This window comes from Triticum aestivum, chromosome 5A (genome assembly GCF_018294505.1).
Source record: "Triticum aestivum cultivar Chinese Spring chromosome 5A, IWGSC CS RefSeq v2.1, whole genome shotgun sequence".
NCBI classification, from domain to species: domain Eukaryota; kingdom Viridiplantae; phylum Streptophyta; class Magnoliopsida; order Poales; family Poaceae; genus Triticum; species Triticum aestivum.
Window position 1 is genome coordinate 448,380,641 of NC_057806.1, and position 72,089 is coordinate 448,452,729.

The following is a 72,089-nucleotide window of genomic DNA, read 5'->3' on the forward strand; positions in this document are numbered from 1 at the left end:
TACCTCAACTCCAACTCTATATTCACTTTCAGGGAGAAAAAATAGAGGAGAACGATTCATCACGTTTTAAGATACGGAGCCGCCGCCAAGCCCTAAAACCTCTCGGGAGGGCTGATCTGGAGTCCGTTCGGGACTTCGGAGAGGGGAATCCATCGCCATCATCATCATCAACCATCCTCCATCACCAATTTCATGATGCTCACCGTCGTGCGTGAGCAATTCCATCGTAGGCTTGCTGGACGGTGATGGGTTGGATGAGATTTATCATGTAATCGAGTTAGTTTTGTTAGGGTTTGATCCCTAGTATCCACTCTGTTCTGAGATTGATGTTGCTATGACTTTGCTATGCTTAATGCTTGTCACTAGGGCCCGAGTGCCATGATTTCAGATCTGAACCTATTATGTTTTCATCAATATATGAGAGTTCTTGATCCTATCTTGCAAGTCTATAGTCACCTACTATGTGTTATGATCCGGCAACCCCGGAGTGACAATAATCGGGACCACTCCTGGTGATGACCGTAGTTTGAAGTGTTCATGTATTCACTATGTGTTAATGCTCTGGTCCGGTACTCTATTGAAAGGAGGCCTTAATATCCCTTAGTTTCCGCTAGGACCCCGCTGCCATGGGAGGGTAGGACAAAAGATGTCATGCAAGTTCTTTTCCATAAGCACGTATGACTATATTCGGAATACATGCCTACATTACATTGATGAATTGGAGCTAGTTCTGTGTCACCCTAGGTTATGACTGTTACATGATGAACTGCATCTGGCATAATTCTCTATCACCGATCCATTGCCTGCGAGCTTTCCATATATTGTTCTTCGCTTATTTACTTTTTCGTTGCTATTGTTATCATCACTACAAAATACCAAAGACATTACTTTTGCTACCATTACCTTTTGCTACCGTTACCACTACTATCATATTACTTTGCTACTAAATACTTTGCTGCAGATATTAAGTTTCCAGGTGTGGTTGAATTGACAACACAGCGGTTTCGTTGGCTCCCCTTGTGTCAAATCAATAAATTTGGGTTGAATACTCTAGCCTTGAAAACTGTTGTGATCCCCTATACTTGTGGGTTATCACAACCCGACCTAGGCTTAATAGAGAGGCCATCACGCCGGACTAAACCTATGCCCCCAGGGGTCTTGGGCCATCGCTTCGGGAACTCCTGCACGTTGCGTGGGCGGCCAGTGAGCAGACCTAGCTACCTCCTTAAAAAGGCTGCAGCTTACCAGTCCAACCCGGCGCGCACTGCTCAGTCGCTGAAGTCTATTAAGCTTCGGCTGATGCATACGACGCAGAACGCCCATACAATGCCCACGTGATGGTTAGTGCTATCAGGACAGAGGCCCCTCGTATCAAATATCCAAACAGTTACTGTGTTGGTAGTGCGGTCACGAGCAGAGACTCACGAAAGATGTGACCCCGTCGCGCTGTCTCGAGTACTTGCGGCAAGGGCTAAGAATGCCCGGCCACGCCTCGTAAGTATCTCGCGGGCACCTTCGAGGTCAACCCGACTCCACATCACTCGCTATTAAGCTCGCGCGGGTACCCCTCAGGGCCGACCCGTCTTTAATAACATGGTTCAGTGTAAATTCATAGTAACCATAGTAACTATGTGTCTAACACCAAGGGGAAAACCCGAGGAATCACCCCCGGTGAATTCCACTCGATGTAATCATCAAGGTGAACATAAGAGGATCCACCCTCGAGGTTCACACTTGAGGGGTTGCACGACAGAGCCGTACCAGAAGTGGTTAAGGAGGAAATCACCCTCAATGACCACGACCGGATAGCTACACTACAGAGATCTCATCAGGAGTGATGTACGAGGTTCCATCCTCGGCACTCGATGGTAACTCTGCAGAGTCAAGCAACAAAAGGGGAAAGTGATGTGCGGTGCCGGGGCCTGGTCTTCGATCCCATTGATCCGGTCTTCAATGATGAAGCAGGGGCAACAAGGACAAGGTGGGGGTCATTGATGGATCACTAACCAACCTATACTAAGCATTTTAGGATAAGCAGGTAAGGTAACAATAACCAGGTTACAAAAGCAGGCTATGCATCAGAATAGGAGCAAACAATAACAGTAGCAAAATCTAATGCAAGCATGAGAGAATGAATGGGCGATATCGGGATGATCAAAGGGGGGGCTTGCCTGGAAGCTCTGCTGAAAGGGAAGAAGGGTCGTCGTCGACGTAGTCGATCACAGGGGCGGCATCGGTCTCGGGGTCTACCGGAGAGAAGAGAGGGAAGAAACAATAAATATAAAGCAAACATAGCATCACAAAGCATAACATGGCAATAAGCTGACGCGGGTGTGCCCTAATGTACGGCTACACGATATAGGTGAAGAGGGAATTCAACCGAGAATGTTTTCCCGGTTCCGGACCTATGTCAGACAGATGACCGGAGGGGGAAAATTCCATGTTCAGATAGTTAGAGGCATCTGGCAGGTAAATGGACAACGTAACTGGATTCGTCTCGTTGTTCTGAGCAACTTTCATGTATTAAACATTTCCATCCGAGCTACGGTTTAATTTCTATGAATTTTTAAAGATTAAAGTATTTTCTGGAATTATTCAAATTAACAGAAATGGAATATGATGTCGGCATGATGTCAGCTGAGGTCAATAGGTCAACCGCGGCTGTTCAGGTCAAACCTGGCAGCTGGGTCCCACCTGTCATAGACATAGGGGCTAATAGTGTTTTAATTTTAACTAAGCAGAGTTAATTAGCTACTCGACCCCACCTATCAGTGACACATTAACTAACTAATTAATTTTAATTATAAAAACGTTTTAATTACCAGAAAACTGTGGGGCCCGCATGTGACTGACACTGGGCTGCCCAGTCAGCATGTTGACTGGGTTAACCCAGTCAACGGGGCCCGCGGGGCCCATTGGCAGTGGCCCAGAGGTGGGGCCAGGCCAGCCACGTCAGCATGGCCGGCAGTGAAGCTCCGGCGACACAGATCGCGGCGGCGCGGCTCGGGACTTCGCCGGAAAAGCGCCATAGGGGGCCGTTTCACGCGCGGCCGGGCTCGTTCGGACGCCGGAGAAGCGGCGCATCCAACTGCGACCTTAGCTCGGGCGGGGGTGGGCTGCAACGACGACGGCGTCGAGCGAGGTGGACGGCCGAAATGGGCGTTGGCGGGGATCAAGCTACGGGGCTCCAAAATGACCGCGGCTGAGGCGACCGGGAACGTCGACGGCGACTACCGCGGGCGGCGCCAGACTTCGGGCGAAGGTGGTTTCGATGCTATGGGCACGGCAAGCGATGCGGAGAGCGGCGTTGGGCTCCTATGAGCCCCAGGAGCTCGACTACAAGCTCGAACGCGAGCTCGGGCCATGGTGGCCACGATGGTGGGGTGGTCTGCGGCGATGAGCTAGCTAGGGGGAAACACGCGGTGCGAGGAGAAGAATGAACGGAGGGAGGAGCTCACCGAGTGGCTACGAAAAGCCTGCGACAGCATAGGAGCACAGAGGTGGCCGGAGATGGAGAAGATCGCCGGAGCCCGAGAAGAGAGGGGGCGGATCGATCTGCTCGATGTGGTGCTTCCCGGCTCCAACCAGCGGCACTAGCGGTCGTGGCGGTCCACGGCGGTGCCAACGAGCACGGCCAGGCCGCGTGGGAGGCACGATGGCCGTGGAGACGACAAAGGGCGGCGGCGACGGCTATGCTTGGGTGAGCACCCGAGCGAGAGGGAGAGGCCAGAGGAAAGGGGAAGAATGGAGGAGGCGTCCAGGGGGAGTGCATGAGGGGGAGGGATCCCGAGGCGTCGGGGCTGCCCTTACCCCCTCGCCGGGCGTCGTTGGCGAGGTGGCTGGGCGGCGACGGGCGCGCGCTGTCCCGCCCGGTCGGAGGAACAGGAAGCGACTGGGGAGGGGGAGTGGGCCGACTTAGCTGGGCCAGTTGGCTCGGGCCAGGCACGGTGCACTTGGCCCAGTGCACGGTGGCATGTGCTTTTTTTAAAATAAAATCTTTTGTTTATTTAACAGAGATAGAAAGGGAATTATTTGGTGAACTATTTCACTTAGGAAAATTTTGGGAGGTGTCCCATTAAATCCCTGGTGATTATAGACAGTGCCAAAAATATTTTGGAGACCAGAAGAATTCATTTGGTATTTTTCATAAATAGGATAGCATTTTAAAAATGCTGAATTGGTGCTGTTTTAATTACTAATGCTCATCTTTGCACAAAAGTGATGCTGTGTTCCTTAACAAATAATTGTTATGGAATTTTTGACAAATGATGAACATTTTTCCAGCAACTTTTGGGCAACTTCAAACTTTAATTAAATTTGAATTGACTGGAATTTCAAATGGGATATTGAACAAAGGTGATTAAGAACTGTTTGGAAAATGATTAGTTTAATCACAAAGGGTTACTGTAGCATGACACTGGGGGTGCTACAGTTTTGTCAGCACAACAGTGTGTTGACGGTGATGATGAAGTTATCGGCGCAGGGCTTCGCCTAAGCACTACGACGATATCACTGAGGTGTGTATCTGTGGAGGGGGCACCGCACACGGCTGAAACAATTGATAACTTGTGTGTCTATGGGGTGCCACCCTCCCCCGTATATAAAGACGAGGAGGAGGGGGCTAGCCGGCCCTCATGGTGCGCCCCAAGGGGGGATTCCTACTCCTACTAGGAGTAGGTTTCCCCCCTTTCCTAGTCCTAATAGGAGGGGGAAGGAAGGGGAAGAGGAGAAGAAGGAAAGCCCCCCCTCCCAATTCGTATTGGGCTTGGGGGGGGCGCCCCCACCTCTTGGCCGCCTCCTCTCTCTTCCACTAAAGCCCATGTAGGCCCATTAAGCCCCCGGGGGGTTCCGGTAACCCCCCGGTACTCCGGTATATGCCCAAACTCATCTGAAACCAATCCGATGTCCAAACATAACCTTCCAATATATCAATCTTCATGTCTCGACCATTTAGAGACTCATTGTTATGTCCGTGATCACATCCGGAACTCCGAACTACCTTCAGTACATCAAAACACATAAACTCATAACACCGATCATCATCGAACGTTAAGCGTGCAGACCCTACGGGTTCGAGAATTATGTATACATGACTGAGACTCGACTCCGATCAATAACCAATAGCGGAACCTGGATGGTCATATTGGTTCCTACATATTCTACGAAGATCTTTATCGGTCAAACCGCATAACAACATACATTGTTCCCTTTGTCAATGGTATGTTACTTGCCCGAGATTCAATCGTCAATATCATCATACCTAGTTCAATCTCATTACCGGCAAGTCTCTTTACTCGTTCCGTAATGCAACATCCCGTAACTAACTCATTAGTCACATTGCTTGCAAGGCTTATAGTGATGTGCATTACCGAGAGGGCCCAGAGATACCTCTCCGATAATCGAAGTGACAAATCCTAATCTCGATATATGCCAACTCAACAAACACCATCAGAGACACCTGTAGAGCATCTTTATAATCACCCAGTTACATTGTGATGTTTGATAGCACACTAAGTGTTCCTCCGGTATTCGGGAGTTGCATAATCTCATAGTCATAGGAACATGTATAAGTTTTGGAGAAAGCAATAGCAATAAACTAAATGATCATAGTGCTAAGCTAACGGATGGGTCAAGTCAATCACATCATTCTCTAATGATGTGATCCCGTTTATCAAATGACAACTCATGTCTATGGTTAGGAAACTTAACCATCTTTGATTAACGAGCTAGTCAAGTAGAGGCATACTAGTGACACTCTGTTTGTCTATGTATTCACACATGTACTAAGTTTCCGGTTAATACAATTCTAGCATGAATAATAAACATTTATCATGATATAAGGAAATATAAATAACAACTTTATTATTGCCTCTAGGGCATATTTCCTTCACTGGGGGCGAGTAGAGATCGGAAGCGCAGCAGAACAGAGGGGAATCGGGATCTGCGCCGACCCAAAATTCCAGGTTGGGCCGCGGCCCACCGTGTGCACCCTGTAGATCCACACCCCAGCGGCGTACATGCGTTTTCAAAACTAAATTAGGAACCTTTAGCTGACCAATTTAACGACTCTGTTTTAATAATATCATATTCAAATTTGAACAACTAAGCTTGTTTTGATAGATGGGTGGAGTAGTGCTATTATGACACGAAGCACATAGGCTGATCGTATAGTGATCATAAAAGGGGGAAAACCCTAAGCATGATCAACTAAACCCTATTATGACCGTGCCATGGCAGATTTGAAGCTGTAAACCGCATAAATGCTACTTAGCAACCATTGTTTACTTCAAACTAAGAACTAAGATTCTAAGAGTTCAAAAGAAACTACGGTAACCAAGTTACGAAGTACCACCTCTCTTGCGGCGCCATGTAGGCATCGGGGGTGCGATGGCTGTCGGTGGCATGGAAGCAGATCTGCGACGGTAGACGGATGCATTGGGGGATAAGTCCCGTTGCGGTGGACGAGAAGGTCGTCGGAGCAGCCCCGGCAAGGAGGACGACGGCGCCGTTGAAGCAAGAGGACGCGATGCATGGCTCCTGGTCTGTTACTGTGGATGAGAAACGTTCATCTCTAGAAGTGGATGACGCTGTCTTGGTAGGCGCTCTAGCATGGTGGAGGACGGCAGCGATGGATGGGGTGGCAGACGGAGGAGACTGGTGTGGGATGGTGTTCTAGCGCGGACGGTGTATGAATGGGAAAATGGAGGAAGAGGTACGGAGAACTATGTCTTTGGGACGCGCCTGTCTGAAATATGGGAAAGTTACGACCTTAGCCCCCGTTTAAAATTTGGACGTCTCTTCGGTAGGGGATAGGACAGTAATCTCGCATCTCCCCAATATTTGCCTAGAGCGATTTCAGGCGAGGAGAGGGTGTTTTGGCGCCCATGGTTGGCGCCTACAGTGTATGAACGGGGCTGACAGGTAGGGCGGTTGTGTCACGTCTGAGTGAAGTTACAAACTTGCCCCTATTAAAAATATTTGACTACATCGATTTCGGCCCAGTCGAGTTTGTGTTGCCGCCCACCGGGTATGAATGGGGAAATAAAGAAAGAGACAGAGGTCTTTCGGACGATCTTGAATCAAATGTGTTTTGCCGCTCACGTTTGACGCCCACCGTGTCTCAATGGGTTCAGAGGCGGTCATGTCACGTCTGATTGAAGTTACTAACCACGCCATGTGCTATGCACATCAAACTTGTCGATTTCTTCCACTCTCATTTCCCGAATGGTGCGAATGTAGAAAGGTTGATCGTCGCTAGAGAAGATGTTGGTTTAATTTCACCAGCAACCAAATGTGCGCCTTGAAATAGGCATATCTAGTAGACATTCAACATTTTAGCAATGATGATAGAGAAGGGGAAAACCAAGAGCATGGACCTTTCCCTTCGAAAGGGAAATTAAACACAGGAGCTACCAAATACCCATGCATGATGAGCTCATATGTATAAACACAAGCATTGGCACACTGTATTCACGGCATGTCAAGAAGAAATCAATCGAACTGCTAGACACTTTTGCACCACGTCATCCATGGCTTTGAACGTTCTCCCCATGATTAGACCATACCACTCATCACTCAAACCAATCAACACAAGTAACAACAAATGCATCCTTTCCTTTGGAAGCACTCCACCATATAATATAAGCATAAAAGAAAAATCAAACATATGCCCTACACATTTTCCCCTAGGGTCCTATTTAAACGATTTGCACCAGCTCCCACATTTCCATCCCAAAATGCATCCTTTCCTTTGGTTTCTGCGAGTCAATCACACGCGCGAGAAAGGAGGAGGAGGAGGAGGATTAGCGCTGCGCTGCCCATCCATCAAGGGCCTTTTGACCTTTTTGTGGGCATGCATGATGGCATGCATGATTCACACTTTGCACACTTGTAGAAAACCGGAGGGGGCTGCTTTTGCGGTGAAAGGAACCCCCGGCCGGCCCCGGGTACTATGCGTACAAACACCCATGATTGCGCCCTGATGCGCCTGCACCGGCGCCACTCCTCCATCCATCCATCATCCATCACAACACACATCGCCCAACGGCAGGGGCAGGCCACCACCATCATGGTCGCCATCGGCCATGGCCATCCGTCGCAGGGACAGGGCACGCACAGGGCCCGCAGCAGGGCGATCGGCTTGCCGCAAGCCAAGCTGCTGCTCGCTGGGGCGGCCGTATGTACTGTGTATGTATGCATGCATGCAAGCAGCACCCATGACGCCGATGCGCCATGCCATGATTGCGGCGAGCGAACGACCCCAGCGGCTTGTCCCCGTTGTACACATCAACAGGATTGCTTAATATCACGCAGGTAGCCAAGCCACACACACACACATGATGACGACGACGACGATGATGATGCATGCATGGCGGTGGATGAGGAATTGATGGCCGTAATCATGCGTGCCTGCATGCAAATTTGCAGGGGAAGAAAAGAGTTGCTGCTACCACTACTACTTCTCTCCACATTCCCCGCAGACACGGATCGGCTCGACCGATCTCCTCCGCCGCAGCTCCTGGCCTGGAGCTGCCCATCTGCTCCTCACGCATGCATCATGAATTACATGGGCATGCACGCATTTTCTTTCTTTCTTTCTTTGGTATAGATATAAGTAGATCTCATTCCATCCCATTGCCATTGCCATCGCATGCAATTATAGGCTCTAATTACCATCATGGACTTCCATGCAGGCCAGGGAGAACACCGATCATATGAACACACACGGCACCATCTACGTACCGCACATTCATCATTCCTCCTCTTTGGAAAATACAGTATCTTTTCCCATTCCTTTTCTGCACCCATCATTCCTCTCCCTCCTCCTCCTTGGTGCTATGCCCCTAGCTAGAATCTCACTCGTCTGCACTCCAAAATTACTTACTGACGCACAGCTCCAGGTCCAGCATGCACGACGGGTCGACGGCCATGCGGCATAAATTCGGCCATAAAGAATCTGCGGGTGCGCGGCCGGAGAAGAAGAGCCGGAGAGGAGGAGCGGCATGCAGCAGCAGCAGCTGCGCGGGCAGCTTTCTGGAAAAGATCGCGGGCGCTGTTTATAAAAGGGGAAAGATACGTAGAGCCCGCGATAATGATTAACATGATTATTACCGCGCCGCTTTTGCCGCGAACCACCCCGGCGAACGCCGGAATCGCACGGCGGCCCCGCCCCTTTCCCACCGGGTCACGTGCGGGCGCCCCGTCAACTGGTCAAACCCGCCATTATAGCTCACACACGGAGGAGAGAGAGGAGGGAGGGAGGGAGGGAGGGGAGTCCCGTCCCTGTCCCCGCCCCTATAAAACCTCCGAATCCTTGCGCGTCTCCACGGTCCCATATCCCACCGTCGTCGTCCGTCCTGCTGGTAGGCATGGAGCTGAGGCTGAGCTTGGGGGAGGCCATGGCGGACGCCGGCCGGGAGCTGGTTCTGGGGCTCGGGGTCGGGGTCGGGGTCGGGGTCGGCCCGGGGGCGGCGAGGGAGGGCGAGGGGAGGAGGGATCACGATGTCGCCGCCGCCGCCAGGGGTGGGCTCGCGTTGGGGTGCGGCTCGTCGCCGGAGCCGGCCATGCGGCTCGCGCTCCTGCCCATGGTGCCCAGCCTCGGCTTCCCGTGGCCGTCCGAGAGCAGTGAGTGATGCGATGCATGCTTGCCTTTTCCTTTCCGTTTCTTGGATTTGTGTTTGTTTCTGCATGCCGTGCGATGAGATCGCCGCCGGAGTAGTGGTGCTGAGACGGGGCGATCCGATCTGTTCCGTTCCGTTCCTCAGGGCATTTGGAGGCGTCGACGCGGGGGTTCGACGTGAACCAGGCGCCGTCGTCCGGGGGCTCGGCCTGGGGCGCCTGCGCGGCGGCGGAGGAGGAGCAGGAGGACACCGCCGCGGCGGCGCGGGCGGCCGTGTCGTCCTCGCCCAACGACAGCGGGGGCTCCTTCCCGATGGACTTCTCCGCGCGCGGCGCCAGCGACGCCGCCCCGGGCGCCGGCGGCTCGCGCGGCAGCGACGAGGACGACGGCCGCTCGGCGCGCAAGAAGCTGCGCCTCTCCAAGGAGCAGGCCGCGTTCCTGGAGGAGAGCTTCAAGGAGCACAGCACCCTCAACCCCGTAAGCATGCACATCAACCACGGTGACCAACCCCGTTTGCTTAACCATTTCCTCTCGTTCTGACGCCCATGGCTCCGCCGCGCGCAGAGGCAGAAGGTGGCGCTGGCGAAGCAGCTCAACCTCCGGCCGCGCCAGGTGGAGGTGTGGTTCCAGAACCGCAGGGCCAGGTGCGGCGCCATGAAATCCTTTTCTTTTCCTGCTCCTTTGTCTCTCTCGTCTCGACCAAGAATCTTGGCCGGTCAAGCAAAAACCATTAAATAAAAGCGCGCTGGCTTTGGCTTTGGGCTCGGCGCGTGCAGGACGAAGCTGAAGCAGACGGAGGTGGACTGCGAGTACCTGAAGCGCTGCTGCGAGACGCTGACGGAGGAGAACCGGCGGCTGCAGAAGGAGCTGGCGGAGCTGCGCGCGCTCAAGACGGTGCACCCCTTCTACATGCACCTCCCGGCGACCACCCTCTCCATGTGCCCCTCCTGCGAGCGCGTCGCCTCCAACTCCGCCCCGGCCTCCGCGGCGGCCCCCTCGCCCGCTGCCCCCGCGCCCGCCTCAGGCGCCGGCATTGCTTCGCCGGCGGCCGCTCCGGAGCAGCACAGGCCCTCGTCGTTCGCCGCGCTGTTCTCGTCGGCCAGGAGCTTCCCGCTGGCCGCCCCGCAGCCCCAGCCTCCATTGCCGGCGCCGTCGAGCTCGTGACTTGGCCGGCCGGCGAAGGGAGGGAGGGCCTGCTTGTAAATACGCCCGCCTTAATATTTCCGCTCCTCGTGTCGGGATTTTTTGTGGCTCGCCATTCGCCGAGGGCGGGGTCCGTGAGAAACGAGAGCCCCAGCCCGAGTGGAACCGCGTCTGCCGTCAGATTTGCTGCCCGGACGGCCCGGATGCTTAAAGGAAAATTGTTGCATCAGAGTTCGCTGTTAGCCTCGATCAATCTCCGTGCATTTTACCGTTTTTGAGACGTGCCTCGTGATGAGAGATTGAAAAAAAAAAGTGTACTAGTAGTACGTATCCGTGAGGGAGGACGTGAAAGAAAGCGGAATTTAGTCCCACTTTTTTGGGGGGGGGGGGGGTGTAGCTGAGGCCTGAAAGGCGCTGTGGCGTTTCTGCTCGCTTGCCGCGATGGTGTTGGGGGGGTCTGCGCCGCTGATTTGTGAAATCATGACGCCCACCCAGCCCAGAGCGTGTGCGCATCGACGCCCACTACTGCCACTCGCTCTTTACTGGTAGAGTGAGTGAAAGCGTAGATAAGATTTTACTCGAAGATCGAGGGTGAAAAGATGCGGCGTCGTGTGTGTGTGTGGTGCGCTCAACCATGCTACGACTCAAACTGTTTTGCAGCCAAGTGCTAGTACTAACTATGGTGTAGTAGCGTATGAACAATGCAACAGTGCTTACTTACGACGGATGAGTGGTCGTATCATCAAGCGAGCACTGCGCAGCGCCGACCGCGCCATACGCAGGAGCTGTCAAGGAGTACTACAACGTTGTACAGGTGGTCCTCGTGTCGTGCTGCCCCGGTTTGGCACGCCAATGCCGATGCCAGTGCCCATTGCCGTACCCCCATCTACTGGCAATGCCACCGCTGCTGCTCCCCCACCATGCCCGCCCCATCGTCAAGTGTACACGCATTTTCGTTCTCGTCTCCTCGCCCATAAACACGACCCCGGAAACCGTCGCCTCGGAGTCCACGTCGCGAGTGACAACGAGGAAGGCGACCGATGAATGCAACGCAGCGCGGGGTCCGTGTCAATGTCATGACTCGTGCATGGCCAGGAGCGCAGTCACTCATCCGTTCATTTAACGCCCTATCTAGACGAGGCCAAGCCGAGTCTGACGACCCCAAAGATCTTTCTCCCCGGATCACGGCGGCCGGCCCCCCACCAATGCCGCCGCACGGAAACGGGCCGCGGGTCTTGTTGATGGATCTTTTACTTGCGGGACGGCACGGAACGGAAGATTCAGCAATGATGCCGATCGATGCCCGTCCGTCCGTCCTGCTCTGCTGACGGCAACGTGGCCTGCATGGCCCCCCGGTCTTCATGGCGCTTTTGATTAAGGGACGTGCAGTGCAGTGCAGTGCAGTGATCCTCAAACTTGTGATTTTAGTACGTACTCGGGCCGGGGTAGCTGCGACCTCGGCGTCTCGCGTGACGCTGGTCAAGGGGGTCATAAACCTGATTAGCTGAGGGGTCACATGATTAGTTCAAGGAATTAGCTCAAAGTTCACGGTACCGGACGTGTCATGCCGTCTTTTCCTCGTACCATGATGGAATACTCCTCCATGGTCCATACGTCTAAGCATGCTCGTCTTGGATGATAGATGGAGCAACAAGGCTACGGGCCATATGCCCAGAATTTGGGGCGCACGCATGAGAGAGAGAGAGAGAGAGAGAGCCTGTAGGGCGCACAGTTCCTTCCAGAATCTCGCCTTGCCACGCCCAAGGGAGCGCGGTGCCAATAACGAGCTCCAAAACCGCGCGGATCGCCAGGCCACTACCAACAGAGCCAGCTAGGCGACGTCGAGGCTCGGCGGGGCGCCGATCATCATCATCGGCAACCATGTCCATATGTCACCGCGTGTGTCGGATCGCTCACTGTGCGGCGTGCTACAGAAAGCTCACGATGGAGCAGATTAGGAGGGGAGGGGGGGCCGGGCCGGGCTCCCTCGGGGGACGGGGAGCACGCAGCTGATTGGGAAGTTGCATCGTGTCCCTCTGCGATGTCCCCTGCCCGCGGCCTCCTGTCCATCTCCGCCGCGGACCGGCCACTTGCCGCTGCTGTTTCGGTTGGGCCAGCGCCATGATGAGCCCCCGCCCTTCGCACGTCCCGGTCGCTCTCGTGTGCTACTAGTACACCACCGAGGGTGAGTGAGTGAGTGAGCTATCCACCTACCAGCTCCTACGTTTGGTGGCTTCATGTGATCTGAGCGTACATATTTGCTCACCGGACTAAGTTTGATCACGGTTCAGTGGAATCATCCTAAACATTCCGTCTAGGGAAGTGTTGGTCTATTTGCGTATTTGGCATGGCCGAAACGACGTGATTTTGGATGAAAGAAAAAAAAAGGCTTGATGCCGATTAAAACAAGTGGTCGTCGGATATGGCGGCTTGGCGTGAGATCTGCGCAAGTGAAGCGAAATACGCACCCCGCGCGAATGAGATCACATTACAAAGCCGAAGGGGCAATGTGGCACCGGCTTCCAAGATTTCTACCTATTTAACCAATCCCTTGGCCCAACTCCACCGCGCGACTCTATCCTGTCTGACCCCGTCCATTTGGAGTAAAACGGATAAAGGAGGCGGCCCAGCGCGCGACGGTCCGGACCCATCTTGTCCGTTTTGTGTCCGGGCCAACCCATTTCAAACGCAAACTTGCGCCGGGTTTGGGTCGCGGCGGACAGCAAACGGACGCGCGCTCGTCCGCGTCGGGGCCACGTGGCAGGCGGCCACCTACCTCCCACCCGCCCACATCAATGCGCACGAGCGGGCGGCCCCACCTGTCATCCGCACGTCGAGCGGTCGCCGTCCTTTAAGTGGGAAGCGTGGACGGGTCGTCGTCCACACTGCCCCACGCCACCCCGCGGCCTCCTCGAAACCCGACAGCGGCGACCACGTCCCAAACCCTAGCCTAGACCTCGCCGGCCGGCCGCCCGGAGCCATGGGCCTCTGGAACTACGGCCGCAAAGGCAGGCACGACCGCGAGGCCGGCTCCTCGTTGGGACGCCGCCGCGGCTCGGTGAAGAAGGAGGAGCCCGCCTCGCCATCGCCACCACGTCGGGCCCCTGCGCCGCCCGCCTTCTCCATCGCGCCCACGTCCGCCGGCGAGCGCGACCGGCATTACGTCCGAGCGTCGGTGTGCCGTCGTTATTGGGAGACGAGGACGCCGCTCCCCTGGAGCGACGCCCATCTCCCCAATAACTGGCACCTCTCCGCCGACCGGATCCCCATCCCGCCGGTCCCGACGAGCGGCCGTGCGCGCGACGAGGAGATCGAGCGCCGCCGCCGCCTCCTCCCCGACGACCTATTCTACGACGCCAGGTACGCCCCCGACTCCCCGCTGTGGGACACCTGGTTTCGTGACGAGCACGACACCAGGCGCGCCTCCTTCTTCGCCGGCACCTCGACGGGGCCGCGGCGGCCACGGGAGCGCGCCCAGGAGCGCGGGCGTAGGCGGGTCCGCGGCGTCATGCCCACGCCGTCGCCGTCTCCGTCGCCCCCTCCACCTCCTCGCATGTCAGCGGAGGAGGAGGCCCGTCTCCTCAAGCGTGTCATGGACGACTCCATGTACACGCACGACGAGCGGCAGTGGGACGGCCTGGAGGAGGCCATGGCCCTCTCTGCCGCCAGGGACGTCGCCTTCCCGGAGCTCCAGATGGTGGCCGTGGAGGACGAGAGGAGGGAGGACCCGCCGGCCGCGTTCCAGCAGCTGCTGGGCCAGGGGTGGTGCTGGTCCTGCACTGCTCCGGAGATGTCCGCCGGCGTGGGCGTGAACTGGTGCCCCACTCCGCCGCGGTCACCGGAGCGGGAGGCCTCGCCACGGGAGAAGGTGGTGCAGGCCGTCCAGCCCGCCCCCGTCCACCACGCACCTCCGGCCCACCTGTGGACGCCGCCGGACTACGTCGACCTCGTCAGCGACGACGACGACACCGGCGGCCAGTGAAGACGGCGACGGCCACGGCACCGACGGGCGCGGCAGGAGCACGCGGGATGTGGAGGCGTTTTTTAACTTTGTTTTATATGTTAATTATGAAAACCGGGCCTTTTAAGTGGCTGTGCAAACTGGGCCGTTTAAGTGGCCGTCCCCTATATATGTTTTATGTTTTTTTTAAAATGCTTTTATTTAGTTTTTTAGTTATTTCATTCTAGTTTTTTATATTTGTTTTAATTCACGTCCACCCCGGACACGATTTGGGATGCGGCCGCGTGGTGCGCGCACGAACGACCCATCTGACAAAGGCGGACACGGGTGAACCCATCGGCGTCTCAAAGGGACAAAATCCGGACAATCCGGACGTCCGTTTGGGATCATGCGGAGGAGTTGGCCTTATGTTGCGACAAGCATGTCGACTCTCTAACCATCGTTGAAAGCTTTTGTGTGCGGGTAGAGCGAAATACTACTGCCCAAACGGTAGGCTGAAGGCCGGTATTTTCAGCGCAAACCCCTCATCCACATGGCAGACAATTTGTGATGGACCCGAATTATTGGAGAAGGGGCCCATTTAGCGAATCGACAATGGGCAAAAAGTGAGAATTTGAAGATATCAGGATCACGTGAGCACAGTCGTGTATAGAGTGGTGTGGTGGCAGGATCGGAGCTGGCCACGTTGGGTCGGAGCCGGATACGTCGATCTGTTAACCGGTGTTGATATGAGAGACTGTGAAGCAACTTCAACTTCAATATCAAACATTGAGAAACTGTCTGACACCTGTTGGAGATTTATTAGAACTTGAGGATAGCACCAAATGCATGAGTACAGTTGGTGTGCTTCTATTCGTGGCTCTTACAAGGTTTGGCATTGCTTCTTTGTAAACAAGATATGCTAATATTTGCATGCTCCAAAAAGCTACCCATCGGGCATCAACTAAAAGGACCTTGGCATAGATTAAATAAAATTATAAGTGCTTACTTGATCTTTAGGTCACCATCCACCTCAGTGAGTGCATTTTTGGGCGCTAATTGTGCATGTTGTATTGATGATAGAAGGTCAACACGTCGGTCTGCTATATTTTTTTGAGCAAACTTCATATCTTGGAATGCCATGAAACATTCTACAGTCTCAAGAACAAGCATAGACGACTCACCTGAAATAAAGCACAAAATATGAATACAAAGTGCTTGCAACTGGAACGTATGAGATTATTTGGATATAATCATTGCTTAGTGAGCCTATTGTTGGAAATATGAGCAATTTACCAAATGATTTTATTAACAAAAATACTAGATAAAGCATGACTAATATAGTAGAGATAAAACAAATCATGCGTTCTGACAGAGAGAAGGTAAATAGCTTCTGCATATATGAACCCTAGCCTATCAACTCTATAGCAGACAGTAGAACTAGTTGCATATATGAGGTAGAACCTAACATATTTAGGGCAAGTACTAGTATGAGAAACTGTGGCAGGATATCTAACAGAAAGAAGAACACATACGGCACAGCAGCAGCAGTAGCACTAGACTTGGGGTCGGTGTCCTCGCCAGCCATGTCGTCGAGGAGGTTGTCGATGCCGGGGAAGAAGTCGTCGTCGGGGAAGTAGTCGTCGGAGTCCGGGGCGTCCGTGATGAAGGAGTCAGCCAGTAGTCGCGCAGAACGCTCCCCAAAAACCTTATCACCCTTCTCCCGTACAAGACTCAAAGAGGTGCGGTTTCGAAGGCCTACTGTCCCAACCTGCGGTGCACGCCGCAAGCCGGGATGAGGAAGACAACAGCAGCTCAGAGATTGGAACCGGTGGCGAGAGGAAGGAGAAGTTCTGGTGCGTCTCTCTGAGAGGAGCGACCTCCCTTTTATAGACGCAAGAGAAGGAGTCGAGAGGTTGCGCCGGGAGCTGAAGGGAACGTGGGAGATGAAACGAACTGACAACAGTCGAAGGGTGCAGCGTTCGTATTCAATATCCACTACAGCAAAAACTTTCCAGCTCCCGAGTGACCTTTCGTATACCCGGCGGGCGGCGGAGCAGCGCGCGTGGATGTCCCTCTTGTTCTCATGATCATACAAGTGGGGAAAGAACCTCCCTTATAAGGAGGTCCAACTCCCACTAAACTAGCAATGTTGGACTAAACTTTAGTAGTATCCCTTACTTTGCACAAATGGGTTAAGTGGGCCTCTAGAATTTATTAGGAATTTCTGAAATAGTTATTGGGCTGCCCCCAATATAGACTAAATTCCAGCAATCCCCCACCAGATCCTAGACGCACACAGAGATTTGCCTTTGGTTCCAAAACACTGTTTTATATACCGGTACTGCAGCGGAGACTGTTAAGTTGAACTTCCACCTAGAACTCTATGCTACACTAGTAAGCAACTTGAACAGTGGACTGGGCCTTGAACTGCAAGTTTTCTGCGAATCTAGCTTCACATAAAGCCTTGACCGATACGTGGCTACCGTGGGTCTTCCCCGCGGGTGGAGCTTATGCGTCATACTCCGAGACCTTTCATGAGTTACTAGAGAGAACCCTACTCTCATAGATTGCGACGTTTGACAATCAGACTCATATAGGTGTGTTCTTCAAAAGATGTTCTGCAGGACAACATCTCTATTTAAATGAGCCACTTAGAACACATTAAGATATACATCAACCTGCCATGAAGATTAGGAGAGTATTGCATCTTCATGGAGTGGTATTGTTGATAGTAAGGATACTCTCCTCTCAGTTGACCAACAACTTGTCTTCCACATCTAATTCACGGGATCTCCGATCACAAAGAATAGGTTACCACTGTGAACAACTCATATTGTGGGTCTCATACCCATCTCCCTCGATGCATTATCTATCACATTACGTGATAGACCCTTAGTAAAAGAATCTGCCAGATTTTTAGACGTTTGGATATAATCCAATGCAATAACTCCAGAGTTTCTCATTTTTCTGACAGACTTTAACCTTCTCTGAACGTGTCTTGATGACTTCATGTTATCCTTTAAGCTGCTCACTTTCGTGATCACAGTTTGATTGTCGCAGTTCATAAGAATATGTGGTACAGGTTTCTCAACAACCAGCAAGTCATTCAAGAGCCGACGAAGCCAATCTGCTTCGACCGTAGCTGTATCTAGTGTTGTGAGTTCTGCTTCCATTGTTGACCTCGTTAAGATGGTATGCTTGCAAGACTTCCAAGAAACAGCGTCACCTCCATGAGTGAATACATATCCGCTCGTGGCCTTTATCTCATCAGCATCTGAGATCCAATTTGAGTCACTATACCCTTCAAGCACCTTTGGGTGCCCGGTGTAGTGAATTCCATAATTTGCAGTGCCTTTCAAATAACGCAAAACTCTCTCTAGAGCTTTCCAATGCACATCTCCTGGTTTTGAGACAAACCGACTCAGTTTGCTAACAGCAAAAGAGATGTCAGGTCTTGTAGCACTGGCTAAGTACATAAGCGAGCCAATAATCTGAGAATATTTCAATTGATCTCTAGCAATTCTTCGATTCTTTCGAAGTAACACACTCGCATCATATGGTGTTGGAGAGGGCTTGCAGTCACTGTAGCCAAAGCGACTCAAGATCTTTTCCACATAGTGAGATTGAAGCAATGTAATCCCACCATCATCGTCTCTCAACAACTTGATGTTCAGAATGACATCAACCACTCCTAAATCCTTCATCTCAAAATAACGAGACAGAAATTTTTTGAACTCCTTCATAACATTCAGATTTGTTCCGAAAATCAGTATGTCATCAACATACAAGCAAAGGATAACTCCCTGGCCCCCACCATGGCGATAGTACACACATTTGTCAGCTTCGTTTACAACAAAGCATGCAGTTGTTAAAGTATTTTCAAACTTCTCATGCCACTGTTTGGGTGCTTGCTTGAGTCCATACAAAGACTTTAGCAACTTGCACACTTTTTCTTCCTGACCATCTAGTACAAACCCATCTGGTTGTTCCATATAAATTTCCTCGTCCAACTCTCCATTTAGGAAAGCAGTCTTAACATCCATTTGATGAACGAGAAGACCATGCGAGGCAGCTAGTGAAAGTAGAACTCGAATAGTGGTCAGTCGAGCCACAAGTGAGTAAGTATCAAAAAAGTCTTCACCTTCCTTTTGGGTATAACCCTTAGCCACGAGCCGAGCCTTGTACTTTTCAATAGTACCATCAGGCCTAAGCTTCTTCTTGAATACCCATTTACATCATATAGGTTTGCACCCATCAGGATGATCAGTTATCTCCCAAGTTTCATTCGCCAAGATGGAATCCATCTCGCTACGAACCGCTTCCTTCCAGTAGTCAGCATCTTCAAATGCATAAGCCTCTGAAATAGAACTGAGAGTGTCATCTATGAGATACACAAGAAAATCATCACCAAAGGACTTTGCAGTCCTCTGTCTCTTGCTCCTAGTAGGAACTTCATTGTTTTCCTCCACAGGACTTTCAAAGTGTTCTATCGAAATGGCAGGTTTGGTAATTGTAACTGGTTCCTAATTCGATGAACTAGGCATCTCCTGATTAGATGAGGTAGCCATATCCTTCATGGGAAAAATATCTTCAAAGAAAGTCGCATCATTCGACTCCATGATCATACCGACATGCATGTCAGGTACCTCAGATTTTACAACCAAGAATCTATAGCCAATGCTATGAAAAGCATATCCCAGGAAAACACAATCCACATTCTTTGGTCCAAGCTTCCGCTTCTTTGGAATTGGAACATTGACTTTCGCCAAACAACCCCATGTTCGCAGATAATAGAGTTTTAACATTTTCTTCTCCCATTCCTCTAATGGAGTTATCTCTTTGTTCTTTGTGTGGGCTCGGTTCAGGACATGACATGCGGTCAATATCGCCTCCCCCCTCCATGCCTTGGAGAGACCCGATGTGTCTAACATGGCATTAACCAAATCAGTTAGAGTATGGTTCTTTCTTTCGGCCACCCCATTTGACTGAGGTGAGTAGGGAGGCGTCCTCTCATGGATTATACCATGTTTCGCACAAAAAGCATCAAATTCATTGGAAAAATACTCTCCACCACGGTCGGACCTAAGCCTCTTGATTTTTCGATCAAGTTGGTTTTCCACTTCAGCTTTATAGATCTTGAAAAAGTTCAAAGCCTCATCCTTAGATTTCAGAAGATACACACGACAGTATCTAGTGGAGTCGTCAATTAACATCATGAAATATTTCTTTCCACCTTTTGTCAAAACACCATTCATTTCACATAGATCTGAATGTATGAGCTCTAGTGGTGCAAGATTTCTCGTTTCCGCAGTCGTGTGAGACTTACGAGGTTGCTTAGCTTGCACACAAACTTGACACTTAGATCCCTTGACAGTGGTGAAACTAGGGATTAAGTTCAACTTTGCTAGTCGCGACATGCAATCAAAATTAACATGACAGAGACGTGAATGCCACACATTGGATTCACTATTGTTGCAAATATGATTAACAACTTTATTGCAAACATCTGATAAGGATAAACGAAACAGACCTCCTGAATCATAGCCTTTACCAACAAAGGTTTCATACTTGGATATTACAAATTTATTCGACTCAAAGACAAGCTTGTAGCCATCTCTACACAGAAGAGATCCGCTAACAAGATTTTTATAGAGGGGACATAATGCACGTTCTTCAGCCGCACGATCTTCCCCGAAGTAAACTTCAGATTGACCGTGTCAAAACCACGAACTGAAGCACTTGAACCGTTGCCCATCATCACGGTTGAAGTCCCTGCGGTCTGATAAGATGAAAACATGGAAATATCACCGCATACATGCACATTAGCACCCGTGTCAATCAACCAATCAGGAGAATGACATACTGAAAGAATAGTGGGAAATATACCATACCCATCATCCTTCATGTCAGTGTCTCCAATGACAACATTAGCGGTCTTGCCGCCTTTCCCAGGGTGATGCTTGTCATAGCAATTAGGGCAACTAGGAGCCCAATGATCAGGATCCCCACACACATGACAGACACATTTCTTCTTGTCATTCTTCTTCTTGAAGTTTGTGTGTTGCACAACTTTGTTCTTCCCATCAAACTTTGCTTTACCATCAAACTTGCCCTTGTTCTTGAACTTGTGGGGTTGGAAGTTCTTCTTCTGTACCAGATCCTCCCTCAATACCTCGAGCACGTGTGTCCTTTGCTCTGGCCTTTTCTTCCACATCAAGAGTGCCAATGAGATCCGGGACGGAAAACTCTTGTCTCTTATGCTTCAGCAAGGTAGCAAAGTTCCTCCATGAAGGAGGAAGCTTAGTGATGATACCTCCGGCAACAAACTTGTCCGGTAGCATACAACCGAAGTGCTCAAGTTCTCTAGCAAATGACTGTATCTCATGAGTTTGCTCAACCACGGAGCGCTCTTCAGTCATCCTGTAGTCATAGAATTGCTCCATGATGTACAACTCAGTGCCAGCATCCGAGACCCCAAACTTGGCCTCGAGTGCATCCCACATATCTTTTCCATTATCAATTGACGCATAAGCATCAACTATGTTCTCACCAAGAACACTCAAGAGAGCATCCTTAAACAGAGTATCCATTTTCTGAAAGGCTTGTGCCTGTTGAGCATCAAGCTCCCCTTCAGGTTTGCCGAGAGTGGCGTCATAGCAACTCATGGTTTGAAACCATAAGACTGCTATCACGCGCCACCTCTTATAGTGGATACCCTCAAACATAGGAGGTCTCACGGAAGCAGCAAAACCACTTAGGGTAAATTGCCTATAATAAGGTTTTTGGATTGTTGGAAATATAAGCAATTTACCAAATGATTTTATTAACAGAAATACTAGATAAAGCATGACTAATATAGTAGAGATAAAACAAGTCATGCGTTCTGACAGAGAGAAGGTAAATAGCTTCTGCATATATGAACTGTAGCCAATCATATCTATAGCAGACAGTAGAACTAGTTGCATATATGAGGTATAACCTAACATATTTAGGGCAAGTACTAGTACGAGAAACCGTGGCAGGATATCTAACAGAAAGAAGAACACATACGGGACAACAGCAGCAGTAGCACTGGACTTGGGGTCGGTGTCCTCGCCAACCATGTCGTCGAGGAGGTTGTCGACGTCGGGGAAGAAGTCGTCGTCGGGGAAGTAGTCGTCGGAGTCCGGGGCGTCCGTGATGAAGGAGTCAGCCAGTAGTCGCACAGAGCGCTCCCCAAAAACCTTATCACCCTTCTCCCGTACAAGACTCAAAGATGTGCGGTTTCGGAGGCCTACTGTCCCGACCTGCGGTGCACTCCGCAAGCCGGGATGAGGAAGAGAACAACAGCTCAGAGATTGGAACCGATGGTGAGAGAAAGGAGAAGTTCTGGTGCGTCTCTCTGAGAGGAGCGACCTCCCTTTTATAGGCGCAAGAGAAGGAGGCGAGAGGCTGCGCCGGGAGCTGAAGGGAACGCGGGAGATGAAACGAACAGACAACAGCCGAAGGGTGCAGTGTTCGTATTCAATATCCACTACAGCAAAAACTTTCCAGATCCCGAGTGACCTTTTGTATACCCGTAGTGCATGGCAAAAATTTAGATATCGGCTCGGCTCATTCCCACAACCCGCGGCGCGGCGCGTCGTGACGCAGCGGGCGGCGGAGGAGGAGCGCGCGTGGATGTCCCTCTTGTTCTCATGCTCATACAAGTGGGGAAAGAATCTCCCTTATAAGGAGGTCCAACTCCCACTAAACTAGCAATGTGGGACTAAACTTTAGTAGTATTCCTTGCTTTGCACAAATGGGCTAAGTGGGCCTCTAGGATTTATTAGGAATTTCTGAAATAGTTATTGGGCTGCCCCCAATATAGACTAAATTCCAGCACCTATCCCATGGCTATAATCAACTTGTCTCTAGTATGACAATTTTGGCACCACATACTTATCAACTTATCATATGTTACATGTTGTAAAAAACATGGAAATTGACTTCCACTTTGTTAGATAAATAATTGCCCGGAAGTTGTTGGCATTCGGTTTATATTCCTGAAATGACCAAGTAGCATACGATTTTATCAAGGTTCTTCCAGTATGAAGCTTGGAAGAACTTCAGGTGTAATTTCAACCAGTCAAACTCATGATGAAAAGATGATGTTTGAACTAGATAACTGGAATATGTTGTACCAATTGTATTGTATCAAAGTTGGTTCTAGATAAAACCGGTCTATATTGTAAACGAATGCAACATCAACTTACACAACAAGGCTTGCAAAAAATCGCTGTAAATTATAATTGGCTTATGGTTCCTATTAGTAAAGGTAACTCAACCCCTACGAAAGTAACACGCTTCAATGAAATAAGAACAAAGCTCCAGTCTCGAAAAAAAAACAATTGTTTGTTGTTGTTGAGAAAACAACACAGGCTTTCTATAGTTCAGTACAAGAATAAAAAATATATTAGAAGTACCTCGGTTTCTATGGGCAAACGACCCCCCCCCCCTTATGGGACAAGTGGACTATTCGAAGAATAAGAAACAACATGACAACATAAGTAAATTGTCTTGTATGCACTTGACCGCAATTGGATCAGAACCTCCTCCATCTCAATGGAGAGTCTAATCTAGCCAATATCTTTGCACATTGTCTGTTTTTTTTCTAAATTTTATATACCCATTGGCCTCACTGATAGGGTAAGTGCACATTTTCATGCCCATGGGTAGTGCCCAAATGCTACCCGACTAGTCATGACTAAGGCATGGGTATAATTGTATGCCCATGGGTACGTTCAAACCCGACCCACCGATCTTATAGGTGGATCACATGTGCTATAAACCTAAAATATCAAGTATCAATATAAGGCATGAATCACTAGACATACATACCATAGTCTACCTCTCGATGGCGTCAATGAACCAAGCAACTACGCCACCACCCTTCAATGATGTGTTGATATGCCTAATGGGTGTCCATCGAGAATCGATACCCGTTGGATATAAGCACGGGCATGGATTTGTGCATGATGGATAGAATTTTACGCCCATGAGAAACATGGGTATGGCTATGCGATTATTGTGCCTGCATCATACTCTACCTACTGCCATCTTTAGAACTGCTACATTTGGAGAGTGATACCAATGATGTTTTTGCCCATCTAAAAGGCCCATTGTCGTGAAAAAATCAATGAGGCCAATATTCCAATGGTTACCTTCGGCCCATTCCACTCTTATTCGCCTTAGTTTATATGTTGTTCTAGCCTCTCACCCAGGCTCACAGTTGTTAGTATTGGCATGATCTAGACTGCACCCACATACCAACACTGGTCTTTACCGCACACTTTGTCCTCATTCATGCGTATGCAAAAAGAACTTCACGGTCACTGAAGTAACTTGAAGATGAGTTTTCCAAAAAAGAAGACGCATCTTGTTTATATGACTAGTCTATCATTCCTTTAAGCCAGGATGTCACACAGAGTAGTGGTTGCACCCAACTTCAGTGCACCCACGAAGTGAACAGTTAATTTAAAAAAATAGGAAAAAAAAACTTGAAACTTCAAGGATGTGATTATGAGAAAATGTTTTTTAAGCTTGCAAAGTTTGGTCACCAAAAAACATCAATGATCTCCATACAAAACGAAATACAAAAAATGCTCTGCACCCAAGTTACTATTCATATGTTTTCAGCACAAACTGCAGCTCGTCGGTTGTCATTTCACCACCAAATTTTGCAAGCGCCTAAAACATTGGTCAAAATCGCATCCACGAAATTTCATAATTTTTTATATGTTTTTCTAAGGTTTTGAACGTGGGTGCACAAAAACCACACTTTTAAGCTAGGATGTCATACAGAGTATCCAGAGAAAATGTTTGTTTATGATCAAAAGGCTGGTGGGCCACACATTTTGGCTAAGTTTAGTCCAGTCATCGTTCGTGCTAGGTCGTTGGTTTCGGGGCTTCTTTGTGGACTTATCCCAACTCTCCTCATTATAAAAGAAAATATTTGCTCCCGCGTCGCGGGCATAGGTCCATTTCTAGGCTGAACTTCTACAACATGTGTATTTTTTTCTAAATCGAGGGCTTGTTTGGTTCATGGAAAAAGGACAGGAATCGGCGATTTTCTATAAGCACCATTGAGACATCTGGTTCAAAGGAATGCCACAAAGGGAAAGAGGGGGAATTTGTTTTTGGTGTCACTTTCAAAGGATAAAAATGTATTTTACGATCTAACTTACCTCTTTGTAGAATTCCTATTTATGAAGTGCCAAACCAGAATCTTTATTGATATTATATCATCTTAATTACACCTTTTCATTTTTCCTATAGACATTTGAAAGTGTTGTTTGCTTTTAAAAACGTCTTATATTGTGGGACGGAGGGAGTATGAATCATGGGCAGCATAATGTATATAATCTTTATACATGGGAGAGTACGGTATCTTGGCTTTTGGATAGTGAGAGCTGAGAAAAAACATGGGCATGTTGTAAAAAAAGTGTCCTATTTTTTACATCCCCTAGGAGAATTTTTTCTGCTTTTTTTGTTTCTATTCCTACAAAAGGTGGATCCGACGTAACAATTACGGGGACACGGCCTATATAATTGTTACAAATGAGAGAGTACGGGGGTTTGGCCTTTAGGATGGTGAGTGCTCAAGGAAAACATGCATACATTGCCAGAAAAGCACTATTTCTAGATGTAGAAGAGAAGTCATTCCGTGACGGGGTTCATTTGTACCGAATTCTCACGTTCTTGAAATAAAGAGTTCTCTTCTCGTTGGTTCTCATGGAATCCCCAAGAGTAGCCAGTATGCTACGGTTGTACTATTATGATGGGTGGGTTGTTGGTGGAGAGATGTTTCACTAATGGTATGCCCAAGAGTAGGACACTACGCCACTACATGTACAAGGTTCGCCGCACAAAGTACTCTTATGAACATGGAGTAAACTGTTTAAGAACGAGCATTTTTTGCATGGGCATGTGTACCCGACTCGCATGACTCTAATTATATGCCCATGAGTAGAGGCCAGGATTTAGACACATTTACGTGCCCATGGTAGAGGCTAGGGTTTAAACACATTTACCCCATGAGTAGGGCACGGGTCTAATTATGTGTCCATGGGAATGAATAAAAGGCTGCTGGACCCACACATGTTGGCTAAGTTAAGTCTATGGTACTTCTGATTGTGCGGTCACAGTTCATGCTAAGCATTTCTTTCGCCGCCTCTTTGTAAACTTATCCTTTCGGCCCTCATTTAAAATAAAAATATGTTGGCCCCTACACGGCATATGTCCATTTCTGGGTTGAACTTCTACATCATGTGTATTTCTTTTTTTTTCTCTTTCTAAATTGAGGGCTTGTTTGGTTCATGGAAAAAGTATAGGAAGAGGAATTTTTCTATAAGAACCATTCACTCATTTGGTTCAAAGGAATACCACAAAGGAATAGTCGAGAATTTTTTTGGTCTTGCTTTCAAAGGAAAAAAAATGCAATTTACAATCTAATTTGACCTCTTTGTTGATTTCCTTTTTATGAAGTACCTAACGGGAGTCTTCAGTGACATGGTACTATCATCTTAATTGTACCTTTTTATATGGTTTGACTTATATTTATTGTATTCAGTGGAATTCCTGTGTTTTTTCTCTGTTATGGTGAACCAAACACGTAAGTTTACATAATTCTTATGTTTTCCAGTCCACCGTTTTGCACCATAGTGTTTCCATGTTTTTTCCTATTCATACAGACATTGAAAGTAGCAATCACAGGCAACACGGTGTATATAATCTTTTTGCATCGGAGAGCACGGGAGTTTGGCCTCTAGGATGGTGATAGCTGAAGAAAAAACGTGCACATTTTGTAGGAAAAAAAAACACTACATTTACATAGCCTAGGAGAAACGTTTTCCTGCATTTCCACCCCTTACTCCTACGGATGTCGAAAGTAGCAATTATGGGGACACACGCGTATATAATTGTACGCATGAGAGAGTACGGGGGTTTGGCCTTTAGGGCGGTGAGAGTTCAAGGAAAACGTGCATATTTTGTCAAAGAAGCACTGTTTCTAGACGCGCAAGAGAAGTCACCCCGTGACGGTGTTCGTTTTGGACCGAAATTCTCACGTTCTTGAAATAAAGAGTCCTCCTCTCGTGGGTTCTGACGAAGTCGCCCAAGATTAGCACGTAGTAGTACGTATATTATGAGAACGACGAAAAGACGTCGAGTGTGCCAGTGTGGATGTAGCAGCACAGCACAGCACGGCGCTGCACCGCGGGTATCCAGTTCGGCACGGCAAGCGCTACGTACGGTGCCAAAGCACGTCTACTGGACGCAATTAGTAGCGGACTGCCACTGCTTGAGGTGATTGCGACAACCACGAGGAAGAAACGACGCATCCCAAGTTCCCAACCACTGTACGGTGGAGATTAGAGAGGGAGAAAGTTACTCGCGACGGTATATGCAAAAGCAGCAACGCACGCATGCAAATGCAATCCACTCGTATCATAGGAAGGCATGCGGCAGGGCACAGAAACATGCCGACCACGAGCCAACCTTTTCGGCCCATCTCGTACCCGACCGGCAGCGCACCATCATGGACGGTAGGCCCAGCGCATTAGCAAGCACACCAGTACCAGTACTAGTAGATAGAAACGCTTAAAAGACTCACGTCACATCGATCCGGCCAATGATCTCCGTGTCGCCCCGTTGCAACTTGCAAGCGGTACCACGGAACGGGCTGACGAGGAGTGGATTGCCAGGCCATGCTGGCTGGACCATCCCGCCCTAGCTCGCCTCGTGTGCTCTGACCGTGTCTCGCAGCGCCTACGGCTTTTTTTTTTCTTTTTTTTTTTTGCGGGTGAGCGCCTACGGCGGTTAGCTGTTGCTGCCATGCGGCCGGCAATGTCGTCGGGTTTGACCGGTGAAGTGGCCTCTGCGCCGGTCGCGCTGGGCTGAGCGGTAGGGTTTGAGAGCGAGACGGTGGCGTTCGAGGAAACAGGGCAGGCATGTGAGCCACGTCGGTGTCGGCGAACCGGCGTCGCCCTGCCCTGCCGGCGAGGTCTTGACTATTGACTGACGGCTTCCCGTGCGTGGGACGTGCTCGGCACGGCCATTGACTTCGGGGCACAGGCAGCTACGAGAGCCTACCGTTCAGTTGGTCTATGTGGCTGCTATATTTCATCCTATGTTTTCTTCTTTCTTTCTTTCTTTCTTTCTTTTAGAGCAAAGACCTTTTTAATTTAACCCATTTTTCTAGAACATCAGTCCTACCAAGCAAAAAAAAAGTAAGTTGTAAAAAGAAAAGGAGTCGTTGAAGGGAAAAGCAAACTGGTTTTTTATGGGGGAGACGAACGCAAAAATTGGCAGCGTGACAACTCCATGTCGCCGTCTGGCACGGCCCAAGCTGGGTGGACGGAGCGGCCCAGTAATGACAACATTTGATTTGCCGTCGCTTGCGGCAGACCCAGCCCATCGTTATGTAGCAACGCAAAGAAAATTCTGCATGAAATAGAACCAGCAAAGCACGCCCATAAAGCTGAACATCAAAACATAAGGAACACCAACAGAGTACAGACAGACGCTATGGTTCGACCAAATCTACATCCATCAGGTAACTGAAATGTACTACCCCCCACAATCGCACCAAGCCACCCGATGCGGCCATTATTCGTTTATTCTGCTTCAGGAAATGTCCCCAAAATTGAAACTGCACACTGTCGATTCAATTGCGCAACAGCACAGGACCACCAGCCTAGAAACGGTGCCCAGCGAAGCTCATGACAGACCCATGACTTTGCCGGTGGCCGTGTCGATGTCGATTTCATAGAAGCAGGGCCTTGTAGGGAGACCAGGCATTGTGCTCATGGTCCCGACGAGCGGGTAGATGAAACCGGCTCCGATGCTGGCCCGCACGTCTCTTATCGGCAGCACGAAGCCTGACGGCGCGCCCTTCATGGATGGAACATGAGAAAAGGAGTACTGAGTCTTCGCCATGCATATCGGGAGGTTGGAGAAGCCTTGCTTGGTGTACATCTCAATTTGCTTTTCGGCCTACAGGAAAGACGTAATAAACAAGTCAGCAGGCAAAATCTTATAACTGCAGGCACAGAGTGTTCCATAATTCTCATAATAGAACAAATCTCACAATTACAGTAAGTAATTACTCCCTCTGTCCCATAATGTAAGACGTTTTTTGACACTAATGTAGTGTCAAAACAACATCTTATATTATGGGACGGAGGGAGTACAACGGAAGAAGAACACAAGGAAATACCTGTTCAGAGTATTCAACACCACTAGCACCATAGAACTTAGCTATTGACTCAATCTTCTCCTTTATGCTAGAATCTAAAGGATATAAAAACTTCAGGGGCTCTGCCTGGCTTTCACATGCTCTTTGAACAGCGACTCCAAGATCAACCTGAATATACAAGTTAAATGACATGATAGAGTTAGGCAACTAGTTCGATTCTGTAAAATTTGGACTTCAAATGTTCTTAAATTGAAGAAATAAGCATGTTTTCTTATGAAATCAACTCGCTAGGCAATAATGTATTAGTGAAATGCAGAGGGATGCATGGGCATAACTGTCAGAACTGTTTGGTGCAGTGACCACTTTGATATTGTTGATAAGCTGAAAAGTCTGGCAACAGACAATAATATTAATTACTCAAGGGGCTGGTCTATGTTGGACACTAAAGAACAGTCACAAGTACAGAAACAAAATTCACTACATCATCAGCACCGGAAGACAAACATATGAAATGGACAACAGATTTGCAGTTAAATATTTCTCCAAAAGAGATGTCATGTATAGAATGTCCTTTTTTTAGACCATGGGGGAGAGCTGCATGTAATTCATTCATTAAAATGGAATGTCTGAATTAATAATCCAGACAAGAGAAGAGAACTAACCGCTCCTTTACCACCGTGTGCATGGTGGGAGCAGACGACAGCATCGAAAGCCCCAGCTGCCATAGCCGCCTTTTTCACAACTTCCATTTCAGCGTCTGTGTCTGTTGCAAATTTGTTGATTGCTACTACAACATTCACTCCATAACCCTTTGTGTTTGAGATGTGCTTAGCAAGATTAACACATCCAGCTTCAACAAGAGCCACATTTTCACTGACATATGCATGATCTAAAGGCTTCCCAGCCACAACATCTGGGCCTCCTCCATGCATTTTAAGAGCCCTAATTGTGGCCACAATAATAGCACACTGAGGTGTCAATCCACTATACCTACACTTTATGTCCATGAATTTCTCAGTCCCAATATCAGCACCAAAACCAGCTTCTGTAACAACAAAACCACCCTTCCCAACCAACTTCAAAGCAATCTTATCAGCAACTATGGAAGAGTTCCCATGTGCAATGTTAGCAAAAGGTCCAGCATGCACTAAAACAGGAGTTCCTTCAAGAGTTTGCATAAGGGTGGGATGAATAGCATCTTTCATTAGGACAGTCAAGGCACCTCCAAGACCAAGATCATCAGCTGTAACCGGCTCACCTGCCTTGCTGTTGCCTATCACCATTCTTCCAAGTCTTTCCCTCATGTCAGCAAGGGAAGTTGTAAGAGCTAATACAGCCATTATCTCACTTGCCACAGATATGTCAAAGCCTGTTTCTCTCACCATGCCTTTTTCTTCAGGGCCTTGTCCAACGGTGATTTTCCTCAGGAAGCGATCATTAACATCCATGACCCGTCTCCAAGTAATGGATGCAGGGTCAATATCAAGCCTTGCAAAACGCCTCACTTCTTCCGGTGTTAGCTCATCGGGGTCTGTCTTTGAGATGCCAAGCTTTATCAGGCGTCGGAGCATTACATCAGCAAAGCGCCTCTTCCCTTCTTTGTTTGCTGGACACAATCTATTGAACAGAGCTTTGTCTGATTGAGAAGCTTCATGGAAAATCCTTGTGTCAATGGCAGCAGCAAGAAGATTGTTTGCAGCTGTAATCGCATGGATATCTCCAGTCATATGGAGATTGAACTCATCCATGGGTATAACTTGACTGTAGCCACCTCCAGCAGCACCCCCCTTGATTCCGAAGGTGGGCCCTTGTGATGGTTGACGGACGCAAGTGACAACCTATAATGATGACAGAAAATAAAATAGTAAACCATATCAATATAATTATATATACAGAAATATATGACAATAAATTCCATATGTTCTGGATTGTATAGTCTATTATTCATAGCCTCGAATTGTATCTATATTTACACCAATATAAAAAGCAGGAGTTGCTTCGGATACTTTCGAGATGTCGAAAACTTTTTATCTAGCTTTATTATTATCCATCCAGTGGTTATACAGAAGTTCTACCATAAGCACTGAAAATTCTGCAGCTGTACTGTCTGTTTATGTCAACACAACTTCATAAATAAATCCATCCAACTGTTACGCAAACCCTGAACCCGTGATAGCCAATATGTAGATGTGTTACTAACTAGGGGACAGCAACAGAATACTATTGCCCAGTCTAAATTTGCATCAAACAACTTCTAATCCTTCCAATGTTGTCCCAAATAAGCCCATTGGTTACGGACTTTAATCAACTTAAACGACATCCTTACAACAAACCACAAATTCCCGACTTTGTCCTAATTGACAAGCACTAATGAACCTTGTGCAGGCTATCTCATCGTTGACAGCCAAACTACATTCTTACAGCATATTAACTCGGCTTTGTTCTAACGGAGAAGCAGTAATCAACCGGGTGCAAACGAAAATAACTCTGAAAATCTCACCTTCTTATCAAGGAACGCCCCCAGCGCCTGGCACAGGCCGACGGTAGTGGTTGACTTGCCCTCCCCGAGCGGCGTCGGCGTGATGCCGCCGACGACCACGTAGTACCCGTCCTGCTGCCCCTGCAGCTTGTCAAGAACGGACAGGAGCACCTGCACATCGCCGCACAAAATTGCAGTCAGATCGAGTCACCTGATCACAACACGCAACGCCGGTGGTCCTCTTTTTCTCGGGAACCGATCAAGAACCGCACCTTGGCCTTGTACTTGCCGTAGAGATCGTAGTGCTCGGGCGGGACGCCGAGCTCGGCGGCGATGTCGGCGATGTGGAGCGGCTCGACGGCGTTGGCGATGTCGATGTCGGCGGGCACCGGCGAGGCGACGTCGAGCCTCCGGATGGTGGGGTTGGGTGCCGGCGTCGTCATGGGCGGCACCAGCGGCGGCGCGGAGACGGCGCTGGATCTCGCGACGGCGGGGCGGAGGCGAAGCAGCGAGTGGTGGCGAGGGAGTGGTGGAGGCGAGAGGAGTCGCTGGCTCGCGGTCTTGTTTATTCTCGCCCCCGCGTCGGCACGGCGGCGGCTTAGGATAATGGAGGATAAAGTTCTGGGTTGACTGGTTGGTGGGGCAGGCAGATCCATGGCACAGCAACAGCTCCCACCCAAAATAATGGTACTGCTCGCGAAAAACCACAGATTAATTAACCCACCACTCTATAAATCTTCTCGACTCAAAGGAACTGTTTTTCGACTGACCCAAAACTCTGCCCTAAATCTTCTCCCCGTCCTCAATGCGCACTACCAGTTCGTTCATCAGACGAACAAACGCATTGGGTGGGGTGGACGGGAGGGTTTTGGGGTGGTCTTATCTCGGGTTGGACGGACGGACGGACCGCGATCCCAATCCGGGGGAGAAGATAAGGGGTTCTTGGGGACGGTGGGTCGGTGGGTGTGGGCGACGATGCCTGGAATCCCAGTCTGTATCGTGTTCTTGAGGTGGCAGCGACGACGCCAACTGTGCCCGGCGGCACCGCTTGGATCAGCGCTAGCTCATGAGCACTTTTGTTCTGTCCAGCATTGATCCGCGAACCAACTTTGGAATCGAGCGCTTGAGTTCAGGTGAGGTGGCCGTGAGCATTTGGTTTTGGGGTTTTGCTCTGGCGAAAACGGCAGTCCAGCCCAGCCACGGTGACACGCAAAGTCGTCTGAAGAACGGGGTTGCAGGCCACGTGTGGTCGCTTCTCGGTTTGTAAGGGCGCTCCCACGGAGTCTTGAATGGCTCCGGTCGCGTGAGGCCGGCGAGAGAAACGCTGGCATCGGAAGAGCATGCATGGGCCACGTTTTGTATCGCTTCACATGTGGATGCCATGCCATGAGTTAGTGTTTCAGGCGTCTCTAGCAGATCTCCATAATACAATTCCTCGTCCTATCTATCATACACAAAAAATACTCCCTCCGCAATTTAATATAAACCCTTTTTTGGCACTATCGCTGTGTCAAAAAGGGTCTTATATTAAATTACAGAGGGGATACCTTTTAGGATTAAACTTTTTTTATCTAGCAGAACCCACAGACTTAACCACGAACCAACTCAACCTCATCTTTTTTCTTTCTTCTTCTTTTTTTCTTTCACACGGTCAACAACGATTGCTCGGCACCAAATGATGTCGATGAGATATAGACTCGTCATACGTGACGTACAAGTTCGACTAAGAAATAAAAAATATAGGCGACACGCCATGGTTTGCGCGCTTATTCGTCGGAATGTCCTCTTCTACTCATCCTTCCCCTAGTGGCACCCTCACGTGGCCCCGAACACAACGATCACTCGGAATCGATGATGGCAGTTGTCGATCACTTTTCTATGTAAGTTTCTTCATGTAAGTGAGTTATTGCTTGTAGGTGATCCTCTGTAGCGTGGTGGAGCCTTGCCCGTGGCCGGTGACGACTTGGAGGAGCGTCATCGTGGACGGAGATGACGAGAAAGACGAAAAAATGTCCTAAAAAATTTCGTCCGAAGAACGGGGGGGGGGGGGAGCAGGCTTGCAACGAAGCGCCACGCGCATCGGTGTGGCATGCAGAGTGGCTGGCGATAGTGGCCACGTACGACAGTGTTCATCCCCATTACTTCTATAAATGATGCTGCAGTACACGCCTCATCGGGGCATACTTGCTCTCTCGTGCCCTCTAAGTTGTTCGATCCACGCGCGCCTCACGCCACGACCCGTATGGCCCCTTCCCCGTCGTCCGTTCGGCTCGGGGTGTCCCTCACCGAGACGATGCCGTGGGGTCCATGACATGTTACCATGGGGCGCGTGCGGGCCCGCCTTGTCTGCTTCTCGTTTCCCTTGTCATGCATGTGTTGTTTGGTCTGCATACCCTAGGTGAGTAGCACCGCGTGGTTTGCCTCATTTGTTCAAGGAGCGCTTGTCCGGGCTTTCTGAAAACCTCATTGTTGGGTTGCCCTGACCGGCCCTCTTTGTGGTTGCATGTTTGTTCGGCGGTGCCGAGTAAGCTCTCTAGATGCTACGGATGTCTGTTTAGTGGAGTGGAGCATGTCGGTCAACCAGGCTGTTGTATACTCCTGGGGTTAGCTAGTTGGTTTAGCCCTTTTCTCTTTGATAGGGTGGTTCAGATTCGATGGACGAACAACTTCGGATCGTCCCCTGATCGGGCATGTTGTGCGGTCAGATGCTTTCATTCACTATTCAGTTTGGTTTGGCAACCAGATCCTTTCGTTCACTATTCGGTTTGCCTACTAGATTCTCATTCATGTTTCCTTTATCGTCTTCGTGTATTGGGTGGTCGGTTCTTATGGTTGAGGCCATTTGTCATGGGGTTTTCGGTCGGATGGCTATTCGGTTTGGCATCTGGATGCTTTCGTTCACTATTCGGTTTGTCAGCCAGATTCTTTCGTTCATGTATTCTTTTTCTTTCTTTTTCGAGGCATTCTTGTAGTCTTTGATGTCTTCTGGATGTGTCGGTGTGTTTTTAGTCAAATACATGCCTCATGCCTGCATGTTGGGTGACCGATCCTGATGGTGTTGAGCCAATTTGTCATGGGGGTGTGGTCGGGTGGACGGTTCCAATGGCTAAGGGCATTTGGTGGGTGGGCATGGGATTGGATTGGTAACGTTCGTCTTGGAGTTGGTTTATGATAAACATTTTTCCTTTTTGTCCGATGTGGGGCTCCAGTGTTCACTCCTAGCCTACCCAACTTCTTATTGGAGTTGGTTTATGATATGGGTCTGCTTGCTAGTGTGTTGAGCCGATTGCTCAAATGGGTCACCGTTTTGCTCGATGGATGAAGACGTTTTTGACCTTAACTTCTTCGTACGTGGTGGGCGGGGGTGGGATGGGTCGTGTAACAACCCTTGTGGTTTTCTGTCTTGTTGCTTCGATACTTTTTTTCCAGTCCACCCAGATGTTTTTTGGCATCGAGCCATCGTCCAGCTCCGTGTGACAATGTGTGGGGTCGACAACTCGATGAGTGGGTCCATTGAATGTGGCTATTGCCATTTGATACGATGGGTAAAAGCACACCGTCTGCTCGATTGTTTAGCTCCTCCTTTCTCTATGGCTAGCCAGTTTATCCTTGTGGTCTGCATGTCGGTGTGTGCCTGGCTTTTATTTCCGGTTGCTGAATTTGATGTCCTTGCAGCCCTAGGGGGTGTTTGCAGCTTGAAGCCCTAGGCGCCCTTGCTTCCTTATATCATTTTCTTTCTAAGCGCCATGTTCTCCTTCACGCACCTCATCTCACATCTAACAAATCATGACAGCTTCCTCTCACTTCGCTTCCCTGGAATAGAAGGGGTTTTGTGAGCTTCCCCGTTGGCCCTCCCATGAGGTAGCTGAGGATCTTATACACGCTCACCGGTCGTTTTCTTTCCCCGTGTGCTTACAAATATTTGTGAGCTTCTTATCGTCGTTCGGCCGCACCTATTCTTGGACTTCTGCTCTTTGGCATGAGCTATCTCTTCGGTTTGTCTATCCTCGTTGTTTGTGTTCGCTGCGTCAAGGTTTGCTCGTTTGATTTCTTCATGGGTGTTTGGTACGTCTCCAACATATCTATAGTTTTTCATTGTTTTATGCTATTATATTATCATTCTTGTATGGCATTTTATATTATTTTGATAGACTAACCTATTAACTTAGTGCCCAGTGTCAAGTCCTATTTTTCCTATTTGTTCATTTTGCAGAAAAACCACACCAAACGAAGTTCAAACATGATGAAACTTTATGATGATTTTTCTAGACTAGAAGAGACCTTAGAAGCTTCGGGGAGGGATCAGAAGACCCACAAGGGCTCCAGAAGTTCAAGGGGCGCGCCCTATAGGGGAGTGCCATGCAAGCTTGTGGCCCCCCTGAGTATCCATTTGACCTAATTCATGGTCTATTAATTCCCTAATTTTCTAAAAAAACCGAAGTGAGACCCAAAACAATTTTACCGCTATTACAAGCCTTTGTTCTTTCGCGATCCCATCTGGAGGCCTTTTCCAGTGCTCTGCTAGAGGGGGGAACCATTGGGGAGGCAATCTTCATCGACCTTGCTGCCTCCATGATGATATGTGAGTAGTTCCTTCAGGACCTACAAGTCCATAGCAGTAGATAGATCTCTCTCTCCCTCTCCCTCTTTCTCTCCCCCTCTCCCTCTCTTGATCTTCAATACAATGATCTCCTCTAAGATCTATTTGATGTAATTCCCGCGGTATGTTTGTTGGGATCCGACAAATTATCGCTTTATGATCAGATTATTCATTGAAACTATTTGAGTCTATTGAGATTTATTTATGTGCGATTTTATAGCTATGTATACTTCCCGATCTACGAGTCTTCTGTGGCCAAATGGATGATTAGATCTTTAGAGGGAGTGGAGCATAGTAGTGGTTTCAATTTTGTAGTGTCCTTACTCTATGATGGGAGGAGTTGCAAGGCACATATTGTATTTTGCTATTAAGGATAAAACGATGGGGTTGAACATATTGCTTGGTCTTATTTTGTCTATATTATGTCATCTTGCTTAAAGTGTTACTCTGTTTGTCATGAACTCAATACTTTGAGATGCATGCTAGATAGCGGTCTTGGGATGGAGTAGTAGTAGCAGGAGTCAGTAAGTTTAATGGTCTACTTGTCACGGACGTAATGCCTATATATGAATCATGTCATAAAGAATCACAATCATAACTATGCGCAATTATGTCAATTGCCCAACAGTAATTTGTTTACCCACCGATGCTATTCTTACGAGAGAGATGCCTCTAGTGAACCTATGTCCACCAAGTCCATTCTCCATTATTACTAAGAATCCTACAAATGCTCGTTGTTTTATTTTATTTGTTTACATATCACTATCAGATTTAATCCTTACAATTGGCAAGAACAAGGGGATTGGCAACCCCTTGCCTTTGCTGGGTGCAAGCATTTGCTTTGTGTGTGTAGGTACTGTTTACATTGTTTGTGTGTTGTCTCCTTCTGTTTCGATAAACCTTGATTCTTAACTGAGAGAAATACTATCTACTACTATACTACTTCACCCTTTCTCTTCAGTGAAGTCTAGCAACTCTACGGAGACTAGCAGTGTTCTGCTACTTTTTGTGTCTCTGCTATAATTGATTTTCTTCTTGTTGGATTATTCGTATGTTGTGTTTGTCTGTGGTTTTTTGCTGTAGTTTTTTATGTTCTATTGTTGATTCATGTGTACATGATGTGTTCTATTGCATCTTTTGTAATTCGTATTTTGGAAAGCATGGCAATGCGATTTGATTTTCCAGTGATTTCTTACGTGTGTGAGATTGCTGACTTGGATCTGCTGGCCGAAATAGAGACATAGCTGCCTAGTGGCGACGTCTCTCCCTATCCGAAGAGAAAATAAATTTGAATGGTTGCTTCGTAAGGTAGCCTTGATGCGTGCTACCAGTCTTCCTTGCAACCCATCGGGTTTCTATAGGTTGATGAGTCCAAAATGTATGATAATATTTGTCTTTAAATTCATGTTGTAGCCTATTCGGATTTTACTGTGTCCGTGCACATTCTTTTGTGTGTTCTCATCATGATACGAAGTACATGAATTATTTGGAGCTTAAGGAAATAAGACCATTTTATGGTGATAAATCATGTTAATCAATGTGATAGAAACATACCACAAAAAGAGGAGTTAGAAGAAACAAGTAATGCAGGAGGCTCCAGAGCCAAAGATGACGTCCTTGTACCAGCGGTCATCGCCGCCATGTCTACCTGGTTAAGTACTTCGCCCCTATGTTTTCAGATCGGGGAGAAACAAAAGAACACATCCAGAAATACGCTCAGAAGGCAGAACCCTAGCCTTTGGAAGGATTCTGGAGGGGGGATTGATCCAAGGACTCCGCTGCCACAGGGCATCATCACCATCATCTTGTTCATCATCCTCCCATCTTCATCTCACTTTAATACAATAGTTAGTATGCATTCACTTTTGTATTACTTTTGTGAAATCACAATGTTCATTATGATCCATTATGTGGTGTTTGTACTCTTGATGTGCGAGTAGTTTTCCTAGTTCTAGGGGATATGCAGGAACCCAAGTGTGCTTAAGATCGTGTGATATTAGGATTTGATATACTCTTTATATAGTTATGCTAATAATTTTCTTGATGTTGGGTGAAGTCGACCATCCAACATGTGTCTCTTTTGGGCGAAGGTTATTAATTACTACTGACGGGAAGGCCGGTTGAGGAGATAGGTTAGTGGCAGGGCTGACCTCCCTTTTTCCCAGATCATTGCGGCAGGGGAAAACCGGAGACCTCTTTTAATAGACCCTTAATTACCATTCTGTAACTGGAGTGAAGACGAATGGTAGTGTTGTATGAGATATAGGGCTACTGCGTGTATACACATATATGTACTTGGCTCCGCCCAAAACGAGAAATATAAAAAGTTGGTTAGGAATCGACTAGAATTATGCATCGACGTCGGCCGTGATAGATATATACTAGTGTGGAATTCGGACTATCTGGGAACACTTTAATCCTATCGGTTCCAACAACCATTACTCACGTTCCGCGCTGCTTTTACTTCACCTTTGTAGTTTACATTTTAGTTCGCAACAATCACACATTATTTTCATTCGTTTCCACTCTCCAGATTCACTGGCGCCCTGTCTCCCACGATGCAGAGGCCTCTGGTTCCTGCTCTGGCAAGGCCGTCGTCTTCATTTTAGATGACTGCGAGTAGGCAGTCGATGGTTGTCCGGCTGCGACAATAAACTATATGGCTCACCAACCGGCGAGATTAGTTCAGTTATATATATATTTGATTTGAATAGTGGTGTTCAAATCTTGGATGTGTAATGTAATTTTAATTAATAACTAATCAATATATCTGATTATGTTTAGTTAAATTAATGTTCCAACTAATTTTTGTATCCAACACATGAGGGGTTATCTGACATGGGGCCCCACGTGTCAATGAGATGGGCAGAAAGAGAGGATATCTGAGACACGATGGCACACGCTACTAGTAGATTTGTCAAGGGTCGCACGCCGCTGGAAAGTTTTGTAATTGTGGCATGATACTAGTGGTGTTTATTTGAACTATGTGATACTAGTGGTGTTGGGCCCATGTACCACTGATTTTCAATTTGGCATGTCGCTAGTAGCCTTTTGTATACTCTCTTCGTTTCTTTTTACTCCGCATATAAGATTTGATCAAAGTCAAACTACACAAAGTTTGATCAAATTTATATTAAAAATATGAATATCTATAATATTGAAATTATATAGTATGAAAATACATTTTGTGGTGCATCTGATAATATTGATTTCATATTGTTAATGTTTATATTTTTTAATATAAAGTTAGTCAAACTTTACAAAGCTTGACTTTGATCAAACCTTATATGCACACTAAAAAGAAACGAAGGGAGTACTAGTGTCTGAACGCCGTTGACATAGTCAACATCGCTAGCGAGTATTGCCGGTCCAGAACCACCGCCACTTGGCCGAACATCCACGCAGTTGGTCAACCCCGCCGCATTAAACTCCCTTTGAATAGACCCTCCCCCGCCGCTGTTGTTGTCGTTGTGCGAGCTTTGCCAACCGAAGCCCTCTGGTGATGGCGAGAGGGTCGGAGAAGCTGGCGACGACTAGGTCTTTTGCCTTTGCGAGTCCCATCTTAACCTCGAGTTGTCATTGTAATCTTAGCTTACGTAATTTATATATCCAATCCGATAAAAAAACAATCAATCATACCAATCCAAGAAGAACAGACCAATCAATCAAAGAATGGTGTGAAGTAAGTAACTAACAAACCCCTATACTAGGCGCTCAAAGACATTTTAGGCGAACCAGCCCTCGCCAAATTCATGACGGTAACTTGCTACGCTTTTGCATAATTAGACTTTCTTCCCACACGGCCGAACAATACAAGGTGTAGAGGAAAGCCTCATACAAGTCGGTCAAAAAAACTACACAAACAACACAGCCAACAAAGCACCAGGAATGTGCTGTTAGACCCCACACGCTTGTCATCGAAGAGAAGCACATAAGTGACTGAACCACAACAAAGAAAAAAGCTAAGAGCCGACACCCAGCAAACTCGTGTCTCCCGGGGAAAACCACCAAACTATGCATCAAAGTCTCCACCGAATTTTCATCGAAGAGGGCCATCAGCCCTCCTGCTCCGGACAAAGGAGTGCCGCCCCTACCGCTGGATAGAAGAGATGGAAGGTTTCATGATATAAACGAATTGTGTTCACAAAAGTCTCTCCTCAACATCACAAAAAAGTCTCTCCTCAAAACAGAAGCACGACCGCACTATAACCGAAACACAATCTTAGTTGGTCATTTGTACAACCCAAAATGACTTGTGGTTTACATTTATACAATCTCAAAGAACAAACCAACCAATCAAAGAATCACCAAAGAATGGTGTGAATAGCTAAGAAACTCCCACGGTCCACGGCAGGCACCAACCATTGGCACGGAACCAGCGACGTGCATATGCTCGCTGGATAGACAGTAGACACCTCCCAGCTCGGTCAACTAAGAGCATCTATGTCGGATTCAGGGCTCTGCAGACCCAAGATGGTTCGAACTCTAGGGCGTGTGCGAAGATCTCAACCACTCACATCTCAAGCTCGTCACCCTACAACCTAGCCTCGTCAAGTTCGCGCGAGCGGGGAAGAAGATTGTAACGCCCCAAGACCGGAGCTTCAGATGCCTTCCATGTTTCCGAGTGTTGTCGGGTGATTCTTTTTGGTTCGTTGCATCATGTGCATTGCATCATGTCATAATGCCATCATTTTCTGAAAGCCAACTAAAAACTCACTTAAGTAAATTGCATGGATCTTCGGTCCATTTAAACCGAGGGAAGGGTGACTTCTCTTTATAACATATCCTCCCGATATTAGGGAGCTATTATAAATATTTCCATTCTTGTGGAATTACCGTGACACACTTGCAATGTAACTCTCAAGTCTTTTCTGCTTCGAGTTGCTCCTCAAACCTTGCCATATATTCTTTCATCGTTTTCCGGAGCTCCACCAAAAATCCGAACATTTTTGGACCTTCCTAACCCTCACTTCATATTCGAACCATTTGAATTTAAATCAAATGAGTTTGTATTTAAACTTTGAAAAATGGCCACTCCATTTTTCTTGGACCATACACATTTTTGCGAGTCTGGGAATATTATCCCCATGCGCAAAATCCGTCCCTAACCCTCTCTTTCTTTTCCTCTCTCTAACTTCTTTTCTGTTAAAGAAAATAAGTTTTTTTAAGAGAAGAGGGAGGGAGAAGGGAGCCCAGCCGCCTCTGGCCACTTGGGCCTCCTAGCAGTGCCGGCCTCCCAGGCCCATATGCCCTCCTAAGCCCACCATTCTAACCCTAGGCCGACCGCAACTTGCCCGTTTCCCTTCGCCACTCTCACTCTCTCCCTCGTCTCTTCCCTTGCACTGCCGAAAATCCCGTCTTTCGATCCAATCGTCCCGATCCCCCTCGCTCTTCCTCCCCTCGTCTCCCTTTCCTCCCTTCCACCTCGAGCCAGGGGAGGACCCCCGCGCCCAATCCCCTCCAGGACCCCGACGCGACCGAGCCTCACCCCAGCGCGCCCCTTCTCCTCCTCCACCTGAAGCCTGCAGAGCCGGGAGCCCATTCCATCCTCACGCCCGTCGCCCCCTCTGCTCTACCCCGCCTCAGCGCCGCCGTCCTCCATGGCCGATGCCGCTGCTGCACCTCGTCGCTGGAGTCCCGTTCCTCTGCCGTGGCCTTCCTATTTCTCCAGCGCCGAACCTCCGCCGCCCACGACCTTGGCCGTTGCTGCACAAGCACGTCGCCCGCCCGACCTCCTTTCCCTGCTCCTCCTCGTGCGCCCGAGGTCCATGGCACCTCCAGCCTCCCTTGCTCCATGCTAAGGGTGAGGGTAGCCACCCCGTCCTGCTGTTGTTCTTCCTGTGCCGCGCCGCCGTCGACCTCCTGTTGCCGCGGGACCACCACCTCGCTATCCTCGTGCGTCTCCGCCTCTGTTGCCTCCGTTTGGGGCTGTTTCATTTTGGGTTTCATGGAGAAGTCCTCTCTGAAAGTGTACTAGTTTACAGTGTCGCGTCTAGTACCTCTACCGGCGTCTCCGGAATCGCCAAGGCCTGCAAGTCCACCAAGACCTCGACCACAGTACATGTACGACTACAACGTGAACGAGTACCACGACGACCCTTGAAGAGCTCGGATCCGTCAAGTTCCACTACGGTCGACTAGTACGACTACCGTCACACAAACGAGACCGTCAAGACCGGACCGACAAGTACCCCAACGACCTTGTACCACTATCATCGCAATACGGCGAGCTCCCCTACTGACAGCCTTGAACATCTATGAAAGTGTACGACTACCGTTGCCCAACGAACTGTGGATCCGACAAGACTAAGTATACAACTACCATCGACCGTGGATTCATCAAGTTCCTATCCGAAACGAACATGTACCACTACTTCCACTACCGTCGCGAGAACGCGTACATCCGCTATGAACTTGATCCGTTCTGAAAAGGCACGCTTCGAAGGTATAACCCCGAGACGACCACTCTTGGACCGTGTGCATGAGTTGTATGAGATGCATGTTGGTTGTTGTAATCCGCCCGTGAACGTTAGCTGTTCCCTCATTTGACACCGTCGTCGATTCATGGGACACCCGGTATCTGGGAGCGCCCCACCATCTTTTGCACGCACCCGCACACTTCCCCTTTGCATCAGTATCTCAATCAAGTACCGGAATCGGAACGTTGCCGTGGCACCGTTACTGTTATCGTTGTCGTGGCACCACTTTTCGTTTCCGCCATGATGACAAAATGCTTCATAATGCTCTTATCAAAATTTTCATTAAAATTGCATAATCTTGAACATGTCCTTCGCATCATGATAATAACATTTAAATGTTTAACTTTGTTGTTGCACCAATTTGCTAAATGCATATGGGGTTTTACCGGAATTGTTGTTGTTGTTGTTGTTGTTTCCGACCCCATTTAAATTGCTTAGATTGTTTAGTTTACTTTTGCTTCATCTCTTGCCATGTTTAACAACATTTAATATTGTTGGGTACCTAAACGGGAGAGAACTAAATAATTGACGTGGTGTTTCGTCAATATGCAACTCGTTGCATATTGAGCTCCACTTAACTTGTAGAGTTGTTTGTGCACTTTGCCATGCCATGCATATTTAAACCGGACATGCATCATACTTGGTTGTGCATCATGCCATCTTATGTGATGGTTGTTTACTATATTGTTTGCTTCTTTCCGGGTTGTTTCCCTCGTTAGCTTCGGTTCCATTCCGGAGTTATGAGGATCCGTTCGACTTCGTCCGTTTATCTTCTTCATGGACTCGTTCTTCTTCTTTGCGGGATCTCAGGCAAGATGATCATACCCTCGAAATCACTTCTATCTTTGCTTGCTAGTTTGCTCGCTCTTTTGCTATGCCGCGATACCTACCACTTGCTATATCATGCCTCCCATATTGCCATGTCAAGCCTCTAACCCACCTTGTCCTAGCAAACCGTAGTTTGGCTATGTTACCGCTTTGCTCAGCCCCCTCTTATAGCGTTGCTAGTTGCAGGTGAAGTTGAAGTTTGTTCCTTGTTGGAACATGATTATTGCTGGGACATCACTATATATACTGTTTACTTTAATGTATCTATATACTTGGTAAAGGGTGGAAGGCTCGGCCTTATGCCTGGTGTTTTGTTCCACTCTTGCCGCCCTAGTTTTCGTCATACCGGTGTTATGTTCCTTGACTTTGCGTTCCTTACGCGGTTGGGTTATAATGGGAACCCCTTGATAGTTCGCCTTGAATAAAACTCCTCCAGCAAGGCCCAACCTTGGTTTTACCATTTGCCACCTAGCCCTTTTCCCTTGGGTTCTGCAGACTCAAGGGTCATCTTTATGTTAACCCCCCGGGCCAGTGCTTCTCTAAGTGTTGGTCCAACCTGAGCGATGTCCGGCGCCCCCTGGGCAACCAGGGTTTATGCCAACCTGACGTCTTGCTCATCCGGTGTGCCCTGAGAACGAGATATGTGCAACTACTATCGGGATTTGTCGGCACATCTGGGTGGCTTTGCTGGTCTTGTTTTACCATTGTCGAAATGTCTTGTAACCGGGATTCCGAGCCTGATCGGGTCTTCCTGGGAGAAGGAATATCCTTCGTTGACCGTGAGAGCTTGTGATGGGCTAAGTTGGGACACCCCTGCAGGGTTATGAACTTTCGAAAGCCGTGCCCGCGGTTATGGGCAGATGGGAATTTGTTAATGTCCGGTTGTAGAGAAATTGACACTTAACTTAATTAAAATGCGTCAACCGCGTGTGTAGCCGTGATGGTCTCTTCTCGGCGGGGTCCGAGAAGTGAACACGATGTTGGAGTTATGCTTGAACGTAAGTAGTTTCAGGATCACTTCTTGATCACTTCTAGTTCACGATTGTGCTTTGCTTCTCTTCTCGCTCTCATTTGCGTAAGTTAGCCACCATATATGCTAGTGCTTGCTGCAGCTCCACCTCACTACCTTTCCCTACCCATAAGCTTAAATAGTCTTGATCGCGAGGGTGTGAGATTGCTGAGTCCCCGTGACTCACAGATTACTTCCAAAACCAGTTGCAGGTGCCGATGATACCGTGCAGGTGATGCAACCGAGCTCAAGGAGGAGCTCGATGAAGATCGTGTTCGTTATGTTGTTCCGTTTCCAGTTGATCAGTAGTGGAGCCCAGTTGGGGCGATCGGGGATATTTTGCATTAGGGGTAGTCTTCTTTTATTTTGGTTCTGTAGTAGGACCTTGATTGTATCTGGATGTTGTAATGCTATATTTATATATTGTGTGAAGTGGCGATTGTAAGCCAACTCTTTATCCCTTTCTTATTCAGTACATGGGATGTGTAAAGATTACCCCTCTTGCGACATGCCTACAATGCGGTTATGCCTCTAAGTCGTGCTCCGACACGTGGGAGATATAGCCGCATCGTGGGTGTTACAAGTTGGTAATCAGAGCCTTCCCCGACTTAGGAGCCCCCTGCTTGATCGAATTGCTGGCGTTGTTGAGTCTAGAAAAATGTTTTGAGTCTTATAGGATTATATATATCGACGAGTAGGATTCTTTTTACTCCTCAGTCCCTTCATCGCTCTGGTGAGGCCTCCTGACGTAGAGTTTTGACTCTTCTCTCCTCAAATTTCACCAATTGTTTTTTAGGATCACGCGGGTATCTTGGAATCGTTCCGATGGTTTTGTGACTAGAACATTGTTCTTGGTGCCTCCTGGCATTTAGGGGTTGTGGCAGTGCCCCGGGGAGTTGAGCTCCGAGGTGTTGTCGTCACAATTTTATCGTCGCAGTTCTGGAATACCTGAGTTCGCCGACATCGAAAATCTCCTTCATGCAGTTGTTGGTGAGATAACCTCGACGCCACCCAGTACTGGGGCGAGAGTTCGGGAGTATTGCCATAACTCGTATAACAGATGCTTTTCAAGGGTTGAGGTAAATGATTTCCAAAGGTTTCTTGGTTATGTGTTGAAGTATGGATACGGCTGGATGTAGGATTTGTTAGTTTGGGTGAGATATTATGCTTCCCCTATATCCCCAACACCTGATTGCATAACCGGAAAGTTTCGGGAGTTTATAAGTGGGAATTCAAGTAGCCCTTAGGATATCTTTCCGACAGATGCATGATATGAGATTGGGGTTCGACGTCTAGTGGTCCGCCTATCCACGGTTGGTTTTACAGTGGTCTCATTGTGTCTTAGAGAGTCCTTGGCTATGCTGACTCGAGGACGCTTCGTATGTCATGTGCACTGCCTTGCACATGATGGTGCTGTACGATCGAGCCCGTGTGGGCCCCACCACGAAAACTTCAGATGGAATCTCTATCATATGTTTGTTCCGGCTTATTCTGCAAGCCAATCCTTTGTTTTTTTTGAGTTGTGGTATTCGAGTTGCTTCAATGTCAAGTGTTGATTCCATACCTTCCCCAAATGGTGTTCTCATATTTCCATGTGAATACTAATCATTCATGATCATCGAGGTTGTTTTGTCAATCCTTTTCAACCGGCGTGTTTTTCTCTTCAAGTGGATTCGATCATTTCAACATCCCCAAGATTACCTCTCGGTTTTCCCAACGTTGTTCATTTCATCCATCCCAAATTGTCTTTGTTTTCCCACCCTCCCACCCTTTTTCTTCAAGGACTCGGAGGTCTTAATCAAGTATCCTTGATGGGAAGTCTCTCCATTCTTTTCCGTCAATGTTCTTACCCGGTGTTTCTCATGAAGATTCCAGCGGAGCTTCTAGTTCATCATTATTCGTTCTCTTTCTTCTCCAGTGGATTTAAGTCAAGCTTTGTTGATCATATCTTTTCCTCGTTTCAAATGCTTTCTCATGCCGGTGCACCTCTTAATTGTTCACCTCTCGCTATTCATTTGTTCCGGAGTGCTGAAGATATCTCAGAAGATTCTAGTTTCCATTCTCAATTCGTTCAAGTTCTTTTGAGGATGTTATCCCATTCAAGTCATTTAATTCAACCGGCGCAATCTCTCTTCTAAATCGTTCAACGGTGTTTCTTTTGAGTGGGCCCTAACCCACAGGTCTTTTTTTCCAGGATCTTACCTGACTCTTCTAATTTTCACCGGAGTTATTCTCAAATTCATTTCAAAGTTGATGTAAGAATGATTTGTCATCAGTCAAATGTCTTTCTACAAGATCTTTCAAATTTTTTTCATCGTTTGGCTCAACCTTTAAATTCGTCATCCCGGAGTACCTCAAAAATTCATGGTGGTGTTTCTCGTCGTCATTCTCGGATTTTGAAGACCGAAGAAGAGTTTTTCCTCCATATCTTATCTACTCTCTCAAAGATTCATGGTTCTAGCTTGATGTCATCCTCTCATAATTGTTTTTGATTGTGAGAATTCTTTTCACCCATCCGGAGTAATTCAGAGTATTTTCAGTTTGTTTCTCCGGAGGCTATCATCTCAGAATTATTCATTCCAGCTTTCATCTCTTATTCTCTAAATCTTACTGGTGCGTCATTCAAGTATTCTCTTATCAGCTCGTGATCTATTTGTACTCATGTATCTAAATTCTCTCAAGTATCTTCTTTCATTTTCCAATTCTTCCCGGTGAATTGTGTCTTTGCTACTTTCCTTTTCAATTCTTACGGTGGTTCGTTCAAGAGTTCTCTTCATTCGTTATCATATCAATTTATTCGTTCTTTCCAAGCCTACCGGTGGATCATTGAAGACCTTCTCAAGTTTGCGCTATATCTATCTTAATCCTTTCTACGAGAATAAGTAGTATGCAAAATCCATTGCTTGTCATTAATTTAAATTGGTGAAGGATAATCATAATGTAATTCTTATCCTTGTTTCATCCAAGTGAGCAATTCCTTATTCCGGAGGTTCATCGAAATTCTCGTTTTCAATTGCTTCATCTTCTCTTTTTCCCGGAGTTCCAAGCTCTCTCAATTATATCACCACGGAGATTCATCTAAATCATTGCAAGGCCTCAATCTTATTCTTTTCATCCTTCACTTCTTTTGATCATTCTGTTATTACCGGAGTTCTTCATGGAGGCTCTACATGGTGGTTCGTCAAGGATTCTTTTCATTCTTCAATTGTTCTTCAAGATTTTCTCTCGAAGTTATGTTCCGCTAAACTATACTCCAAAATAAACATGGTGCTCGACACATGTTTTGTCTCGAGGAGTTCAAGTATTCTTCATCTTGCATCTGAAGTGCAATTCTTTTATATCTCATCTTTTGAGGTGGTGTTATGTCATTGTTGATAATTTCCCTTCGTGTTTCATGATTCACAAGTTCTCAAGAGTGACATATTTTAAACCCATCATTTTCAATTCGTTCATGAGTTCCTTTGCAACTCATCAATCTCTTCTTTGGAGTTGTCTTGGGTTATATTTCACCTAAAGTTTTCCCTAAGGACTGTCGCTATTTATGGTGCTTATAAATGATCCAAGTTCTTCATTTATCCTACCAGTGAGATAAGTTTCTCGCCTCCTTGTTGATATCAATTCAATCTATTGTTTTCGTATGTGGCAGAATTTCACCTCATAGTTTTGAGATGTTTTCCATAAGCCCACAACAAGCTTACTCTTTTCGTTGTTGGTTTTTCCAACAACTCCATTCAACCCTTCTCCTAAGGATGCCTTTTCAAGCTCTTTTGTGACAGAACTTGTCATTTTCTTCTCCATTTTGTTATTCCAATGATATATCTTCTATTCTTCCTTCCGGAGGCATTGTGTTGTTGCTCTCTTCGTCACATCAACTCATTTTGCCAAGATCAAGTTCTTTTCTAGCTAATCCATTTAACCGGAGTGTTGGCGTAATTGATCTTATCGTTCCTTGTACTTTTCGTTTCTATCGGAGTGCTTGCATGTATTTCTTGTCCATTGAAACCCTTTTCTTATGTTTGTCAACCTACAAGGTTCCCGTAATGTTCCTTATTCCTCTTTTCTAACGGAGTATTCTAAACTTCGTTCATCTCCGTTGTATTCTTTTCTCGAAATGGTTTAAACTTTCAAGGTTCTTTGGTTTCACTCGTTTGTCAAAGAAGCAACTTAGTTTTACCTATCCTCTTCCTCTTCCGTTTTCCCTCTGGGGCCATCCTAGATCTCGGGACGAGATCCTCTCGTAGTGATGGAGTGTTGTAACGCCCCAAGACCAGAGCTTCAGATGCCTTCCATGTTTCTGAGTGTTACCGGGTGATTCGTTTTGGTTCGTTGCATCATGTGCATTGCATCATGTCATCATGCCATCATTTTCTCAAAGCCAACTAAAAACTCACTTAAGTAAATTGCATGGCTCTTCGGTCCATTTAAACCGAGGGAAGGGTGACTTCTCTTTATAACATATCCTCCCGATATTAGGGAGCTATTATAAATATTTCCATTCTTGTGGAATTACCGTGACACACTTGCAATGTAAATCTCAAGTCTTTTCTGCTTCGAGTTGCTCCTCAAACCTTGCCATATATTCTTTCATCATTTTCCGGAGCTCCACCAAAAATCTAAACATTTTTGTACCTTCCTAACCCTCACTTCCTATTCGAACCATTTGAATTTAAATCAAATGAGTTTGAATTTAAACTTTGAAAAATGGCCACTCCATTTTTCTTGGATCATACACATTTTTGCGAGTTCGGGAATATTATCCCCATGCGCAAAATCCGTCCCTAACCCTCTCTTTCTTTTCCTCTCTCTAACTTCTTTTCTGTTAAAGAAAATAAGTTTTTTTAAGAGAAGAAGGAGGGAGAAGGGAGCCCAGCCGCCTCTGGCCACTTGGGCCTCCTAGCAGCGCCGGCCTCCCAGGCACATATGCCCTCCTAAGCCCACCATTCTAACCCTAGGCCGACCGCTCCTTGCCCGTTTCCCTTCACCACTCTCGCTCTCTCCCTCCTCTCTTCCCTTGCACCGCTGTAAATGCCGTCTCCCGATCCAATCGTCCCGACCCCCCTCGCTCTTCCTCCCCTCGTCTCCCTTTCCTCCCTTCCACCTCGAGCCGGGGGAGGAGCCCCCGCGCCCAATCACCTCCAGGACCCCGACACGACCAATCCTCACCCCGGCGCGCCCCTTCTCCTCCTCCACCTGAAGCCTGCAGAGCCGGGCGCCCATTCCATCCTCACGCTCGTCGCCCCCTCTGCTCTTGTTGGGGAACGTAGCAAAATTTTAAAAATTTCTACGCATCACCAAGATCAATCTATGGAGTCATCTAGCAACGAGTGAGAGGGGAGTGCATCTACATACCCTTGTAGATCGCTAAGCGGAAGCGTTCAAGTGAACGGGGTTGATGGAGTCGTACTCGTCGTGATCCAAATCACCGATGATCCTAGTGCCGAGAGGACAACACCTCCGCGTTTAACACACGTACAGCCCGGTGACGTCTCCTACGCCTTGATCCAGCAAGGGGAGAAGGAGAGGTTGGGGAAGACTCCATCCAGCAGCAGCACGACGGCGTGGTGGTGGTGGAGGAGCGCGGGACTCCAGCAGGGCTTCGCCAAGCACTACGGGAGACGAGGAGGGAGAGGGGTAGGGCTGCGCCAACAGGGGAGGAACTTCATGTGTTGGGCTGCCCCTTTGCCTCCACTATATATAGGGGGAGAGGGAGGGCTGCACCCCCACCTAGGGTTTCCTCCCTAGGGGTGGCGGCAGCCCTAGATCCCATCTAGGGTGGCGGCCACAAGGGGGAGAGGGGGAGGCGCACCTGAGGTGGGCCTTAGGGCCCATCTGCCCTAGGGTTTGCCCCCCTTCCCTCTTGGAGGTGCCTTGGGCCTTGGTGGGAGGCGCCCCAGCCCACCTAGGGGCTGGTCCCTTCCCACTATTGGCCCATGTAGGCCTCCGGGGCTGGTGGTCCCACCTGGTGGACCCCCGGACCCCTCTGGTGGTCCCGGTACACTACCGGTGATGCCCGGAACACTTCCGGTGGCCAAAACCATACTTCCTATATATTAATCTTTACCTCCGGACCATTCCGGAACTCCTCGTGACGTCCGGGATCTCATCCGGGACTCCGAACAACATTCGGTAACCGCGTACATACTTTCCCTATAACCCTAGCGTCATCGAACCTTAAGTGTGTAGACCCTACGGGCTCGGGAGTCATGCAGACATGGCCGAGACAACTCTCCGGTCAATAACCAACAGCGGGATCTGGATACCCATGTTGGCTCCCACATGCTCCACGATGATCTCATCGGATGAACCACGATGTCAAGGATTCAATCAATCCCGTATACAATTCCCTTTGTCTATCGGTACGATACTTGCCCGAGATTCGATCGTCGGTATCCCGATACCTTGTTCAATCTCGTTACCGGCAAGTCTCTTTACTCGTTCCGTAACACATCATCCCATGATCAACTCCTTGGTCACATTGTGCACATTATGATGATGTCCTACCGAGTGGGCCGAGAGATACCTCTCCGTTTACACGGAGTGACAAATCCCAGTCTCGATTCGTGCCAACCCAACAGACACTTTCGGAGATACCTGTAGTGAACCTTTATAGCCACCCAGTTACGTTGTGACGTTTGGTACACCCAAAGAATTCCTACGGTATCCTGGAGTTGCATAATCTCATGGTCTAAGGAAATGATACTTGACATTAGAAAAGCTTTAGCATACGAACTACATGATCTTTGTGCTAGGCTTAGGATTGGGTCTTGTCCATCACATCATTCTCCTAATGATGTGATCCCGTTATCAATGACATCCAATGTCCATGGTCAGGAAACCGTAACCATCTATTGATCAACGAGCTAGTCAACTAGAGGCTTACTAGGGACATGGTGTTGTCTATGTATCCACACATGCATCTGAGTTTCCTATCAATACAATTCTAGCATGGATAATAAACGATTATCATGAACAATGAAATCCGTAGCTTTTGCTTCAAGTCACCAATAATAGTAACTGAACCGGTATCCAATACCCAGGTGCTACTAGGAGTACTAGTGAGGTACACATTAATAACACGTATATACTTTGTTGAAGTTGCCAGCCTTCTTATCTACCATGTATTTGGGGTTGTTCCGCTACCAGTGACCGTTCCCCTTACAATAGAAGCACTTAGTCTCGGGTTTGGGTTCAACCTTGGGTTCCTTCACTGGAGCGGCAACTGGTTTGCCATCCATGAAGTTTCCCTTGTAGCCCTTGCCCTTCTTGAAACCAGTGGTCTTGTTAAACCATCAACACTTGATGCTCCTTCTTGATTTCTACCTTTTGCGGTCTTAAGCACCGCGAACAGCTCCGGGATCAACTCCATCCCTTGCATGTCATAGTTCATCACGAAGATCTAGTAGCTTGGTGATAGTGGCTAGAGAACTCTATCAATCACTATCTTATCTGGAAGTTTTAACTCCCACTTGATTCAAGCGATTGTAGCACCCAGACATTCTGAGCACATGCTCACTAGCTGAGTTATTCTCCTCCATCTTGTTGGCAAAAGAACTTGTGAGAGGTCTCACACCTCTCAACACGGGCATGAGCCTGAAATCCCAATTTCAGCTCTTGGAACATCTCATATGTTCTATGGCGTTCAAAACGTCATTGGAATCCCGATTCTAAGCCGTAAAGTATGGTGCACTAAACTATCAAGTAGTCATCAGGATGTGTCTGTCAGGTGTTCACAAGATCCACAGACGATGTTGTAGGGGTTTGCACATCGAGCGGTGCATCAAAGGCGTAAGCCTTCTGTGTAGCAGTGAGGACACTTCTCAGACTACGGACCTAGTCCGCATTATTGCTTACAATATCTTTCAACTTGGTCTTTCTCTAGGAACGTATTGAAACATGGAGCTACAACGTGAGCTATTCATCTACAACATATTTGCAAAGACAATTTAGACTATGTTCATGATAGTTAAGTTCATCTAATCAAATTATTTAATGAACTCCCACTCAGATAGACATCCCTCTAGTCATCTAAGTGAAACATGATCCGAGTCAACTAGGCCGTGTCCGATCATCACGTGAGACGGACTAGTCAACATCGGTGAACATCTTCATGTTGATCGTATCTTCTATATGACTCATGCTCGACCTTTCGGTCTTCCGTGTTCCGAGGCCATGTCTGTACATGCTAGGCTCGTCAAGTCAACCTAAGTGTATTGCGTGTGTAAATCTGGCTTACACCCGTTGTATTCGAACGTTAGAATCTATCACACCCGATCATCATGTGGTGCTTCGAAACAACGAACCTTCGCAACGGTGCACAGTTAGGGGGAACACTATCTTGAAATTATTACGAGGGATCATCTTATTTAAGCTACCGTCGTTCTAAGCAAATAAGATGTAAAACATGATAAACATCACATGCAATAAAATAGTGACATGATATGGCCAATATCATTTTGCTCCTTTTGATCTCCATCTTCGGGGCTCCATGATCATCGTTGTCACCGGCATGACACCATGATCTCCATCATCGTGTCTTCTTGAAGTTGTCTCATCATCTATTACTTCTACTACTATGGCTAATGCTTTAGCAATAAAGGAAAGTAATTACATGATGTTTAAGTTGACACGCAGGTCATAAATAAATTAAGACAACTCCTATGGCTCCTGCCGGTTGTCATACTCATCGACATGCAAGTCGTGATTCCTATTACAAGAACATGATCAATCTCATACATGACATATATCATTCATCACATCCTTTTGGCCATATCACATCACAAGGAATATGCTGCAAAAAACAAGTTAGACGTCCTCTAATTGTTGTTGCAAGTTTTTACGTGGCTGCTATAGGTTTCTAGCAAGAACATTTCTTACCTACGCCAAAACCACAACGTGATATGCCAATTTCTATTTACCCTTCATAAGGACCCTTTTCATCAAATCTGATCCGACTAAAGTGGGAGAGACAGACACCCGCTAGCCACCTTATGCAACTAGTGCATGTCAGTCGGTGGAACCAGTCTCACGTAAGAGTACGTGTAAGGTCAGTCCGGGCCGCTTCATCCCACGATGCCGCCGAATCAAGATAAGACTAGTAACGGCAAGTAAATTGACAATATCGACGCCCACAACTGCTTTGTGTTCTACTCGTGCATAGAAACTACGCATAGACCTAGCTCACGATGCCACTGTTGGGGAACGTAGCAGAATTTTAAAATTTTCTATGCATCACCAAGATCAATCTATGGAGTCATCTAGCAACGAGGGAGAGGGGAGTGCATCTACATACCCTTGTAGATCGCTAAGCGGAAGCGTGCAAGTGAACGGGGTTGATGGAGTCGTACTCGTCGTGATCCAAATCACCGATGATCCTAGTGCCGAACAGACGGCACCTCCGCGTTCAACACACGAACAGCCCGGTGACGTCTCCTACGCTTGATCCAACAAGGGGAGAAGGAGAGGTTGGGGAAGACTCCATCCAGCAGAAGCACGACGGCGTGGTGGTGGTGGAGGAGCGCGGGACTCCAGCAGGGCTTTGCCAAGCACTACGAGAGACGAGGAGGGAGAGGGGTAGGGCTGCGCCAACAGGGGAGGAACTTCATGTGTTGGGCTGCCCCTTTGCCTCCACTATATATAGGGGGAGAGGGAGGGTTGCGCCCCCACCTAGGGTTTCCTCCCTAGGGGTGGCGGCAGCCCTAGATCCCATCTAGGGTGGCGGCCACATGGGGGAGAGGGGGAGGCGCACCTGAGGTGGGCCTTAGGGCCCATCTGCCCTAGGGTTTGCCCCCCTCCCCTCTTGGAGGCGCCTTGGGCCTTGGTGGGAGGCGCCCCAGCCCATCTAGGGGCTGGTCCCTTCCCACTATTGGCCCATGTAGGCCTCCGGGGCTGATGGCCCCACCTGGTGGACCCCCGGACCCCTCCGGTGGTCCTGGTACACTACCGGTGATGCCCGGAACACTTCCGGTGGCCAAAACCATACTTCCTATATATTAATCTTTACCTCCGGACCATTCCGGAACTCCTCGTGACGTCCGGGATCTCATCCGAGACTCCGAACAACATTTGGTAACTGCGTACATACTTTCCCTATAACCCCAGCGTCATCGAACCTTAAGTGTGTAGACCCTACGGGCTCGGGAGTCATGCAGACATGGCCGAGACAACTCTCCGGTCAATAACCAACAGCAGGATCTGGATACCCATGTTGACTCCCACATGCTCCACGATGATCTCATCGGATGAACCACGATGTCAAGGACTCAATCAATCCCGTATACAATTCCCTTTGTCTATCGGTATGATACTTGCCCGAGATTCGATCGTCGGTATCCCGATACCTTGTTCAATCTCGTTACCGGCAAGTCTCTTTACTCGTTCCGTAACACATCATCCCGTGATCAACTCCTTGGTCACATTGTGCACATTATGATGATGTCCTACTGAGTGGGCCCAGAGATACCTCTCCATTTACACGGAGTGACAAATCCCAGTCTCGATTCGTGCCAACCCAACAGACACTTTTGGAGATACCTGTAGTGAACCTTTATAGCCACCAAGTTACGTTGTGACGTTTGGTACACCCAAAGCATTCCTACGGTATCCGGGAGTTGCACAATCTCATGGTCTAAGGAAATGATACTTGACATTAGAAAAGCTTTAGCATACGAACTACATGATCTTTGTGCTAGGCTTAGGATTGGGTCTTGTCCATCACATCATTCTCCTAATGATGTGATCCCGTTATTAACGACATCCAATGTCCATGGTCAGGAAATCGTAACCATCTATTGATCAACGAGCTAGTCAACTAGAGGCTTACTAGGGGCATGGTGTTGTCTATGTATCCACACATGTATCTGAGTTTCCTATCAATACAATTCTAGCATGGATAATAAACGATTATCATGAACAATGAAATATGATACAATAATAACTAATTTATTATTGCCTCTAGGGCATATTTCCAACAGCTCTACCCCGCCTGAGCGCCGCCGTCCTCCATGGCCGTTGCCGCTGCTGCACCTCGTCACCGAGTCCCGTTCCTCTGCCGTGGCCTTCCTATTTCTCCAGTGCCGAACCTCCGCCGCCCACGACCTTGGCCATTGCTGCACAAGCACGTCGCCCGCCCGACCTCCTTTCCCTGCTCCTCCTCGTGCGCCCGAGGTCCATGGCACCTCCAGCATCCCTTGCTCCATGCTAAGGGCGAGGGTAGCCACCCCGTCCTGCTGCTGTTCTTCCCGTGCCGCGCCGCCGTCGACCTCCTGTTGCCGCAGGACCACCGCCTCGCTATCATCGTTCGTCTCCGCCTCTGTTGCCTCCGTTTGGGGCTGTTTCATTTTGGGTTTCATGGAGAAGTCCTCTCCGAAAGTGTACTAGTTTACAGTGTCGCGTCCAGTACCTCTACCGGCGTCTCCGGAATCGCCAAGGCCTGCAAGTCCACCAAGACCTCGACCATAGTACATGTACGACTACAACGTGAACGAGTACCATGACGACCCTTGAAGAGCTCGGATTTGTCAAGTTCCACTACCGCCGACTAGTATGACTACCGTCACAAAAACGAGACCGTCAAGACCGGACCGACAAGTACCCCAATGACCTTGTACCACTATCATCGCAATACGGCGAGCTCCCCTACCGACGGCCTCGAACATCTATGAAAGTGTACGACTACCGTTGCCCAAAGATCTGTGGATCCGACAAGACTAAGTATACAACTACCTTCGACCGTGGATTCATCAAGTTCCTATCCGAAACGAACATGTACCACTACTTCCACTGCCGCCGCGAGAACGCGTACATCCGCTATGAACTTGATCCGTTCCGAAAAGGCATGCTTCGAAGGTATAACCGCGAGACGACCACTCATGGACCGTATGCATGAGTTGTATGAAATGCATGTTGGTTGTTGTAATCCGCTCGTGAACGTTAGATGTTCCCTCGTTTGACACCATCGTCGATCCATGGGACATCCGGTATCCGGGAGCGCCCCACCATCTTTTGCACGCATCCGCACAGTTCCCCTTTGCATCGGTATCTCAATCATGTACCGGAATCGGAACATTGCCGTGGCACCGTTACTGTTATCGTTGCCGTGGCACCCCTTTTCGTTTCCGCCACGATGACAAAATGCTTCATAATGCTCTTATCAACATTTTCATTAAAATTGCATAATCTTGAACATGTCCTCCACATCATGATAATAACATTTAAATGTTTAACTTTGTCGTTGCACCAATTTGCTAAATGCATATGGGGTTTTACCGGAATTGTTGTTGTTGTTGTTGTTGTTTCCGACCCCATTTAAATTGCTTAGATTGTGTAGTTTACTTTTGCTTCATCTCTTGCCATGTTTAACAACATTTAATATTGTTGGGTACCTAAACGGGAGAGAACTAAATAATTGACGTGGTGTTTCGTCAATATGCAACTCGTTGCATATTGAGCTCCACTTAACTTGTAGAGTTGTTTGTGCACTTTGCCATGCCATGCATATTTAAACCGGACATGCATCATACTTGGTTGTGCATCATGCCATCTTATGTGATGGTTGTTTACTATATTGTTTGCTTCTTTCCGGGTTGTTTCCCATGTTAGCTTCGGTTCCATTCCGGAGTTATGAGGATCCGTTCGACTTCGTCCGTTTGTCTTCTTCATAGACTCGTTCTTCTTCCTTGCGGGATCTCAGGCAAGATGATCATACCCTCGAAATCATTTCTATCTTTGCTTGCTAGTTTGCTCGCTCTTTTGCTATGCCGCGATACCTACCACTTGCTATATCATGCCTCCCATATTGCCATGTCAAGCCTCTAACCCACCTTGTCCTAGCAAACCGTAGTTTGGCTATGTTACCGCTTTGCTCAGCCCCCTCTTATAGCGTTGCTAGTTGCAGGTGAAGTAGAAGTTTGTTCCTTGTTGGAACATGATTATTGCTGGGACATCACTATATATATTGTTTACTTTAATGTATCTATATACTTGGTAAAGGGTGGAAGGCTCGGCCTTATGCCTGGTGTTTTGTTCCACTCTTGCCGCCCTAGTTTCCGTCATACCGGTGTTATGTTCCTTGACTTTGCGTTCCTTACGCGGTTGGGTTATAATGGGAAGCCCTTGATAGTTTACCTTGAATAAAACTCCTCCAGCAAGGCCCAACCTTGGTTTTACCATTTGCCACCTAGCCTTTTTCCCTTGGGTTCTGCAGACTCAAGGGTCATCTTTATTTTAACCCCCTGGGCCAGTGCTTCTCTAAGTGTTGGTCCAACCTGAGCGATGTTCGGCGCCCCCTGTGCAACCAGGGTTTATGCCAACCCGACGTCTTGCTCATCCGGTGTGCCCTGAGAACGAGATATGTGCAGCTCCTATCGGGATTTGTCGGCACATTTGGGTGGCTTTGCTGGTCTTGTTTTACCATTGTCGAAATGTCTTGTAACCGGGATTCCGAGCCTGATCGGGTCTTCCTGGGACAAGGAATATCCTTCGTTGACCATGAGAGCTTGTGATGGGCTAAGTGGGGACACCCCTGCAGGGTTATGAACTTTCGAAAGCCGTGCCCGCGGTTATGGGTAGATGGGAATTTGTTAATGTCCGGTTGTAGAGAAATTGACACTTAACTTAATTAAAATGTGTCAACCGCGTGTGTAGCCGTGATGGTCTCTTCTCGGCGGGGTCCGGGAAGTGAACACGGTGTTGGAGTTATGCTTGAACGTAAGTAGTTTCAGGATCACTTCTTGATCACTTCTGGTTCACGACCGTGCTTTGCTTCTCTTCTCGCTCTCATTTGCGTAAGTTAGCCACCATATATGCTAGTGCTTGCTGCAGCTCCACCTCACTACCTTTCCCTACCCATAAGCTTAAATAGTCTTGATCGCGAGGGTGTCAGATTGCTGAGTCCCCGTGACTCACAGATTACTTCCAAAACCAGTTGCAGGTGCCGATGATACCATGCATGTGACGCAACCGAGCTCAAGGAGGAGCTCGATGAAGATCGTGTTCGTTATGTTGTTCCGTTTCCAGTTGATCAGTAGTGGAGCCTAGTTGGGGCGATCGGGGATCTTTTGCATTAGGGGTAGTCTCCTTTATTTTGGTTCCGTAGTCGGACCTTGATTGTATCTGGATGTTGTAATGCTATATTTATATATTGTGTGAAGTGGCGATTGTAAGCCAACTCTTTATCCCTTTCTTATTCAGTACATGGGATGTGTAAAGATTACCCCTCTTGCGACATGCCTACAATGCGGTTATGCCTCTAAGTCATGCTCCGACACATGGGAGATATAGCCGCATCGTGGGTGTTACAAAGATGAACACAACAGTTTACCCAGGTTCGGGCCACCTTGCAGTGTAAAACCCTACTCCTGCTTTGTGGTGGATTGGCCTCATGAGGAGGCTAAGGATTAACAAGAGTACATCGGATAGACAACCTCGCGAGGGCTCTCGTGGTCAGGGTGGAATAGATCCGATCCATTTCTAGGATGGTGGCTAACCTATATTTATAGTGGCCTCAGTCCTCTTCCCTCAAAACTTAGGCGGGAAGGGATCCCACAGTGGCCAATTTGAAAGGGGACAAGAAGTACATCTAATCTTGATGAAAGGTGGTCTTTGCCTGCAAAGCCTCTGGTCATGACGTAGCGGTTGGCTCGACAATGACATCCATCCTGTCGAGCTCGTGGTCTTGGTCTTGTAGCACTGGAACGGAAAGCTTTGGGCCTTCCTCGGGAACCTGCGCCTGTCCTTGCTCCCTTAGCACCGAAAGGGAAACTATCTCCTCTGCGCCCACTGGCGCCCACCTGGCCTTGGTCGTCATGGCTCACGTTATCGCAGCCTCGTCAGGCTGGGTACCTGGATAGAAATCTTTGCTCCTCTGGAGGCAACCTGGGGAGGCCGCCCCTCTGGAGGTCTTGGCGTCATTCTCCTCGCGAGGGTCTTGTCTTAGAGGCCTTGCCGCTGGGCCGTACCAGGCCATCAAGGGAGCCACACCGTGGGCCGCAGGCAGGCAGATCTGGGTACCCCCGATCCCAGAATGCCGACAGTTGCCCCCGGGCCCAAGGCGCGCTCGGGCTGGCTTCGATGCGAAGCCAAAGAGGGAAGGCAGAAGCACCGCGGGCCCCAATCGCCTGTGGGCTAGGCTTGATGCATGGCGCTTGACGGGCCGCGGACGCCTCCGCTTCCCCACATTGCCTAGGCAACTACCCAGGATGATAAAAGACTGGCGCACCCCGCAAAGCCATCATTGCTTTGCCTTGCTCCCGATCCCCTTCTCTCAGCCGAAAGCTTCTCCAGATCCAGTCGCAACTCTGCCCCCTTCCTTCTCCTACTCTGACGCCGGCGACCCCGCGAATGGAGCCCGTGAAGCCGAAGCCCGCGGTCCAAGCCGCGAGCTCCTCTTCTCCAGCGCTAGCACTTGGTGCGTCCTCCATCGCCGAGGCGGGGCATCTCGACCCCGTGCTCCCGCAGACGGCGAGCAAGGACAACGAGTGGGGCGATACCATGATCTGGGTCGGCTCCGCCGATCGGAGCACCTTGGCACAAACGATCTACCCCTTCTTCCTCCATAGCTTCTTCGCGGGGCTCGTCCCACCCCTCTTAGAGTTCTTCATTGCTGTCCTCAACCACTACAAGATCCAACACCTTCATCTTCAACCCAACTCCATCCTCCTGTCCATCTTTGCCTTCTACTATGAGGCCTTCGTGGGCGTGAGGCCCTTCGTGCTACTCCTCCACCACTTCTTCAGCTTCCGGTTGCATGATCAGACACAACGCTCTGCTTGTGTGTCCTTCGTCGCGGTTCACAAGGGAAATGTGCTCTTAAAGGCAGGGAATAAGGTGGAGGGATTTTGGAACCGCTGGGTCTTCCTGGACACCAAGGGTCTCAACCCACGGCTGGAGCTGCTGACCGAGCTACCCAAACAACTCGAGTGGTGGAGCCATGAGAAGCTTTCCGACTCCCGGGTGGAGTCGGTCCTGAAGAATATCTCCTAAGATATGGAAGCCAAGCAGTTGACAGGAGGATTGCTTGTGAAGGAGTTCCTAACGCAGCACCTGGCGCCGCTTCAGTCGCACATGAGGCCTATGTGGGAGTTCCAGGGCGCAACGGACGGCATCAGGCTACGCCCGTTGGTACGCCTCCAACGTATCTATAATTTTTTATTGTTCTATGCTATTATATTATCTATTTTGGAAGTTTTATATGCATTAATATGCTATCTTATATTATTTTTGGGACTTACTTATTAACCTAGAGCCCACTGCCACTTTCTGTTTTTTCCTTGTTTTTGAGTTTCGCAGAAAGGAATGTCAAATGGAGTCCAAACGGAATAAAACTTTACGATGTTTTTTCTTGGACCAGAAGACACCTACGAGACTTGGAGATGAAGTCAGAAGACCCATAAGGCGTCGACAAGCCATAGGAGTGCGCCCTAGGGGGGCGCCCCTGGCTTGTGGGCCCCTTGGGAGTCCACCGACCTCCCTCTGAGTCCTGTAAATTCCCAGATATTCCCAAACCCTTAGAATCATTCACGAAAATACTTTTCCACCGCCACAACCTTCTGTTCCTGTGATATCCCATCTTGGGGCCTTTTTGGTGATCTGCCAGAGGGGGATTCGATCACGGAGGGCATCTAAATCAACCCTATTGCCCTTCTAATGAAGCGTGAGTAGTTTAGCTCAGACCTACAGGTCCATAGCTAGTAGCTAGATGGCTTCTTCTCTCTCTCTCTATGTTCTTCAATACCATGTTCTCCTCGATGTTCTTGGAGTTCTATCCGATGTAATCTTATTTTGCGGTGTGTTTGTTGAGATCTAATGAATTGTGGATTTATGATCAGATTATCTATCAATATTATTTGAATCTCCTCTGAATTCTTATATGCATGATTTGATATCTTTGTATTTCTCTTCGAATTATCGATTTAGTTTGTCCAACTAGATTGGTATTTCTTGCAATGGGAGAGGTGCTTAGTTTTGTGTTCAATCTTGCGGTGTCCTCACCCAGTGACATAGTAGGGGTAGCGAGGCACGTATTGTATTGTTGTTATCAAGGATAAAAAGATGGGGTTTTCATCATATTGCTTGAGTTTATCCCTCTACATCATGTTATCTTACTTAAGGTGTTACTTCGTTCTTTATGAACTCAATACTCTAGATGCATGCTGGATAGCAATCAATGTGTGGAGTAATAGTAGTAGATGCAGGTAGGAGTTCGTCTACTTGACACAGACGTGATGCCTATATGCATAATCATTGACTTGAATATCATCATAATTTTGTGCTTTTCTATCAATTGCTCGACAGTAATTTGTTCACCCGCCGTATTATTTGCCTTCAAGAGAGAAGCCTCTACTGAAACCTATGATCCCCGGGTCTATTTTCCATCATATATTTTCATATCTATAAACCCAAAAACCCAAAAATACCTTGCTGTAATTTATTTACTTTTATTTTGTTTTACGTTTTAGTAATCTTTTATACCTATCTTTTATACCTATCTCTATCAGATCTCACCTTTGCAATTGACCATGAAGGGATTGACAACCCCTTTATTCCGTTGGATGCAAGTGTTTGATTGTTTGTGCAGGTGCATAGATTGTAGACTTGCTTGTACCTCCTACTGGATTGATACATTGGTTCTCTAACCAAGGTAAATACTTATCTCTATTTTGCTACATCACCCTTTCCTTTTCAAGGGAAAAACCAATGCAAGCTCAAGAAGTAGCAGGATGAATTTCTGGCGCCGTTGCCGGGGAGGTCTACATCAGGCCTACCAAGTATCCATCATAAACTCTCATCTCTCGCATTACATTATTTGCCATTTGCCTCTTATTTTCCTCTCCCCCACTTCTAAAACGTTTTCAGAAAAATACAAAAAGATTTGCCTTTTTATTTGCCTTGTTCCGTATGCCTTTTTTGCTCGTTTGGTATCTTTTCTTGTGTTTCCATGTGCCTTCTATTTGCTTGCTAAAAATCTATTGATATGGATCCACTTAAAGTTTTCTACTTGGATCATCTTCAATCCATATGTGCTCGTGCTGAAACCCCAACTAGTTTAGTTGAGGGAAAATCTTTAGATGAGCATGCTCATTTTGTGTGTCACTGTTTGTCTGAAAAAGGGAGACTCTTATGGAATCAAATAAATTGTTTGCTATGTTATGCTTGGAATATTTGTGATTTTACTTGTTTCTCTAAGAACCCTAAAAACACCTTCCCTACCTATGCGAGTTTAACGATAATGAAATGTTATCTTCTTATGAAAAGTGTGTTTACAGTTACTATGATATCGAACAAATATAAGAATTTGTTGCTTTATGGGTGCTTATGAAGTTGCTTCTTTGATTGAAAAGTATGGTATTACTCTCTACAAATCTAAATTTTTTGACATACTTAAATATTGCTATGAAAACTATGCTTTGAATGCCTATGTCAAAGAATTTATTGAGAGAATGACCATTGCTTTGGAAGAAAATAATGATATGCATGAATCTATAGATATTTATGATTCCGTTGATTTGATTGAAATATCCTTTGATGAACATGATGCTTGCTATTCTTGTGGCCATGATGCCAATATTTATGGAGATGAATTTGCTATAGTTCCTTATGTTAAACATGAGATTATTGCTGTTGCACCCATACTTGATAGTTCCTTGAATCAAATGCATGATTGCAATGATGTTATTATAAATTATATTAATGTCAATTGTTCTAATGATATGCAAAACCCCAAGCTTGGGGATGCTAGTTTTGCTATGTCCTCTACTTATTGCAATGATCATGATTGGGGTCATAATGCTTCTTATGATCTTGAAAATTTATTTAAGCCTCATGATGAATATGTTTGCTATAATATTGAAAGTGGGTTTGAAAGAGTGTCAACTTTATGAAATAATGATCCCACTACTTTGGAGATTGATAAGTCTTATGATTTTTTTTGATAAAAGTGGGTTTGGAGAGGTCATGACTTTATTTGATGATAATCCCACTATTTTGGAAGAGTGTCAACTTTGCATGCATGCGGATCATGTTGAGAATATTTTATGTGATAGTTATGTTGTTGAATTTGATTATGATCCTACATGTAATTATTGTGAGAGAGGAAAATATGGTTGTAGAAATTTTATGTTACTAAATTGCCGCTCATTCTGTTGAGATTGCTATTGTTTCTTTCTTCTTCCATGCATATGCTTGTTTTTGCTTGCCTTGATAATTTGTATGCTTATAAAATGCCTATGCATAGGAAGCATGTTAGACTTAGATGTATTTGTCACATGTTTTATGATGCTCTCTTTTGCTTCAATTCTTGTCTTTCATGTGAGCATCATCAAAATTATCAGTGCCTAGTTAGGGGCGTTAAACGATAGCGCTTGTTGGGAGGCAACCCAATTTTATTTTTGTTCTTGCTTTTTTGTCCTGGTTTTCAATAATTTTTTCATCTAGCCTCTAGTGAGATGTGTTTTCATGTTTTAGTTAGTGTTTGTACCAAGTAAGGCCTTTGGGATGGCTTACGGTGATAGTTGATTTGATCTTGCTGAAAAAACATAAACTTTTGTGCCCGGTAAAATGAATTTCATTTTTCACATAAGCGCGATAGAATACTTATTTTTTTGCACAATATTTACATACAAATTTCCTCTTTTGTCCTAATTTTTCAGAATTTTTGGAGTTACAGAAGTATACGAAGTTTATAGATTACCAGAGACTATTCTGTTTTTGACAGATTCTGTTTTCTGTGTGTTGTTTGCTTATTTTGATGAATCTATGGGTAGTATCGGAGGGTATGAACCATAGATAAGTTGGAATACAGTAGATATTACACCAATATAAATAAAGAATGATTTCACATTAGTACCAAAAGTGGTGATTTTATTTTCTTATACTAACGGATCTCATGAGTTTTCTGTTGAGTTTTGTGTTGTGAAGTTTTCAAGTTTTGGGTAAAGATTTGATGGACTATGGAATAAGGAGTGGCAAGAGCCTAAGCTTGGGGATGCCCAAGGCACTCCAAGGTAATATTCAAGGACAACAAAGCATCTAAGCTTGGGGATTCCCTGGATGACATCCCCTCTTTCGTCTTCGTCTATCAGTAAATTTACTTGAGGCTATATTTTTGTTCACCACATGATATGTGTTTTGCTTGGAGCTTCTTGTCTGGTATGATTCTTTGCTTTTTAATTTACCACACTCATCCTTGCTGTACACACCTTTTGAGAGGGACACGCATGAATCATGATTTATTATAATACTCTATGTGCTTCACTTATATCTTTTGAGCTAGGCAATTTTGTTCTAGTGCTTCACTTATATCCTTTTAGGGCACGACGGTGGTTTTATTTTATAGAAATTATTGAACTCTCTTGCTTCACTTATATTATTTTGAGAGTATCTAAACAGCATGGTAATTTTCTTTGGTAATGAATTTAGTCCTACAATGATGGGCATCCAAGAGAGATATAATAAAAACTTTCATATAAAGTGCATTGAATACTATGAGAAGTTTGATTCCTTATGACTGTTTTGAGATATAAAGATGGTAATATTAGAGTCATGCTAGTGAGTAATTGTGGATTAGAAATACTTGTGTTAAAGTTTGTGATTCCCGTAGCATGCACGTATGGTTAACCGTTATGTGATGAAGTTGGAGCATGATTTATTTATTGATTGTCTTCCTTATGAGTGGCGGCTGGGGACGAGCGATGGTCTTTTCCTACCAATCTATACCCCTAGGAGCATGCACGTAGTACTTCATTTTGATAACTAATAAATTTTTGCAATAAGTATGTGAGTTCTTTATGACTAATGTTGAGTCCATGGATTATACACACTCTCACCCTTCCACCATTGCTAGCCTATCTAGTACCGTGCAACTTTCGCCGGTGCATTACACCCACCATTTACCTACCTCAAAATAGCCACCATACCTACCAATTATGGCATTTCAATAGCCATTCCAAGATATATTTCCATGCAACTTCCACCGTTCTGTTTATTATGACACGCTTCATCATTGTCATATTGCTTTGTATGATCATGTAGTTGACATCGTATTTGTGGCAATGCCACCATTCATTTTTTTATACATGTCACTCTTGATTCACTGCTCATCCCGGTACACCACTTGAGGCATTCATATAGATTCATATATTTGTTCTAGTATCGAGTTGTAATTCTTGAGTTGTAAAGTAAATAAAAGTGTGATGATCATCATTTTTAGAGCATTGTCCCATGTGAGGAGAGGTTGAAGGAAGCTATGATTCCCTCACAAGTTAGGATGAGTCTCTGGACTTTACAAAAAAAAGAGGACAAAGAAGCCCAAAAAAATAAAAGAAGCCCACCAAAAAAGAGAGAAAAGAGAAAAGGGGCAATGCTACTACCCTTTTTCCACACGTATGCTTCAAAGTAGCACCATAATCTTCATGATAGAGAGTCTCCTACGTTATCACTTTCATATACTAGTGGGAAATTTCCATTATAGAACTTGGCTTGTATATTCCAATGACGGGCTTCCTCAAATTGCCCTAGGTCTTTGTGAGCAAGCGAGTTGGATGCACACCTACTTAGTTTTTTTGAGCTTTCATACACTTATCGCTCTAGTGCCTACGTTGCATGGCAATACCTACTCACTCACATTGATATCTATTGGTGGGGATCTCCATAGCTCGTTGATACGCCTAGTTGATGTGAGACTATCTCCTTCTTTTTGTCTTCTCCACAACCACCATATTCTATTCCACCTATAGTGCTATATCCATGGCTCACGCTCATGTATTGCGTGAAAGTTGAAAAAGTTTGAGAACATCAAAAGTATGAAACAATTGCTTGGCTTGTCATCGGGGTTTTGCATGATTAATAATTTGTATGATGAAGATGGAGCATAGCAAGACTATATGATTTTGTAGGGATAACTTTCTTTGGCCATGTTATTTTGAGAAGACATGATTGCGTTGTTAGTATGCTTGAAGTATTATTGTTTTTATGTCAATATTAAACTTTTACTTTGAATCTTATGGATCTGAATATTCATGCCACAATAAAGAAAATTACATGGATAATTATGTTAGGTAGCATTTCACATCAAAAAATCTGTTTTTATCATTACCTACTCGAGGACAAGCAGGAATTAAGCTTGGGGATGCTTGATACATCTCCAACGTATCTATAATTTTGATTGTTCCATGCTATTATAATATCTGTTTTGGATGTTTTATATGCATTAATATGATATTTTATATTATTTTTGGGGCTAACTTATTAACCTAGCTAGATCCCAGTGCTAGTTTTAGTTTTTTCCTTGTTTTTGAGTTTCACTGAAAAGGAATATCAAATGGAGTCCAAACGAAATAAAACGTTATGATGATTTTTCTTGGACCTGAAGACACCTACGAGACTTGGAGATGAAGTCAAAAGACCCAGGAGGCGACAACAAACCATAGGGGCGTGCCCTAGGGGGGGTGCCCCTGGCTTGTGGGCCCCTCAGGAGTCCATCGACCTCCCTCCGAGTCCTATAAATTCCCAAATATTCCCAAACCCTCAGAAGCATCCATGAAAATACTTTTCCGCCGTCGCAACCTTTTGTTCCCCTGAGATCCCATCTTGGGGTCTTTTCCGGCGATCTTCCGTAGGGTGATTTGATCAAGGAGGACATCTACATCAACCCTATTGCCCTTCCGATGAAGTGTGAGTCATTTACCTCAGACCGCACGGGTGGAGCTCGGTCTTGACGCCCGTGAGCTGCAGCCTCCGGCGGCGCGTGGTCTTCTTGTTGGCGCGGTGGTGCAGGGAGCGCGCGCAGATCACCTTGTGGCCACTGCACCACCTGACAGCTTGCCTCATCCCGCACCGTCGCTCCACGCGATGGGTCGCACGGCTGCACATCACACCTGGGCTCGTGGTCGGCACCGCGCAGAGGAGGAGGAGGAGGAGGCGCACCATGGGCTACATCGCCCGCCTAGGATGGTGGGGGACGGAGCAAGTAAAACGGCGCAGGGACCTCGCTGGCGGCGTTGACAAGGTCGGCGATGTGGCCAAGCCAGTCGTTGGTGGGACAATAGCGCAGCAGCTCACACACCATGAGCAGTGCAGCCTGCACGTTTGCTGGCCCACGGCAGGCGTGGGAGGACGATGCCATGGCGGGAGTGGAAGATGGAGTGGCGGTGCGGCCATCACACCGCACGTAGGGTGGCAGTGATGAGTCCTACTGCTCATGAACAGTGGGGTGAGTGGCGGCGTTAGCCATGGGAGAAGCAGAGTGGCGTGGGGCGCGATTGCCCACGGGCCCCGTCTGGGCAACGCGAGCAGCCCAGCGCTCGGCGCAGACTTGACGTGCATCCACCATGGGAGCGACGAAGCGGAGATGAAGTGGAGGTGGAAGAAGGACTTCGACACGCCCCTACCTGGCACGCCAAATGTCGGATTCAGGGCTTCGCAGACCCAAGAAGGTTCGAACTTTGTGGCGTGTGTGAAGATCTAAACCACTCATGTCTCAAGCTCTTCACTCTACAGCCTAGCCTTGTCAAGTTCGCGCGAGCGGGGAAGAAGATGAACACAACAGTTTACCCAGGTTCAGGCCACCTTGTGGTGTAAAACCCTACTCCTGCTTTGTGGTGGATTGGCCTCGCGAGGAGGTTGAGGATGAACAAGTACAGTGGATGGACAACCTCGCGAGGGCTCTGGTGGTCACGATGGAATGGATCTAATCCCTTTCTACGGTGGCGGCTAACCTATATTTATAGTGGCCTCGGTCCTCTTCCCTCAAAACTTAGGTGACGCAAGCCATGACGACCAAGGCCAGGCGGGCGCCAGTGGGCGCAAACGAGGTAGTTTCCTATTTGGTGATAAGGAGGCAAGCACAGGCGTGAGTTCCCGAGGAATCAGGCAAAGGTTTCTATTTCAGTGCAACAAGACCAAGACCGCCAGGACGGCATGACGGATGTCATCACCAAGCCCACCGCAGCGTCACGACCAGAAGCTTTGCACGCGAAGACCACCTTTCGTCAGGATAAGATGTACTACTTGCCCCCTTTCAAAATTGGCCACTGTGGGATTCCTTCCCGCCTACGTTTTGGGGGAATAGGACCGAGGCTACTATAAGTATAGGTTAGCCACCACAGTAGCGAGGGATCCGATCCGAACCTGGTCGACTCATTCCCCCACCTGAGTAGACCTCGCAAGGTTGTTCATCCCTTGTACTAGTTCATCCTCAGCCCCTCGTGAGGCAAATCCACCACAAAGCAGGAGTAGGGTCTTACACCGCAAGGTGGGACGAACCTGGGTAAAACTGCCATGTCCGTCTCTTTCCTTGTTCATCGAGCTAGGAGATGGGGGTGACGAGCTGGTTGGCTAGAGAGGTCGAGTTCTTCGCACACGCCCCAGAGTTCGAGCCTTTCTTGGGTCAACGAAGCCCTGAATCCGACATTTAGCGCGCCAGGTAGGGGCGTGTCGAAGACTCGCTTCCACTGTTTGCTCCACCGCCGTTCCATCGTTCCTATGGCCGACGCTCGCCGTGTCCGTGCCGAGTGCCGGGACGCTCATGTCGCTCAGACGGCACCCGTGGGCGATGACACACCTCGCCGCCCTGCCTCCCCATGGCTAACGCTGCCACCGACCTTGCTGCCCGCGAACAACAGAACTCGTCACTGCCACCGTCCGTGTGGTGTGATGGCAGCACCGCGACCCCATCACCCACTCCGGTCACGTCATCGTCTTCTCATGCTCTTCGCGGGCCGGTGAACGTGCAGTTCGCGCTACTCATAGCGCGTGAGCTTTTGCGCTATCGTCCGACCAACGACTGGTTCGCCCGCATCGCTGAGCTCGTCAATGCCGCCGGTGAGGCCCCTGCACCGTCCCGTTCGCCTCGTCCTCCGCCATCCCTGGCGGGCGACATGGCTCACAACGCGCCTCCTCCTCCTCTGCATGGCTTGGACCCTGAGCCAAGGTGTGAGGCACCCCAGCGTGACCTGTCGCGTAGGGCGCCGGTGCATGATGAAGAAAGCTGCCATGTGGTGCAGCGGCCCCAAGGGGAAGCTCGTGCGCTCCCAGCACCGCCACGTCAAGACCGCGTGCCGCCAAAGGCGGCAGCACGCGGGCGTCAAGATCAAGCTCCTCCCATGCGGCCGACCCTCGTGAGCGCGGCAGGCTGCCGTGCTTTCACCCCGGAGTTGTGCCGCATCGTTTGGACCGACAAGTTCAAGCCAGATCTGCCTCCACGCTACGACGACACTCCTAACCCCACTGAGTTCCTCCATGTCTACGAGCTGAGTATCGAGGCGGCGAACGGCAATGACAAAGTCATGGCAAACTGGTTCCCCATGCCCTCAAGGATGGCTCGCGGTTCTTGGATCCTGAACCTCCCGGTGGGGTGGATCTCCTCCTGGGACGAGATGCGCGAGCGCTTCATCGCCAACTTCCAGGGCACTCGCAACCACGCCCCTGCCACAGGCGACCTGCGGCGCATCAAGCACTAGCCGGGCGAAACCTTGCAGAAGTAAAAACAACGCTTCATGAACGTTCGCCTCAAGATCTCGAAGGTGTCGGACGAGGCCATCATTTCAGCATTCTCTGAGGGCGTCTGGGATGTCAAGATGAAGGAGGAGCTCGCCATACACGAGGACTTGTGCTCGGCTCTGGAGATGTTCAACATGGCCGCCAGATGCGCGAGGGCAGAGGAAGGTCGCCTCTCCCCCCTAGAGCTCCCAGAGGGCGATCCTGAAGACAAGAAGGCCAAGGCTAAGGAGGTAAAGCGCAAGGGCCCTATTGTGCTCGCGGCTGAACCTAAGATGAAGCGCAAATGCGACCACGATGAGTCCTCCAGGGGCAACCCGCGTCTTCCACAACGTCCACAACCACAACACCAACGACTACTAGGAGATCAGGGCAATCCGCGACAAGCGCCTTGGTCGCCGTCCCGAGTGCAACGACCGTGGCTACAGCCGCGGAGGAGGCCGCGGTGGAGGCCGCTAGGACAACCGTGACCACCGCCAGGACTGGCGTGATCAGCCCCGTGAGGACCGCTGGCAAGGCCAGCCTCGCGATGACTCCTGAAGAGACCAGCCTCGTGAGGACCGTCCTCGGGGCAATGTTGGCCTCCCTCCGCTGTCGCCGCCAAGGCAGAACAATGACCACCGCTGTCGGTGTCAAAACCGGCGGATCTTGGGTAGGGGGTCCCGAACTGTGCGTCTAAGGCAGATGGTAACAGGAGGCAGGGGACATGATGTTTTACCCAGGTTCGGGCCCTCTCGATGGAGGTAATACCCTACGTCCTGCTTGATTGTTCTTGATGATATGAGTATTACAAGAGTTGATCTACCACGAGATCAGAGAGGCTAAACCCTAGAAGCTAGCCTATGGTATGATTGTATGTTGTCCTACGGACTAAAACCCTCCAGTTTATATAGACACCGGAGGGGGCTAGGGTTACACAAGGCCGGTTACAAAGGAGGAGATATCCATATCCGTATTGCCTAGCTTGCCTTCCACGCCAAGTAGAGTCCAATCCGGACACGGGACGAAGTCTTCAATCTTGTATCTTCATAGTCCAACAGTCCGACCAAAGGATATAGTCCGGCTGTCCGGAGACCCCCTAATCCAGGACTCCCTTAGTAGCCCCTGAACCAGGCTTCAATGACGATGAGTCTGCCGCATAGTGTTGTCTTCGGCATTGCAAGGCGGGTTCCTCCTCCGAATACACCACGGAAGAGTTTTGAATACAAGGATAGTGTCCGACCCTGCAAAATAAGTTCCACATACCACCGTAGAGAGAATAATATTTCCACAAATCTAATCTGCTGACGCGTTTTGGCAGCATGACATCATGCCGCAGCCCGTTAATCATTAAAACCGTTTTTCTTTAACCAGCCCCGCACATAACACGAGGCGGTTTCTTGACACGTCTCGTCAAAGCAGAGATCGTGTTCCCCTTATCACAGGATTCTCATCAATACAAACGTGGGTAACCCAACCGTGCCTGTTGGTATGACTCCTAGATCTTAGGTAAGTCTCAAACGGCCACGAGGGGGACGCCTGATATTCACCCTCTTTATAAAGAGACAACGCCTTTTCTTTTCCCTCCTGTGCTCAATCGAACCCTTCCCCCGCCTCGAGTTGTAACACCCAAAGCTCAGGTCAGGTGCTTCGGACCTTCAATCATGTCCGGATCCAGCCTTGAAGGCCGGTGGGTGCCTTCCTCCATCATGGAGGAGGACATCAAGAAGTTGAGGGAGGCCAGATATCTGACCGCCGAACTTTCACATAGGCTGCCCACCCGAGGGCAGGTCGTCCCTACTCCCGAATCCAACGAGAGCGTTGTGTTCGTCTCCCACTTCCTCCAAGGACTAGGCCTCGCTCTGGATCCCTTTGTTAGGGGTCTTATGTTCTATTACGGGCGGGATTTTTACGATCTGGCCCCGGATTCCCTTCTTCACATCTCGTCATTTATTGTCGTGTGTGAGGCCTTCCTCCGCACTACCCCTCACTATTGTCGTGTGTGAGGCCTTCCTCCGCATTACCCCTCACTTCGGCCTGTGGCTCAACACCTTTAATGTGAAGCCGAAGATGGTCGAGGGGCAGTGCGCAGCGTGCGGAGGTGCTTTAATAAGCAAAATTGCTGATGCTCCATGGCCAAAGGGTTCCTTTCCAGAGGTGTCCGGATTGTGGCAACGGGAGTGGTTTTATGTCACAGCTTCCTGAAGTGCCAAATGGGTAGCTGCCCCCACCTTTCGCTTGGGCCCCCCACCACAACTGATGTCATGGATCAGCAGGGGCTGAGATGGGGGTCCAGCCAAGGACGTG

The 72,089-nt window shown here is 47.9% G+C and overlaps 2 protein-coding genes across 2 annotated transcripts; one reads left to right on the forward strand and one right to left on the reverse strand.

Annotated features, from left to right (window-relative positions):
- Positions 1 to 9,319: 9,319 nt before the first annotated feature.
- LOC123103921 (homeobox-leucine zipper protein HOX11) lies at positions 9,320 to 11,015 on the forward strand. Its single transcript, XM_044525615.1, has 4 exons — positions 9,320 to 9,624; positions 9,765 to 10,096; positions 10,184 to 10,263; positions 10,396 to 11,015. The coding sequence occupies exons 1-4, from the start codon at positions 9,369 to 9,371 to the stop codon at positions 10,781 to 10,783; spliced, it is 1,056 nt and encodes a 351-aa protein (XP_044381550.1). The 5' UTR covers positions 9,320 to 9,368; the 3' UTR covers positions 10,784 to 11,015.
- Positions 11,016 to 28,198: 17,183 nt separating this feature from the next.
- Positions 28,199 to 32,408, reverse strand: LOC123103922 (formate--tetrahydrofolate ligase). The gene is made up of 6 exons (XM_044525616.1): positions 32,170 to 32,408; positions 31,672 to 32,089; positions 31,421 to 31,570; positions 29,583 to 30,758; positions 28,942 to 29,088; positions 28,199 to 28,718 (listed from the first exon to the last, which is right to left on the reverse strand). Exons 2-6 carry the CDS (start codon positions 32,053 to 32,055, stop codon positions 28,443 to 28,445), a joined length of 2,133 nt encoding a protein of 710 aa, XP_044381551.1. The 5' UTR covers positions 32,056 to 32,089; positions 32,170 to 32,408; the 3' UTR covers positions 28,199 to 28,442.
- Between the last annotated feature and the right edge of the window lie 39,681 nt (positions 32,409 to 72,089).

What these genes read in the sequence shown, in the direction of transcription:
- LOC123103921 (XM_044525615.1), top strand. Translation starts at nt 9,369, where the DNA reads ATGGAGCTGAGGCTGAGCTTGGGGGAGGCCATGGCGGACGCCGGCCGG. An exon ending in CCCGTGGCCGTCCGAGAGCA is followed by an intron (nt 9,625 to 9,764) that starts GTGAGTGATGCG and finishes TCCGTTCCTCAG; the next exon opens with GGCATTTGGAGGCGTCGACG. An exon ending in TTCCAGAACCGCAGGGCCAG is followed by an intron (nt 10,264 to 10,395) that starts GTGCGGCGCCAT and finishes CGGCGCGTGCAG; the next exon opens with GACGAAGCTGAAGCAGACGG.
- LOC123103922 (XM_044525616.1), bottom strand. Translation starts at nt 32,055, where the DNA reads ATGGATCTGCCTGCCCCACCAACCAGTCAACCCAGAACTTTATCCTCC. An exon ending in GGGCGTTCCTTGATAAGAAG is followed by an intron (nt 30,759 to 31,420) that starts GTGAGATTTTCA and finishes TCATCATTATAG; the next exon opens with GTTGTCACTTGCGTCCGTCA. An exon ending in CACACGGTGGTAAAGGAGCG is followed by an intron (nt 29,089 to 29,582) that starts GTTAGTTCTCTT and finishes TTGTATATTCAG; the next exon opens with GTTGATCTTGGAGTCGCTGT.